General features: G+C 38.6%; 1 long non-coding RNA gene across 1 annotated transcript; it reads right to left on the bottom strand.

The window, feature by feature from the left end:
* Positions 1-10,231: 10,231 nt before the first annotated feature.
* LOC127489190 (uncharacterized) lies at positions 10,232-30,055 on the bottom strand. Its single transcript, XR_007917126.2, has 3 exons — positions 29,926-30,055; positions 24,365-24,478; positions 10,232-23,837 (listed from the first exon to the last, which is right to left on the bottom strand). It is a non-coding gene; the product is annotated as an uncharacterized lncRNA (long non-coding RNA).
* Positions 30,056-72,089: the final 42,034 nt, after the last annotated feature.

Here is a 72,089-nt window from a genome sequence, read left to right on the forward strand (position 1 = left end):
CCACTCCTGCAGAGTGCCATACTCTGGAGCAAAAAGGCAGGCAGTGTGCCTCTGGTCCACTCCTACCAGTATCAGAATTTGCATCAGGAGGAGATAACATCTTCTTAAAAAGAACTGAAAGGAGACCACAGCAGCCAATTTCACTAGTGATATTTCTTAAGAGAGAACCTTACAGACCATGGGGACTATTGAGTGTGGCCTGGCACACTAATGGGGGGCAGGGTGCCACTTTAACCCATGAAGTGAGAGCACATTGCCTGCTTCCTATCCCCTAAATAAGGGCTCCCAGAGCATAGTAGGCAAGAAGCACCATCTAAAATGTGTGTATAAGCTGCCATAGTTCACACATCTGTGACTAGGGGATTTTATGTGAAGAATAAATCCACAGTGCCCCCTGATTTGAGCCTAGCCCAGAGGGTTGGCAGAGGGTGGGGTGCCCACTTAAGCCTTTGAGGTGCTCCTCTCCCCTCTTTATCAGTGGCACCTCTAATCAAACTGCCAAGGCAGAACACCAAGAGGCAGCTGGCCTTGGGAATGCCTCATGTTTCTCAGTTAATGGAGCAACCTTAGAGTGGATCTCCTGCTGCCTGTGACTATGGGAGCCCTCTGTGCTATGGCTGGGGGAATTGTGTGACTGCACAATAGGGTGTACAGTGTAGCTAAGTATGTGCAATCACTATGTCTGACTACAGAGGCTCAGAATTCCCTGAGTGCCTGGGATGGGTCATTGCAAAGGTTCTGTGCTCACACCAAGAACTGTACAGATCCTTTACATTGTTCTTGTGAATGTGTGCAAATGCAGCCACTGTGGTTTTGCCCTTGGAATTGATCACCTTGGCAGAGAGGAGGTGAGGCAATCATCACACCACCTGATGCAATCACACTTGCTCCCTGCTAACAATAGAGGGGATCTAACATGACCATAGTAGGTATCATCCTGGACCCTTGTACTATAGCCAAGTCTTGACCACAGCTCCCTAGAACCACTCAGCACACACTTCTGAATATCCACTGAAGGAGCTGACACTCCAGTAAGCTACAAAGGCAAGGTTCAAAGATAAAAGACTTCAGAAGAGAAAGCCAACAAATGGGTCCACAAATGTCTAAAAATAAATGTAAAAACATGAGAAACATGAACAAAGAAGACAACATGACTCTCCCAAAGGAACACAACAACATTTCAATATTAGAATGTGAAGATGAAGATACTGATAAAATGCCTGGAAGGGAATTCAAAAAATAATCATAGGATTATTCAGAAGCAATGAGAAGCAAATTCATGAGTTAAAGAAAACAATACACGACATGGAGGAAAAATTCTCCCACAAGATAGAGATTTTGAAGAGAAATCAAAGTGAAATATGATAAATGAAGAATTCAATGTCAAAAAATACAGTAGAAAACCTTAACAACAGACTTAGTGAGGCAGAAGAAAGAATATTGACCTACAAAATAAATTTTTGGAAATATCTCAGTGAGGCCGAAAATAAAGAAATTAGAAAAATTAAAAACAGTGTTCTAGGCCAGCACCGTGGCTCAATAGGCTAATCCTCCACCTTGCGGCGCCGGCACACCGGGTTCTAGTCCCAGTCGGGGCACCGGATTCTGTCCCGGTTGCCCCTCTTCCAGGCCAGCTCTCTGCTATGGCCTGGGAGTGAAATGGAGGATGGCGCAAGTGCTTGGGCCCTGCACCCGCATGGGAGACCAGGAGAAACACGTGGCTCCTGCCTTCGGATCAGTGCAATGCGCTGGCCACAGCACACCGGCCGCGGCGGCCACTGGAGGGTGAACCAATGGCAAAAGGAAGACCTTTCTCTCTGTCTCTCTCACTGTCCACTCTGCCTGTCAAAAAAGAAAAAAAAACAGTGTTCTAGATTTAGAGGATACCCAGCATATGGGTCTTAGGCGTCCCTGAAGGTATGGAAAGAGAATGTACTAGAAGATCTATTCAGTGAAATAACAAAACTTCCCTAATTTGGAGAAAAAAAAAGACATCCAAGTATGGAATGTACATAGAAAGCCAAAAGATATGACCAGAAGAGATCTTCACTATAGCACAGTGTAGTCAATCTTTCATCTGTAAAACATAAAAGTGATTCTAAACTGTGCATGATAGAAACATCAGATTACTTCCAGAGGATTTTCAATTATACTCACATCTGATTTCTTATCAGAAAACCTACAAGCTAGGAGAGAATGGAGAGGCATTGTCCAAGTCTTAAAAGGAAAAAAAAATCCCTATCAATCCAGAATACTACACCCTGCAAGCTCTCATTTATGAATGAAGGTGAAATAAAGACATTCTATAGCAAGCAGAAATTGAAAGAATTTGTCACTACTTGTCCAGTCTTACAAATGATGCTTAAGGATGTGCTACACACAGAAACACAAAGTCATAATTATTAAAGAATGTGAAGGCAGAAAATCTCCCAGTAAAAATACCAAAGAAATCCAAAAAGAGGAATATTTATGGAAAATGGCAGGACTAAGTTGTTACTTATCAATGATAACTTTGAATGTAAATGGCCTATTCTCTAACTAAAAGATATACACTGGATGAATGGAATAAAAAGAAATCTATTTGTTGCCTGCAAGGAACATATGTCACCAACAAAGATACACACAAACTGAAAGTGAAAGGATGGAAAAAGTATTACATGCTAATAGAAAGCAAAAAAAGCAGGAGTAGCCATCCTGATATCAGACAAAAAATAATTTAACACACAAAAAAATGGTTAAGAGAGACAAAGAAGGGCATTATGTAAGGATTAAGTGATCAATTCAATAGGAAAATATGATTATAATAAATGTATATACACCCAACACCAAGGCACCTGGCCATTTAAAATATCTAATGTTGATGGATCTAAAGGGAGACATAGACTCCTATAGTACAATATTGGGGGATTTCAATACCCTACTTCCATCAATGGACAGATCAACTAGACAAAAAAAAAAAAAAACAATAGTGCTAATCTATACTCTGAATGAAATATACCTGTTATTTACAGAAAAATTCATCCCAAGGCTTAAGAATACATAGTAATCTATACTCTGAATGAAATATACCTGTTATTTACAGAAAAATTCATCCCAAGGCTTAAGAATACATAGTCTTCTATTCATGCATGGGACTTTCTCTAGGATAGGCCATATACTATGCCATAAAGCAAGTCTCAGCAAATTCAAAAAATTGAAATCATACTAAGTATTTTTTTCTGATCACAAAGGAATGAAGCTGAAAATTAACAACATAAACTCCAGGGCCGTCACCATGGCTCAATAGGCTAATCCTCTGCCTGCAGCACCAGCACACTGGGTTCTAGTCCCGGTCGGGGCTCCGGATTCTATCTTGGTCACTCCTCTTCCTGTCCAGATCTCTGCTCTGGCCCGGGAGTGCAGTGGAGGATGGCCCAAGTCCTCGGGCCCTGCACCCGCATGGGAGACCAGGAGAAGCACCTGACTCCTGGCTTCGGATCAGCGTGGTGCGCTGGCTGCAGTGTGCTGGCCACAGCGGCCATTGTGGGGTGAACCAATGGAAAAGGAAGACCTTTCTCTCTCTCTCTCACTGTCTATTCTGTCTGTCAAAACAACAACAGAAAACTCCAGAACACAAGCAAATATGTGATTACTTAATAACACACTCCTGAATGAACAGTGAGTCACATGATGAATCAAAGTGGAAATCAAAGAAATTCCTATAAATGAATAAAAATGACAACAAAACATACCTAAACTTATGGTATATAGTAAAAGCCATGTTAGGAGGGAAATTTATAGCAAATAGTGCCTGCATCACGAAACTGGAAAGGCATCTAAAGGACCTATAAAAACTAGAACAAACCAAATCCCGGATTAGTAGGAAGAAATAAATAATTAAAGTTAGGCAAAAATGATACCAAAAAAATCAGTGAAATGAAGAGCTTTTTTTTTTAAATAAAATTGATACACCATTGACCCATTTAGCAAAAACAGGAGAAGATTCACATTAATAAAATCAGAGATGCAAAGGAGATGCTAGGACAGATATAGCAGAAATAAAAACAATAATCAAGAATTACAACAAATAGCCATATGCCAACAAATTGTGAAAATTAGAAAAAATGATAAATGTCTGGATACATACAATCTACCAACATTGAGTCATGAAGAAATAAAAAAAAAAACCTGAATAGGCAAATAATAAATAAGGAGATGAATCAGTAATGAAGACCCTACCATCAAAGAAAAGCCCAGGACTAAATGCCTTCTGTGCTGAAATCTACTAAACTTTCAAGGATCAATTCTTCTCAAACTATTCAAAACAGTTGAAAGAGAGGGAATATTCCTAAATTTATTCTATGAGGTCAACATTGCCTTAATTACATATCAGAGAGAACTATATACCAATATCTATCATGAACTTAGATTTAAAAAATCCTCAACAAAATACTAGCTAATCAAATCCAACAACACATCAGAAAGATCATTCACCTGGACCAAGAGAGATTTATCCCTGCTAGACAGGGATGGTTCAATATTTGTGAATCAATAAATGAAATATATCACATTAACAAATTGAAGAATAAAAACCATAGGACTACCTCAAAAGATGCAGAAAAAGCATTTGATAAAATACAGCATACTTTCATGATAAAAATGTAACAAATTGGTTCTAGAAGGAAAATTCTTAACACAATCAAAGCAAAATATGACAAACCCACAGTTAGTATTATATTGAATGCAGAAAAGCTGGAAGCATTTCCACTAAGATCTAGAAACAGACAAGATGTCCACTTTCACCATTGCTATTCAATATAGTTCTGGAAGTTTTAGCAAGACAGATTAACCAAGAAAAAGAAATAAAATGGATACGAATTTGAAAGCAGGAAGCCAAATTATCTCTGTTTGCAGATGACATAATCCCATATATAGGGAATTCAAGATTCCACTAAGAGATTATTGAAACTCGTAAGAGAATTTGGTAAACAAAAAATGCTGGCAAGGATATTGAGGGGAAAATACACTAAAAGTAAACTAGTATAGTCATTGTGGAAGATGGTATGGAGATTCCTCAGAAATCTGAAAATACATCTCTATCTTTTGACCTAGCCAGCCCAGTAGTAGGAATTTTCCCAAACAAAATGAAATCAGCATATGAAAAAGTTGTCTGCACCCCATGTTTATTGCATGTTTATTAAATTCACGGTAAAGATATAGAATCAACCCAGATGTCCGTCAACTGATGACTGGATAAAGAAATGTGATATATACATACACTATGGAATAATACTCAGCTGTAAAAATGCATCACAACCTGTTTTTTGCAACAAAATTGATACAACTAGAAATCACCACACTTGGTGAAATAAGCCAGTTCCAAAATGATAGATATGTTTTCTCTGATCTGTGATAACTAATATAGCACAAAAATGTAATGTTATATGAGGGAAACTGACATTTTGAGATTTGCGTATTGTTTACAGCCCTGGTCTCTACTGCTGAGGAACAAGTTTTTTTATTTGTTGTTCTTACTATTTGTTGAATTCTTTACTTAATGGAGAGTTAAACTTTTAATTATAAGCCAAATTGAAAATATGTCATTGCAAAAATTAAGAGAGCAAGAAAAGGAGGAGGAAGGGAGGATGACAGCATGAACAGCAGGGAGGGTAAGATGGGAAATACCACTATATGCCTAAATCTGTATATATGAAATACATGAAATTTGTTAATCTATATAATTAAAATTATTTTTAAAAAGATTAAGATCATGAAGTACAAATAAAGGCTTTCCTATAAATTTAATCCACGACTAGGTGACTATATCAAATAAAATATAACATGAATACATATTAATAAAGTATCAATTCTAAGGTTAGACAACTTGCTGCTCTCCACAGCAGTCCAGCAGGTTACTCACTATCTCCAATAGAAAATATATACTTTCACCCAGCCCTATAGCCTTACCGAAAGTATTTGTATGTCCTTTGGAGTTATATAACTCAATTCATGCTTCATGAAAACATATCATGTTTTTGGTACTTTTTTTGGGATTACTGCTTAAAAAATGGTCACAAATTATAAATATGAAGCATTTAAAATTTTATCTTGAGTATGACAAAAAGAGATAAAGACACAGAAAGTAGAACTTAATACTTACAATGACTAAAAACTAGTATCAAATGTAAATTATTTAGTCTAGTATTCTCACGTATTTCTGTGGCCATCAGTTTCTCCCTGATTTCACATAGAATTTGGTGAGTGCTCCTGCCATGTGCTTATTACCTAGTATATTTATAAGCTGCTTGTGTTTTTCTCCTCTCACTAGACTGTGGTAGTTTCCATGAAATAGCTGAGGTCTTTTTGCTTTGTAGATGTTCCAAAGTATAAACATACCTGACATGAGTAGGCACCCAGTGTTGGTTGAATGAGAGAACTGGACATCTTTTGATGTTTCTCTCTCATCATATATATTCCTATGCTTCATGGGTCAAAGCAGCATTCACATGTAAACAGAGTTTGGATGTACACCCTTCTGGCCCTTTTGAGTCTGATATGCTCAGGACTCGGGTTGTAACAAAATTATCAACTCTTTATGTCCAAGTTCTTCAATAAGTTTTATAATAATTCTATTTAAGAAACAGGAAAAATGTACTTAAAGCAAATGTTCTTTAAGGATAATGACCAGATCTAGTAACACACATTTCCTTTGGATTGTGTGGATTAACTACAAGCTACATTTGCCTGTTCAAAATCACTGCTACTTTGAGATATTCCATAGTATTCTTCAGTTTTTCCATGCATGTCTCCCATTACTTTCTGGATTACTGAGAAGTGTTGAATGAATTTCTGTTTAACTGGTAGCTGGGCTAAATATGTTTTTTTCTTCATTAGACATTTGCCTCAAAATTTCTGTGTAAGAAATCTCTGCTTGATTTTTCACTTTTGGAAAACTGAAGTTAATATTTATTATATATTTTATAGATATGTAGAGAATTTATATGAGGATACAGGTATAGATGAGTGGATACATCTACACATACCTATCTACACCTCAACCACCAAGTAGAATGAAAGTGAAAATGTCTTAATATATTTCAAATTTTACTATTTTATGAAATGATAAACAGAGCTGATAAACATTTACAATGACTCACTCAGGGAAAGAGTAGCTATATAGCAGAAACAAAAGCCAAGCTATGATAATTCTACTTCTTAAATGGAAAACAGTATATTTGAGCAATAAAGTCTATTGTAAAAAGATACAGGACCCTAATGTTAAAATTGCTTTCTTTCTCTTCTCAGATGACACTCTGCCTGTGTTTATGAGTTAATTATTGCTAACTGCAAAATTTCCATGCTGTTTAGCACAGACACCTGTCCTTATAATCCCGCCATAGAAGGAAATGTGCAACATGATATTTTGTGAAAATACAGTATATACATCAGAGGATAGCAATTCTGAATAGTCAGATAAGGCAAAATTGCCTGCATTCTTTATTTTTGTTTCACCTATGAATGGTTGATATTTTAAATAACATACAGAAATTTTGTTCCTATTTATAGTACAAATACTTTGTATAAAGTAGAAAGGTTGAGGAAGACAAATGTTATGGAGCAAGTATCATGTGCTCAATACATATGAAGTTCCTAACATGGTTTACACTAATGAAATTTTGTTTTTCTGTAGACTTGCATTGTCACCTAAAGGCTTTGTATTACAGAAACCTACTCTTCAGGGATAGAATCAATTAGTCTTAATTTACAGTATGTGGGTGTGAGGTTGTAGGAAACTTGAAACTGGTCTGTGAAACCATGATCATCTGCACAAGAAGCTCATAAAGGAGCCCGTTGTAGCCCAGTAGGTCCTAGCAGTGCTTGTATATGGGAGGGAACACAGTGTAGGGATACAGTCAATAACATGTGGAAGCTGAGGATTGAAGCCTATTTGTCAGTCTCTTTACTAAATGGAGCAGTAGCAGCTAACGCCGAATGATTCAGTTAAAGTAAAGCAAAAAATAAAAAAGCCTCAGAAAGTAAAAAATACAGTATATAGTTTTTAAAAATTTTGGTACAACCAAAAGCAGTAAGTCGCTTCCTCTTTCTGGGCTTTTTTCTCCTGCTTGTGATTTTAAACAACTCGATGGCACCTCGATGGTGCCCTAGCTGACTTCTAATGATAACAGTACGTGAGTATGAAATCATTCTCAGCATGCATTATGGATAACAAGTTTGTTCCTATGTGGAGTCCTCTTCTATCTTTGCTACTGCTGGTGAGTTGCTAATAACAGAGTCTAAATGGACACTTTCATCCATAATAATTAGTTATCACAGAAACAGGCTCATCTCTGAAAATGAAATAGAGTCAATTTCATTAAAGCTAAGATTAGAGGCAGCAGCAACACAGAGAAGTGTCTGGATGGGACTGATGCTTGGAAAATAAAGCTCAAATAAAGGGTAAAAAAATGGAGGAAAAAAATCCCACAATTTTCCACACCTGGAAGCAGCCATTTTCATAGCCATTTAAGAAAAGGACATCTTTTGGGGTGGAGCTGTGGTGTAGTGGGTGGGACAGCCGCCCGCAGTACCAGCATCCCATGTGGGCGCTGGTTGTTCCACATCCGATCCAGCTCTTTGCTGTGGCCAAGAAAAGCAGTGGAGGATGGCCCAGGTCCTTGGGCCCCTGCACCTGTGTGAAGCCCCATAGGAAGCTCCAGGCTCCTGGCTTCGGATCAGCACAGCTCCAGCCGCTGCAGCCAACTGAGGAGTGACCCAGCTATTGCCTCTCCTCTCTCTGTGTAACTCTGACTTTCAAATAAATAAATCAATCTTTTAAAAAAAATGAAATGAAAAGGACATCTTTTTTTTAACTTTTATTTAATGAATATAAATTTCCAAAGTACGACTTATGGATTACAATGGCTTCCCCCCCATACCGTCCCTCCCACCCAAAACCCTCCCCTTTCCCAATCTATGAAAAACCCACAGCCAACATCCTATTGAATGGGGAAAAGTTGGAAGCATTTCCACTGAGATCTGGTACCAGACAGGGATGTCCACTCTCACCACTGCTATTCAATATAGTTCTGGAGGTTCTCTTTCATCATGAACGGGTGTTGTATTTTATCAAATGCTTTCTCAGCATCTATTGAGATAATCATATGGTTTTTCTTCTGCAGTCTGTTAATGTGGTGTATCACATTGATTGTCTTGCACACATTAAACCATCCCTGCATACCAGGGATAAATCCCACTTGGTCTGGATGGATGATCTTTCTGATGTGTTGTTGCATTCTATTGGTGAGAATTTTATTGAGGATTTTTGCATCTATGTTCATCAGGGAGATTGGTCTGTAATTCTCTTTCAGTGCTGCATCTTTTTCCGGCTTAGGAATTAAGGTGATGCTGGCTTCATAGAAAGAATTTGGGAGGATTCCCTCTTCTTCGATTGTTCTGAATAGTTTGAGAAGAATTGGAGTTATTTCTTCTTTAAATGTCTGGTAGAATTCAGCAGTGAATCCATCTGGTCCTGGGCTTTTCTTTGTTGGGAGGGCCTTTATTACTGTTTCAATTTCTGTCTCAGTTATGGGTCTGTTTAGGGTTTCTATGTCTTCCTGGTTCAATTTTGGTAGGTTGCATGTGTCCAGGAATCTATCCATTTCTGATAGGTTTCCCTGTTTGCTGGCATACAAGTCCTTGTAGTAATTTCTGATGATTCTTTTTATTTCTGTGGTGTCTGTTGTTACATTTCCTTTTTCATGTCTGATTTTATTGATTTGGGTCTTTTCTCTTCTTTTTTTAGTTAGTTGGGCCAATGGGGTGTCAATTTTGTTTATTTTTTCAAAAAACCAGCTCCTCATTTGGCTGATTTTTTGGAATGTTTTTCTTGATTCAATCCTGTTGATTTCTTCTCTGATTTTAATTTTTTCTCTTCTCCTACTAGATTTGGGTCTGGTTTGCTGTAGGTTTTCTAGATCCTTGAGGTGAATTGAAAGCTCATCTATTTGGTGCCTTTCCAATTTCTTGATGTAGGCACCTATTGATATAAACTTTCCTCTTAACACTGCTTTTGCTGCGTCCCATAAGTTTTGGTATGTTGTGCTGTTATCCTCATTTACTTCCAGAAAGTTTTTGATTTCTCTTTTGATTTCTTCTATGACCCATTGTTCATTCAGGAGCATGTTGTTCAATCTCCATGCGTTTGCATATGCTCTAGGGATTCCTGAGTTGCTAATTTCCAACTTCATTCCTTTATGGTCTGAGAAGCTGCATCGTATGATTCTAATTCTTTTGAATTTGCTGAGACTTGCTTTATGGCCTAGTATGTGGTCAATCCTAGAGAAGGTTCCATGTACTGCTGAGAAGAATGTAAATGCTTTCTGTGTAGGATGAAAAGTTCTGTAGATATCTGTTAGATCCATTTGGGCAATAGTGTCGTTTAAATCTACTGTATTCTTGTTGATCTTCTGTCCTATTGATCTGTCTATTTCTGAGAGTGGAGTATTGAAGTCCCCCAGTACTATTGTATTGGGGTCTAAGTCTCCCTTTAAGTCTGTTAATAAATCTTTTAGATAAACTGGTGCCCTGTAGTTAGGTGCATAAACATTGATAATTGTTATATCTTCTTGTTGTATTGATCCCTTAATCATTATATAGTGCCCCTCTTTGTCTCTCTTAACAGTTTTTGTGGTAAAGTTTATGTTGTCCGATATTAAGATGGCTACGCCCGCTCTTTTTTCATTTCTGTTGGCATGGTATATCTTTTTCCAGCCTTTCACTTTCAGTCTGTATGGATCTTTGTTGGAAAGATGTGTTTCTTGTAAGCAGCAAATAGATGGGTTTTGTTCCTTAACCCAATCAGCCAATCAGTGTCTTTTAACTGGACAGTTCAGGCCATTCACGTTCAATGTGACTAATGATAAGAGGTAACTTTGCCCTGTCATTTGCCAAAGATAAGTTCTAATATATGCTCTGAATTCCCTGTGAGCAAGTCATTGCCTGTGTGCTTCCTCTGACTCATTTGTTAATGCTTAGTGCCAGGTGCTCTGAGAGATTCAGTGAGAAACTGAGCCCCTGGCACAGTGCTTGGTACTTAAGAGACAGTAAGTGAGTGCTTTTATTATTATTTATCACCATGTCAGCAAGGTATCATGCATGTCTGCAAAATATGTGTCTGAAATAATTCCTATATATTGCTGCTATTCTTTAAGTGCCACAATGGATAAAAATCCACATATGATAGATACCATTGAGAAAGGGGTATTTTGACATAAATAGTAATTAAATTGTTGACTTAACTGCTTGGTAAAAATAATTTGGCTCAGTTTAAAAACAATTTCAAATTATTATTGTGCAGTACTTCATAGATTCCAAGAATATTATCTCACAGGGCAACCTAATAAAATATAGCCATCATTGCTATCTCTTGCTTATAGAAGTAAATAATGGCACAGAAAGGGTGATTTTTTTTCTCAAGGTGGAACTGGCTAGCAAAAGCAAGGTTAGGGTTAAAACCTAGCTCTCTGGAATCTAACTAGACAAGCAAGACGACATCTAGTTTTTTGGTCTAATACCTACCTTTGGTGTTTTGCTGGTATGTCAAAAAATAAAAATTAAGTGTAATAACCACCTTTCCCAATCTGAAAATAAAACCATTCTGCGTTTAATTCCAACAATAAATCACCACTTAGGCATGCACATTCTATTCTAGTAGCAGAAGATAAAATTATTTTACCTAGGTTTTCATTTGATGATTTTTGTTGCAACATAAAGATGAGTTTTATGTGACATCTTACTTCAATGCCAAATGACAGGGAGTTTATTAGTGACATTTTATAAGATATGTTCTCATTTGCATTAGAAGCTGCTTCAGCCCAAGCAAAACTGGAAATAGAATACATCCTCCATAAAAAGAAAGGTCATCATTGGATATTCTGCAGAGGGATTTAAATTTTTTAATACTATAGCACAGCTAAGGTGACAGCAGAATGCTGCAAGTTGAGAAAAAATAATTCCTTTACCATTCAGAATACGGAAGGAGAGAGAAAACGCCTCTGTGGAAAACTGAAGCTGAGCACCGCTCCCCACCAAGTAAAGTTGTTATTCATGCTGAATTATACAGTTCTCACAATCTAACACACAGTGCTTTTGCTAATAGCCAAAGTAGAAAGACCAAAGGTAGTTGGAGCTATGCTATAAATCATTTAGAGCACAGATGAATTATCTATGTTGTTTTGGTTTTCAAGTTATTGGTTAGAGTTTAGGGTATTATGATAAATTTACAGAGTTTATTCCTTTGATGTTTCTTCTGTACTTTAGTCGTAGAATAAAACCTAGTTATTTTCCATAACAAAATGATCCTGGATCATTTTTCCCATTGTTGTTCATTTGTTTTTGTTTCTGCATTGCACCACATATTGCAATCTGTGATATTGTGATTTATAACAAGACACATATTTCTCCTCCTTCTACCCATTTCCAAGCACAGGCTCCTTATCTGGAGTGATGGCAGTGCTCTTGCACATTGCATGAGATGACTGGTGACCTCTAGATACCTTCAGCATGGTGCCTCCTTGCAAGGAAGAGCAACAAATGAGATTGGAAATTCCAGCCCCATCATGTAGCCTCTGGGAAAGGGAGAAGGACTGGCCACTCTCAGCCAATGTTTTGGTCATGATGAAGTATGAACTCTCCATAAAAAAAGGACTGGGCTTGAGAGTCTCCACATAGCTGAATCTGTGAAAATTCCTATACAATGATGCTCCCCAAAAGAGCACAGAGGCTCCTTTTGCACCACTCACCCCGTCCACAAATAACTGCTCTATCCATCTCTTGATTTGGCTGTGGTATGCATCCTTTGTAATATCTGTTGAAATGAACTGCAAAATTGGTGACATAAGTAAATGTTTCCCCTGAGTTCTGTTAGCTGTCCCAGCAAATTAATCAAACTCAGGGAGGAGCCCAGACTGATAGCCTGCCAGTTAGATGTAGAGGTGAAAACCTACTACTTGCATTTAGCATCTGATATAGGCACTGATCCTTTAACTTATAGGATCTGACCTATCTCTAGGTATTTAGTGTAAGAATTGAACTTAATGACAGGTTACTCCATTGGAGGATTGGTTCTTCCTTTGCACAGATCTGGATGACCAGAGTTGTATTGAGTATTCTGTTAACTGTGTGTGAGGGTAGAAAAAACGTTCTGCTTTTTCCTTTTTGCTTTTTATATTTTTAGTTCTTTGAAAGGAGGAGGGGGAACAAGGAGAGAAAGAAAGCGCTCTCATCTGCTGCCTCACTCCACAAATTCCCATAAAAGCCAGGGCTAGACTGCGACTGAAGCCAGGAGCTAGGACTGTAATCCAAGTCTCCCACATGGGTGGCAGGAACCCAATTTAGCCATCACCACTTTCTCCAAGTATTTGTGTTAGTGAGAAGCTGGAGATTAGGGCCAGAGCTAGGAACTGAACCCAGGCTTTCTGATATGGCATACCACCCTCTCAACTGCCAGACCAAATGCGTACTCCCATCTTATACCTGTTTTACAAAAGTGTCCAAAGCATAAAGCAGAGATTGACAGAAATATTATGAGCTAACAAGCCAAATCAGCTGGTTCATATGATCCTCAGCTACACCATAGACTCTGAATTACAGAATCAGGCCTTATTCAAAGTCCATTCAATGATGAGCAGTCAGTCTCTGCTACTAAAAAAGAGGAAATCAAAGCCTCATAAATGAACTTATTTTTAGGTAACTCATAATGAAATTGCTCAAAAAATTAGTGATGATGGTTAAAAACTGTTGGCTATCTTTGTATTTTCAGTTTACTGTTCTCTATGTTCTAGGCTTACAATGTTTGCAAAGAAGGTTACAATCTCCCTAATCTAGAAAAAACTGAAAATACACAGAACATAAAGATAATGTGCATTTATAAAAACACATCCTCATAAATAGATTATGGGAGATAAGAAGACTCATTTTCAGTGACTATGATTTATAGCTATATTTTATCTATGAGCATATGGTAACAGTTGGTAAGAGGAAACATAAAATTAGTGTGCACATTCATTTTTTAAAAAGGAGGATTAACATTAAATACAGAAAATCAGAATGAGTGACCAATTTTACATGCACTCATCAGGATTTCTATGGGGATATGTTCATTATGGTTACATATATTTCCAAAGAGTAGAATAAATGTGTATGAGTTAAATAACATCTCCAGCTATGTGGTTATTTAACGTTTAACTGGGGAAACTAGGAACTCTATGGGGCAAACTGGTTTCCTTCCTGAATCTCCAAATCCGATTCCTGCCTGACTCTACTCATATGACCACGGACTCGGGTATTTGTGTTTACGCCACAGAGGCTTGTTCATTAACCTGGGCTTTACTTGTGTCTTACTATTACCATGCCTGGACAGCTCCTACTTAGAATGATGGGCTATCTCATAGAGGTCAGACCCCAACTCCTTGATAAGAATTTGACTTCATGGGAATAACATCTTCTTTAGAATTTCTCAGTAAATTGTATCCATTTAAATCCTATGAACAGTCTCTGTTTTACAAAAAACTTAACACATCTTTGTATTTATTTGTGAATAAAATGGCATTTGTTCTTACACATATTTCAGTTTCAAGGGGGGCAGTGATCCAAAAGACACAGTGTGAGCTATTTCTTCTTCTGCACTATACTTGTGATTTCTCAAAGCCATACAAATTGGGAAATCCAAATATGTAATGTATAAAAAGGATAAAAATGTTGAATACACATTAAGCAACAATTACAAGAATTATTTAATTTATGTCTATCTCCAAAATTAAAACAATAAGTCAGTTGAAAGAAAAAAAATCAAGTTGAACAAGGAGTACCTACTCCAAAGAAAAAAGTACCATCGTGGAATGGTCACAATAAGGATATAATCCCTAGATCACACTTTTTTTTTCAAATTACTGACTTCTATACCTAATTATGGGGCACCATCTGATGCCCCAAATGTTTATACATTGTGTAATGTCTAAACAGGGTAAATATTTCCATATTCTTACACATTTAATATTTCTTTATGGTGAAAACATCAAGAATTCTTTTTTTCTTTTCTACAGAAATATACAGTATATTGCCACTATGTTCACCCTACTGTTCAACAGAACTTCATTTTCTTACCTATCTGTGACTTAGTACTTATAACTTAACATTTCCCCATTCTTCCCTCCCCTCTTTTGTCCCCAGCCTCTGTTAAACACCATTATATTTTAACTTCTATGAAATCACCATTATTTTGGACCTCACATAGTTACATTGTACAATATTTTTCTATCTGTGCTTATTTAACATAATGACCTCTAATTCCATCCATAATGTTTCAAATGATAAGGTATGCTCATTTTTAATATTCGGTAGTACAATGTTGTGTATATGTTCCAAATTTTCTTTATCCATTTATCAGTGGACAGACATGTAGGTTCACATTCTAACAAGACATTGGGTCAGGACAGAAAAGTCCAAATGATTTTCTCTCGATCTCTAATATCCCTCCCTAAAATTCAGAGAAAATTCAGATGATGTAGAAATAAGATACAAAGCCAAAAAATATATATGTTGCAAGAAATGAGAAATAGTATGGAATAAAATCATCTTCCTGGCCCACAAGGAAATCGAAATGTCTATACATGAATTGCACAAAGGGTCCCTGGATATCATCAACACCTCATGGCTATGTTTCAAAGCAGAATTCAAACTGCTACAGAGATCAGAATTTCATTTTGGGGAGACAACAAAAAGGAGATACATGGAACCCAACATGTTTAACTTTATAAAATATGAGAATATTAAAAATCACAACCATTCTGGTCTGCCTTCTCCCTGTCCTCAAAGCATCCCTTTCTTCACTGACGCAGGAGAAAGGACTAAAGGACTTCCTTTGACAGACACCTTCAACTGCAACCTGCTATTCTCAGGTGAGGCCAGCCCACAGACAGGCCCTATCCCAACTTTCAGTACCACTGCAGGATAATCTGAAACATCTTTTTTTTTTTTTTAGGCAGAGACAAAGGTCTTCCTTCCATTGGTTCACTCCCCAAATGGCTGCTATGGCTGGCACGCTGCACCGATCCAAAGCCAGGAGCCAGGTGCTTCTCCTGGTCTCCCACGCAGATGTAGGGCCCAAGCACTTGGGCCATCCTCCTGCACTCCTGGGCCACAGCAGAGAGCTGGACTGGAAGAGGAGCAACCGGGACAGAATCTGGTGCCCCAACCGGGACTAGAACCCAGAGTGCTGGGGCTGCAGGCAGAGGATTAGCCAAGTGAGCAGTGGCGCCGGCCTAAAACATCTTTTTCTACCTTAACTCTCAGAATTGCTAATTGCAATATTTTTAAGTGCATGGATAGAGTCTCTCATTCACCAAACTTTCATCAGGCTCCTCTCAATCCTTTTCCCAGCTTGCCTTGAATTTCAGACTTCTGTGGATTCCTTTACATGCGTGCAGTTCTAAGAATACTGCTGGTCAGGGTTAACTGGAATCTCCACTCATTCCTGATACTTCCTGTTAGTAACTTCCCATCCAAAGGCCCCAAACCATTCCTTTGTTATAAATTCCAATTTACCCTTGTTGAATTCAGAGTTGGGCCCAATCTCTCTCCCTACATGCAAAGAATCATTGTTGTAGTCCCTATAACTATGGTGATAATCCTGAGTAAAGTCTGTTTATTGTTTTAACCCGGTGTCAGGAATAATTTTTGCCCTTAACATCTCCTTTACATTAAAATTCTGACCTCTTCCATCCTCCATGGGGGGAAGTCAGAAGGAGTTTGGCTGCCCACTAGTGTCCTTCTCTAGAACTATATGGCTCAGGTCCTTATCAATGAAGCCCTGTTCTAAAGCACAGGAACCCAAGGATCAAGACTTTGCAAGACAAGGCATTTGGATCTCCCGGAATGCAACTAGTATATTTGGCATTGTTTGCATGTTGCACTGGAAAAACCTCAAATACATCACCTGTACCAAACAGAATAATTCAAAAGACCCAAAAGGAAAGTCAGAATATTGAAATAGGACATGCAACACAACTGTATGTAAATCCATGAGTTCAATAGAATGCAGTAGAAATTAAAGCCACTATACTAATTCTTGAGCATCTATCCTTTGCCAACAATGTGTTTTCAGCAGTCGTTAACTTAATCCAGAGATTAATATACCATTTGGGATATGGTAAATAAACTATTTTTTTCTAGGCATATCTCTTATATTCTCCCAAGGAAACCTCTTGCTCAACAGAAATGTTTATCAATGTAATATATCCTACTCTAAGCAAAGGTACCTCACAGGCTATAACCTTGCTAATTTTTGTGAGTCCATGTAGAAAGATATAGAGTATAGGATTCACAGAGCTAGGAAGTTAGTACAAGTATTCTTTCAAAACAAATTTATATTTTCCAAGTGATCTAATATATTGAATACATATACTTCCTCAGTTAACAACAAGGATATTGGGAAAGTACTTATCTATGGATCTCTAACATTCATTTAGGGATACACTTGTATGTAGATACATCCAGAATTGGAACATCTTTAAAAATTACTTAGCAAACTGTCCCATGTTGACATAATCATATGAAAAAATTAGTAGGAATTTTGTAAATAAAAAGGTAAAAATTATGGAAAACAGAGAAACCTTCCAGATTCATTCTAATCAACTCAGGGAGCAGCAGCAAATACTGCACAAGATGAGGAGAGTCCCTTGTGCATTGTCATCAAGTGCTGGTGAAATGCCCAAGCTACTAAGTGGAGTAATAGATTCCCATCAGCCCAAAGCATCACCTCCATTTCTCACAGGAGCTCAGCATTTCACAGGGGAACTGTAACAGACAGGCAGAGTACAACCCAGGAGTTATGGGACTGTGGCATGCTCTATTTTAAGGATCCTTTTCAAAAATAAGAGTATGTGGGGCCAACATTGTGGTGAAGCAGCTTAAGTGCCACTTGCAATGCAGCATCCCATAAGAGCAGCGGTTCAAGTCCTGGCTGCTCCGTTTCCCTTCCAGCTCCCCACTGACACTCCTGGGAAAACAACGGATGATAGTCCAGGTGTCTGGGCCCGTGCCACCTATGTGGGAGACCTGGACAGAGTTCCTGGATCCTGGCTCCAGCTAGGTCCAGCCTCCAACACTGGAGCCATTTGGGGAGTGAACTCAAAAAAGGAAGACGTCTGTCTCTCCCATTCTATCATTCTGCCTGTCGAATAAATAAAATAAATCTTTTAAAAAATAAGAGTGCAAAATTATAAAGGAAAATATTTTAGAATAACAAATTATAAATTTTAAAAGAATACTGTAAATATTGCAAAAATCATAAATATTACAAGCAAGTTTTATTAAATAACAGTCCATGTCCCTATTTTTCCCTTATATTTTATGACTGTATATCTTTGGTAATTTATTGGTGTGATGGTTTGGTAGAATAATGTTTTGGTAAGAAAAATTTCAGTCTTCTGTGCAGTTAAACAAAAATTATATTCTTGGTTAATAGAGGCCGTGCATAAACTTTAATTCATATATAGATTTTTTATGTTTGTAGTACTGCAATAAGTTTGTGCCCTACATAGAAATTATAATACATTCCAATGAAATTATATAACTCATCAAAATTAAAGAACATTTTTCATGTATAACCACATTGCTGCATTATCAAATATATTTCTAATAGAAGAAAATTTTCATTTGACTAGGCACCTTTCTTTACTTCAAATTTTACACACATAGTGATAGGAAGCATTTTCCAGACTAGCCTCTGGAGCCATCATTTGTGATTTTCTTGATTCTCTAACATTGCTGGGCACCTCAGGTGATGTTCACATCACAGTAAAACATCTGACCCTGCATCTGTGACACTAAGCAAGTCAACATAGTAGTTAACAGGAGTGCTGCCAAAAGCCACTTATACACTGGGAAGATTAACGATATACTGTAGATCACATAAACGTGTCCTACTAAACATATCCCCAACTTCTCAGTCAAAACCCCAAGATGTCCACCACTCATCCAAGGCGACCGAAAACAGAGGGGATGTTAGAGTGGAAAAGGTTGATGGTCTTTTCTGTGTGTAGGTAAAATGTCTCATAACTGGGTGTTTTACAAAAGTATGACCATGTGAATAATAGCTAGGATTTTACCTGTGGCCTGGAGAGGGACCACTGCAGGTGAGGACCTTGAAGTTTGAATTTTATTAACATCAAGATTTGTAGCCACTACCAGCTGGAGAATACTGACACAGATGTCTGGCACTCATGAGCTCAGAGGAAGACAGACCCTCATGGATGGTGGCAACAAGAAAATGTGCCCAAGAAAAATGACCCTGAGTAGGTTTTTAAGGATGGAAACATCTTAATAGGACCATAGCAAACATTTGATGTTAGAACTGAAGAGATGGGACCAGCACTGTGGCGTAGCGGGTAAAGCTGCTGCCTACAGTGCCAGCATTCCATATGGATGCCGGTTTGAGTCCCAGCTGCTCCACTTCTGATTCAGCTCTCTGCTATGGCCTGAGAAAGGAGTAGAAAATTACCCAAGTCCTTGGGCCCCTACATGGGAGACCCAAAAGAAGTTCCTGGCTTTGGATTGGTGCAGCTCTGGCCATTGCAGCCATCTGGGGACTGAACTGGCAGATGGAAGACCTCTCTGCCTCTCCTTCTCTCTCTGTGTAACTCTGACTTTCCAATAAATAAGTAAATCCTAAAAAAAAGAAAGAACTGAAGAGAATTTGAAGTATAAGGAAGACAGGGATTCCAAAATTTGCAGGGCTGATGTTATGGCACAGTAAGCCAAATGCTGCCTGCAATGCCACCATCCTATATCAGAATGCTGGTTCAAATCCAGGCTGCATCATCAATACAGCTCCCTATTAACAAGCAGAAGATGGCCCAAGTACCTAGGCTCCTGTCATCCATGTGGGAGACCTGGATGAAGCTCCAGGCACCTGGCTTCAGCCTGGACCAATACCAGCCATTGCAGCCATTTAGGAAATGAATTAGCAGATAGAAGACATCTCCCTTTGTTGCTTTGTCTCTCCCTGTCTCTCTCCCTCACTCTGCCTTTCAAATAAATAAATCTTTAAAAAAATAAAAGTTCACAAAAATCAATAATTAGCAATTGCATAAAGTCTAATACTTTCAGTGGACTAGTTCTACTAAAATTAGCTCATAATTAAAAATTCTAAAACAATAAGAAATTTCAATATTATAGCCAAACATAACAATCAAATTTTACTCCAGAACTAGTAAATTAGTTTACTCCAGAACTAGTAAATTTTATGAAATAATTTAAATAAAACTATGAAATATATTTTGAATATTCATTTAAATATAACAAAAACTATATAATCAAACTGGGCAGAATAAAACAAGGGAAGGTGGATAATAATCAGAGAAATGAAGGGATGTGAAGAAAAGTCAGTCTATGGGATGAATGAAAGACTAAACACAGTGGGGGTGGCAGTGAATTGCAGATGTGTGAAGGAATCCAGCTTCAGTCATGGGGACACAGAGGAAATGATGTTGAAGTTTTGCTTTCCTTTCCTTGTGTAACAACTCCCACTTCGCTTCTCTACCTCACTACCTCCACAGCTCTCACCTGAACCCTGCTGATCTCTAACCTTTGAAGTCCAAATAGCCAAAAAAAACTATTTTATGGATGGTCCAACAATGAGAAGGTGGTAGAATGGAATGTGGGTTAGTGTAGACATCTAGACCCAAGAAGTGGACAGGGATCACACACGGTCTTCCTGTCACAGACGCCAGTCCCAAGTTCCTCCCAAGTGGATGGTGGTGAGAGTGTTTGGGACATTTTGTCCAGCATCTAGCATTTGCATCATTTAATCTGGAGGCTGAGACATTAACATGGGAGATAAGAGGTCAGATAAATGGAGAAGCAAAGTGCTCACTTACTTTCCTAACATGCTCCTGCATTGTATATCTTTTCTTTAATGTGCTTTACCAGACGTTCTATTTATTAGCCTATAGCTATTCTGAACAATTCTTCCTGTGGGGATATCAGCCAGCCTCTGTCTGACAGAGAGGCCTGGGTGCAGAGGCACAGGTCGGCTCTAATCCAGAAAGGATAACCCCATATCCTCAAATCCTTTCTCCTCTTCTTGGGCCAGGTTACAGGGAGCCACAGTAATACCAGCAAAATATCAGTAGCTCAGGGACCTAAAGGTGATCATATTGCGGTAGGCATGTTGTCATTTTATTTCATGAGGTAGCCTAGCTTCACAGAAGGACTGTGGGTCAGCAGTTAGAGTCCTGAATTTTGTTCCTGGCCCCAACACATACTCCACCTAGCTCTTTGTCAAATCACTTTCTAACTCTGAAACATTGTTCTGCTCTATATAAAGGAGTAAACTAAATCATTCCAAGTCTCCCCGACCAGCTCCTTCCAGACTCAAAAAATAATGACCACGTCACAACACTACAGCTATAACATTATTCAATAATCTCAGTATGCTCAATTGAAACAGCCATAATAATATCTTTCTGTTAAAATTGGGATGAAAACCCAATGAGGTAATTAACTAAAGTACCTGCCCAAAACACAGGAAGTGTGCGATACAATGGTGGGTTTTGCTATTTACATTTATTTGTTAATGAGAAAAACAATTAACATTGTTTTAAACAGTTGTGGCAAAGAATGTTCCAATAATTTTGAAAGAAAAACTCTTTTTGACTGCCCAGGAATTCTGAAATGGAAGAGCTAAGAGACTTATTACAAAAGAAGCACACAAAAGTAGGGCCATAGATAGGGAAAGACACTCAACATGGTTCAGATTTAAGAAGCAAGTCTCAGCATCCATACCAAGAATCCCTGAATGAAGATTCTTAGAGATAAGCATATGGAGGGCTGAAAAGTCATTCCCATCTGGGTCAAAATTTTACATCTCCTACAGAGAATGTTTTTGTATCATTTATCTGGCTATCTATGCATTGTACCCATACTTCACCCAATCTGGGGCATATGTAATTTATAAATAAAGATATTAATAGCTATCGTATATTGTATAAAATATTTGTTAATCTAAATAGATAATTTTCTCATGTCACTATCTTCAGAAACCCTAAATTTCTACTAATTTCCATATTTCTAAGTCTAATCTCTACCAGCTTTCATTTGACTGATTTCTTTGGCTATAACCAATGGGTATGAATGAAGCAAACTAGCACAGCTATGTTAGGAAGAAAATAATTTTTGCATCTGTAGAGCACATTATTACTGCAAAAACTCTCTCTGCATCTCCATTTCCTGTTAAAAACAAACAGCACAAGTTTCTACAAAACCTTATGCCTCGTGTGGTAAAAATTGAAATAGGCTTCATAGTGATAATATGGAATCAGTTTTCTTGGGTGTTTAACTCTTTATTGTGCTAGAAATATTCTTTTAATATCAAATAGACATAATTTTTTCAATATGCTCTTTATTGATGTCATCAAACAAGACTGGTTGTATCTGGATTACAGAACAGAAACCATGACCCATCTCATTTTATTTGTAAAGCTAACATAAGAAATAAAGGCCACAGGACATATACACATATCTCTGACCAGGATGTTTTGATCTTTGTACATTGGATTTTACATGCTCACACTAGAAAGGAAGTGTCTTATAAATAAATATGAAGAATCTACAATCTGCTTGAATGTTTGCTGAGTTGCTCTCTGCTGCCTGATTTCTTAATGTGCAAGGAGGAAAGTTAGTATTTATTTAATATTCTCTATGGTGTTTTCTTAAAGTAAGGCCCAGATTCTCCTTTTCACATTATCATGTTCAGAAAATCAAAAGCAGTCTTGCAGCCAATCTATATATTTTCTGCCTCTTTAAACTCCTTGCAAATTAGTAAATTTATGGACTCTAATATATTATATGGTACTTTAACTTTTGCATTACAACAAATTTATCACATGTGATATTGATTTACTCTTCATCAACTCACCCAAGATAAGTTCCCTAAAGTCACACAACCCATGTGAGGACATCCTAATTGGAAGCCATTCTGTGTCATTTCTGCTATAGTTTTGCCACACAAAAACATGGAGAGAGGAAGAAAATACTCAGAGATGTCCTCTAGATAGACTGCAGCTAAAAATTCTGTCATCTAAAATAGGAGATCCTATATTTCCCTTCTGTTTTTTGCTTTCCCCAATATCAAACAAAAATAATAACTGGAATAATTATAAGATGCTTTATAGTGATTTTGATGTATTCTCTAAGTTGATTAAATTTTATCTATTGGCCATTTATTGTTTTTTAAATTAATTACTAAGACATATGAGATGCCAATGACTGAAAAAAACATGTGCCCTGCAGCCATGGAATGCCACTGCAGGCTTGTGACAGCTTCTTGTGACTATACTTCAGACTTCACTAGTATGAACGCAAGTGATTAGCACCACTCCATATTCTAGGCAATAAGAAGATGGAGAAACATCTGTTCAATCTTATGCCTCATTGCTATTTGGATGCAAACCATTTCCCACAAGCAGTTGCCCTTATCAGTAGGCTCTTTTTCCTAAAATCAGCAAAGCCTATAAACATCTTTCCAAAAGGCTAATTTAGTTCCTATTGATGGCACTGCAAAGCACAGACTGCATTAATTGACTTCATTAATTAAATCATGGCAGTGAAGTGTCAGTAACTCACACGCAGGTTCTGTGAAATGAAATTATTGTTTACTGGTATAGATTTGTTTTCCTTCCTCATTGCAGAGGGATGTGAGTGAGTTTGCCTTCTGTGACTACAGCTGTATAAGTTGTCTCTGGCAAACACATTTCAAGTTTGGGAAGGGTGTCTATTCTTCTTTAGGCATTGGGATGTATCTGGAAACAAAATTAAAAAATAAGTATTTGAAGTATTTAATGCCACATAACCTAATTATCTGATGTAAATATATCCACCCTATGTGTTCACCAGAATGTCACTTAAATGTTTTGAAAGACCTTGTCCAATTTCAATATTTACAGAGTAATCTAAGGAGGAGAAAAATATTCAAGGGTGTTTTACAATTTAAGGTTTGTAATGTTTGGGTGCATATCGTCAAGGGAATGGGGATGAGGGTAAGGCAGAAATTGAGAGGATCAAGTATTCAAGTATTTCAGGGCACCAGGAAACAAGTCTGTTTATTCCCAAGAATAGTTAATGTCTAAAGTTGAAAATGTTATTGGAAAAGAGATTATCACATTGATTCACAATAAGAGAAAAATGTCCTGGAATAGTGATGTAGAAAGTACTAGGCACTTGGGATAGGTTAGCACAGAGGAGAGGCACACAGAGGAGAAATGGTCCAGGGACATCTCGGAGCCTCAGAGACAGCACCCGGGAATATGAGTGAGCACAGCCATTTCACCTGCCATCCTTCCCACAAGGACAAGGAGACCATCATTCCCTCTTTCTTCTCCACCGGGGGCCAGGCTCTGTGGCAGCTCATTGATGCAGGAAGAATTAAAGTCCAGGAGATAGACTGAATGAAGGGTCAGAGAAAAAGGTCTGTTAGCACAGCCAGATGACTGGTCACAAATGCTCTGATGACAGTAACTTTCATTAATCTCCATGTGCCTGAGCAGCTGGCTTTTGGGAAACCAAAAGGAAACACTCAGTACCAGCTCAGCGTCTTTGGTGCTTAGTGATGGATGAACGTTGAACAAGCACATTAGTCAGAACTGTACAAATGGCCTTAGATCAATAAAAGCCACAATCAACTCATGTTTACCTAGGGATCAGGAGTTCTTTTCTATTAAAGTCCTTACTCCACAAAAATTAAATTAATCAAGAGTCAGAAATTGCTTTATATAAATAAGCTTAACTTTAATATTTAGCTTAAATATATTTAATAGGCTACATTTTAAATTATCTATATACATATTAATATGTTAAATTACTCTTCTTCCAGTTATAAAAGGGAACACTAATCTTTATTCCATGATAGCAAATAGATATTGAAAAATATCAATAAACATTAATTAGAATATATGTAAATTATAGCACCATTTTGATGTGGTGCAGAATATAGTGAACTAGAAAAATAGACATGAAACAAAAATGAAGATTATAATGAAAGGGTTATGAAGCATATAACCAGGAATCAAAACAGATACAAACAAAGTAAGTAAGGAAAAAAGAGACCAGGAGGGAGAGAGGGAGTGAGAGAGCAAGAATGTGAGAGGATAAATAAGGAAGTTTGAAGATTTAGGAAGGAAAATACCAAGATAGTCTATATAAGACAGATGTGCCCAAAAGAAGAGGGAGAAATGTAGAGAGCAATAAAAGCCAGAAAAATTAGATTGTAAATGCAATCAATTCCTGCTTTACATCACAGAGCCAGCTGCTTACTTTCACTACAGATCTTTAAGTACACTTTACTACACCAGGAAAAATCATAAATAATTTAGTCATTATTTATTTAAACATGCAACAATATTTAAACTCTAATGCATGAGGCATTTGCCCACACTGAGGTGAACAAGGCAATGCTAATGTTCCATGCAGTTTATTTTCTAGGGTAGGCAAAGTTTAATCCTTGTGTGGTACAGGTAACAATGGTTATTATTGGCAGCATCACAAAACGCAGTGGGGAAAGGGAAGTTTTTCCTGTAAATGGTATGTGCCTATGAATATAAGATCAAGGACAGGAGAGTTATTGATTAAAACAATAGAAGTCTAATATTTGTTTGTTTTTTATTTATTTATTTATTTGACATAGAAATAGAGAGAAAGGCCTTCCTTCCGTTGGTTCACCCTCCAAATGGCCGCTATGGCCAGAGCTACGCTGATCCAAGGCCAGGAGCCAGGTGCCTCCTCTTGGTCTCCCATCCAGGTGTAGGGGCCCATGCACTTGGGCCATCCTCCACTTCCCTCTCGGGCCACAGCAGAGAGCTGGACTGGAAGAGGAGCAACAGGGACTAGAACCCAGCGCCCATATGGGATGCTGGTGCCACAAGCAGAGGATTAACCTATTGAGCCACAGCGCTGGCCAAACAATAGAAGTCTAACATTTGTTTTTTACCCCATTTTATAGAAAAAAGTAAATAAATGAAGCTAAAGGAGATTGATTTCACTACTAAGTACTTAAATAAAATTTTAATACAAATATTTATAATCCAGGCAATAACTAAGGATCCAATATATCAGAGTTCTGTATTTGAAGAAATAGTGGCCAGACATTTCCAAACTTTGGAGTAAGACATAAATCTAAAAATTTAAAAAGCTGAAATAATCTAAGTAGGGTAAGCCCAAAGAAATCTATGGCCAAGACACACCATAATTATATTTCTAAACAATATGAAGTAAGACAATATTTTGAAAGCATCCAGAGAGGAACGGCCTTATCTAGAGAGAAATGCCAATGTGAATGACAGCAGATTTCTCACCTGAGACAATGAAAGCCAGTGACTAGGGAGTAGTGTCACATTTTTCAAGAACTGCTGTCAACTATGAGTTCTGTATCTGGCAAAACCGAATTTCAGTAATAAAAAGGGGAAAAAAGACATTCACAAATGATTGAAAGGTATGAGAAGGTATCCCTTAACAATGTACCCTTAAAGGATGGCTAAAGACAATTCATCAAAGCAAAAAGAAATTATGAAAGGAAAGAACCAACATATAGCTAAGAATGATCAACTATTCTTCTCTTGATAAGTTTTCTGAACCTTAGGGAAGGAAACAAAAGTGATAACACTATTTATATTAGTCATAGCTCAGGCTGCCATAAAAAATGCCATATACAGGTGGCTAACACAACTGAACTGTACTTTCCCACAGTTCTGTTAGTTGGGAAGGCCAAGATTCAGGCGCTGGCAGGGTTCAGTCTCTGTTGAGGGATCTCTCCCTAGGTTGTAGATGTCCAGCTCCTCACAAAGCTTTTCCTTTATGTGAGCACACAAGGGGCTAGCGGGAGAGAAAGAAAAAGCAGAGGCTCTCTAGTGTCTTCTTGAGAGCTCTAGTCCTGTTCAGCCATGGCCATAGCCCATGACTTCATTTAGACCCTAATTACCTGTTTATAGGCTTTCTCTCCAAAAAGCATGCTGGGTGTCATGGTCTTAATATGTTTAGAGACAGAAAAAAAACATCTAGTCCCTAACACCAGAAGCTCAAGACAATGATATTTCAATAATGAGGATATTAAAGGAATCTAAGTGGAAGTGAGGTTTCCATACTACTCTCAAAGTGGTAAAATGTTGATATCAAAATATTGTAATAAATCATAGGTACACGTTCTTAAGTATACACATACACACACAACATTCCACAGGAAATCACTAAGAAAACTACACAAAGTAACACACTCAGAACGCTATAAACAAACAAAATGGAATATTTAAATAACTCACAGGAAGATAAGGAAAACAAAAAACAAACAAAAAAAAACAAATCAAATAAAAATCAAAGACAAACTGTGATGAATTTGTGTTAAGTACACCACTTAAAAGACAGAAATGGAGAGAGTAGATAAAAGTGAACATGAAGTTGTCCTTTAAAAAATATAAAGGAGTCTTTAGTGAGATTTCTAACCTCTACCCTGTATTACCTTTCTAAAACCAAGCTGCTTGTGCATTTTGGAAGTTATGATAGGTATAATAAGGACTCAGACTACAATCTGGATAACATGCACTTTGCTACATTGGTTGGTAGAGATACTCTAATGAATTAAGATTGAATACCCATGCAGTTCATATAAAACATTAAAGCATACCACTGAAAAGCATAAATTTAGGCAATTGCTAAGTTGACCTGATGTTTGTCATGGTTAAGGGTATATGTCAACTTGATTGGGTTAAGAAACAACCAAGTAGCTGGCTGCTGAGAGGTTGTTTCTGGAAGTGATTAGCATTTCAATCAGTAGCATTTGAAATTGTAGACCTCCAATACTTTCGGGGACAGTATAGAGCAAAAAGGCAGAAAAAGTGCAAGGTGCACCCTCTTCTGTAGTGGGAAATCATCTTCTACTATCCTAAGATGTCAGAATTCTAGGTTCCCTGGCCTTTGATGCCTCTGGGACTGACACCACTACCTTTTTCTCACCTCCCAGCCTATTAACAGGATTGGTTTTCCTAGACTTGCAGCCTGCAGATGGCACATTGTGTGAAATCTATGCCTTAAAAGCCACCTGAGCAGGTTCTCCCAATACATCTGCTCCCATCTGTCTGTCTCCAGTTGGTTCTATTTCCCTGGAGAATTATATCTAAACACAACTGATCTAAGAGTATTTCTCTGTTGTCCCAAAGTTATGATTATTTCAGAGTCTGATGACGTAATTTGCAATATTTCATCTTTCTCTTACATCAGATAAGGTGGTTCGTAGCTAGGAAAAATGATCAGTACAGTAAGGCCAGTCAACATCAGCCTTTGAGACCCCTCAAAGAATCAGCATGGTCACAAGAGGCAAGTATGAAAAAGTCTCAATGGAGTGGAGGTGTGTGCAAACCTAACAGTGTATGAGGGAATTTTCATGTTTTGAAAATAAGATTGTTGTTACTATCCATGCAGGCTACAGAAGGAGGGAGGAAGTCAATCACTATTGTCATTACTTTGTATCTTCAGAACATTTGGCAGTTTTCCAAATACACAAATGAGGGGAATTCCAAAAGAAAGATGAGAATAATTCGTGTCATTTGTATACACTTTTCCAGAATAAAAGTGTAACATCTCACTTAAGAAATGAAGCAGTGGGGCTAGTGTTGTGGCATGAAAAGTTAAACTATCAATTGCAGTATCTGAATGAAAGCTCCAGGCTCAGATTCTTTGCTTTCAATCCAACCCCCTGCTAATGCACCTGGGAAGCAGAAAATGGCCCTTGTCCCCAAAACGGGGGTCCCAGATGGAGTTCTAGGCTCCTGGTTCAGCCCAGACAAACCCAGTCATTTGCAGCCATTTAGGTAGAAACAAGCAGATGAAAGCTCTGTGTACCTGTGTGTGGTGTGTGTGTATCACTGCCTTTCAAGCAGATAAATCTTTTTAAAAAGAAAATAAATGAGATGGTGACCTAGAATCTGAACGGGAACTTCTGAACTGGCAGATTGCATAAAGCAGCAATTTAGTGTACTGGAGAAAAAAATTAAAATACGAGTAATGTCAATGAGTCTCAGGATTCAATCCTTACTCTGCTTCCAATTCACTGTGAAACACTGGACAATTCACTTGCTATGAAGAAATAACAGTGCGGACAGCCTGGGAAATCAATGGATTAACGACTTTTGATATATCAGGAAAAAAATGCATGGCAGAGCATTTGTACTTTTACAGGAAAAACAAAAAATAAGTGCCTTTTCTCTGCACATCCCCCAGAGCCAACAAAGCCCTTATTTGCTGCAGATGAGGCTGGTTGGAATGTGAACTAACAGGTTTCCAGACTCCTTGGCAGTGAACTGGGTAGTAGGGCTCCACACAGGAGGAAGCCAGTGGCTGTGTTTGTCACAGCATGTGCATTTCTGGCAGGCTTGTGCTCCCACAAGTCAAAAGGTGCTTCTCTCCAGGAAAAAAAAAAAAAAAAATGAGTTAATGTAACATCCTTAAGATATAGAGAGCACTGACTTCATTTCCTTTATTAGCTACTCCAGGTTTCCCCTCTGTGAGACTGTCAGTGGCTTTCTGTATACTAAAAAGAAAAATCAGTGTCCAAAGTCAGATTGAAAAGAGCTTGTTTTTGACTTCATGCTTTTATTCTAGTTGAACCAATTATATCCTGTTCAGAAGTGGAAATTAAAAGGTCAATTTCCTTTTAGTTAGACAACCTTAAGTCAAGGTTGTCCTTCCTTCAAAATAAATAAGATATTTTTGGCACTGACCAAATATTGTAAAGCAAATATTAGTTACATGATAATTTAATCACTTCTCAGAGGCCGTTTTTGGACTTGATCTTAAGCTACAAGATAAGTACTCCATGTAATAAAGAAAAGGTGATTCCAGACATACCTCTACTGTCCACAAGCTGAAGCACTCTATCTAATCTCTCAACTTCTCAGACTAATACATGCTGTAGTTTTGGTTAAATATGAGCTCATGTGAAGTAGGCAGGCATACAGGTTAAAATCAATTGGGTTTGTGAGCTGGAAGACCACGCCTTTGCCACGCCCCTGTGTGACCTCATGCTTCTCCCTGGCCACATCTGGGTGACTACCAATCAGGTTAATTAACCACTCCCCTTTGGAAGTGGGCTAAAAGCCTGGGACACAGTATGTCTCCTTCTCTTCTCTTTTCCCTGGCCTCTTGCCAGGAGGCATCTGGCTGTAGCACTGCACCTGCAGGGCACATGGCCTTCAGGCCACCCGCCCTAGGCTTCCTGGCCTAGATGCTCCTGCACGTGGCTGGTTCCTGGTGCTTGGTATGAACCCAGATTTACCCCTCTCTCTCTTAGATAAAGCTCTCAATCTCCTATGCATCTTTCTCACTAAATAAAGGCTTAAAATGTACCATGCTGCCTTGCTCATTTACGCTGGTATTTAGAATTCTTCTCTAAATATTAGGCAAGAACCCTCTTGGGATTGTTAATATTGGGGACTTATTAATAAGCATATGGTGATATCATATAACACCCCAAATTCCGCTAACATATGTGGCATCCCAGATGGTGTTTCTGGGGAACTCTAAGCGGCCACATTTTGATATCACATGGAGAAACTCACTTGGGAAGCTCAGACTCAAGTTAAACTGAAACATGAGGAATAAAGACAGTCACCAATTTTGAAGTTTCCTCAACATCCCGTTGATGTCAGATCACTAGGATCTTTATCTGTTGTGCCACTTTGTCCTCCAAAAGGTAAACTTATTATCTAATGAAAATATTAACTTTGTGTTGGCAGAAATTTCTTAGTATGGATTGGGAGAGAATTAACACTTACTGATCAATATGTTTAGACAATAGTTATTACCCCCAGTTTTCAGATGAGGCAAATTGATCTCAAAGAACTTAAATGACTTTCAAAAGACCATTTTGCTGGTAAGTGGCAGAATCAGCAGTCCCAAAGGGCTCACAATGACCACATTGTTTTATGAGCATCAGACTGCTCTTTCCATTTAGGTCTAATCCATGCCACAAAAATCACTGTTTGTCCATTTTTAAAATGATGAAAATCCAGTATCTCACCAAAAAAAAAAAATGGAGTTGAGCAGCTTAAGTGGGAAAAATATTTAAATAGGAAATAATTATTGAATTAGTAATAATTAGTTGATTTCTATAAATGTTCGAAAGTAACCATAATATTTAAAACACCAAAATAAAGAAAAATTACTAGACACCAGACCTCTACATTCTGAAAAAAAAAATCTGGAGAATTGACTTTTTTAATAAATGAACTTTAAAAAATTGATGAAAGCAATTATCTAGATTTTGAGTCAACTGGACTCAAGTCTCTATTCATATGTTATCTCTTCAGAGGGCAATAGCAGCTCCTTGTGCTCCATATTACCTGCTCTCTCCAGAGTGTGCCTTGCTACAGACATGTATTTGTTCATATGTCTGGCCTCTTCCCCCTTAAATAGAAGCCCCATGAGGACAGAGACTTGGTTTTATCTTGTTCTCTGCTGTAGTCTGAGCACTAGAAAAGTACCTGGCACTATGGTTAGCACTCAATGAATACGTCTGGACTGAAAACTAGAATGAATAAAGGACACTCATTCTCTCTCTGGGGGTTCTCAGATTACAACTGCAACTCCCATGTCAGCATAAGATGGTGATGTCACCCTTTAAACTCCTACCCAGAAGAACTCTGGGTTTAGTTCTCTGCAGCAAAACTGAGATCATCCAGGAATAATTAAATCAAGCTATACCATATGCTTCAGATGCTTGGGAATAAGAGACAGAAATTAAGCACTCTGGATTGTGAGTAGATAACAAATGCATCTGCCTCTCCAAAATCCGCAGCCCTAGCTTCATCTTGTCAGGGCCCAGAGGATGAGAGAGAACCCAGCTTCTGTTTTGTCATATTTCTGTTTCTTCTCTTGCTTCTCTGAACCTTGGAAGCGGCTTATATTGCAGAGGTTAAGTGCCTGGCGAGGAAAGGACAGAATGAGCGCATCCTAAAAGAAGCATAGGTCCCTGGTAGTAAAAGCCTTCCACAAGTGCTAATGTCTCTGGCGGACTGCATTTTCCAAAAGTAGCTTCCATGGTGTCCACATATTTTTCTAGAATATTTCTATTTCCTTTATTACAGGGTGGAGTTTAGCTCTCCCCTTTCCATCGAAGTGCTTATGACTTGCTTATAACTAATTGAATGCACCTGAAATGATGCTGATTGACTTGTGAAGCTGAGTCAGGAAAGGCCATGCAGGTGTACCTTGCTGGACTTCAGCCTCCAAGTAAGAAGTTGCATTCACCCGAGCCCACCAAGTCAAGTAGGCCTGGTCAAGTACACTGCTGTACAAAGACCTAAGTCAACCTGAACAAAGACAGGTGCTTGTCCAGCACCAGGCAGCTTCAGCCTCCCATTGTACTGCCTGTGGTCACTAATAAACTGAAAGTTAAGGTGTCAGAATCACCCAGTTAAGGTCTTCCAGAATTCCTAGTCCATAGAAACCAGGAGACAGCAAAACAATGGTTGCCATTGCTCCAGACTCTATATTTATGATTTATCAATTGCACAGCAACAGCTAACAAGAATTATAACCCAAAGCCCTGGGCACCAGAAGACAGTGTGAGTAGAAGTGAAGTGATATTAGCACCTATGCCATTCATTATATTTCTGGGTATGTAAGTTTCCAGTCAATTCTCCCCCTCTACCTCCCTTAGGTCCTAGGAATGCTCCAAGTCCACTGTTGGGCCTAGGAGAAAGCTTTGAGCTTGCCCCATGCATATACATAGAACAGAATAAATGTGCAGGGAAAATATTTGACCATCTTTGTTCAACTATGATCCAAATTGTGATGTATACTTTTCCTGCATGGCAAACCTGTGAAGCACTTGAAACAGTTTTAGTGCTTGATTTAACATACAGCTGAGAAAACTACAATGCAAAGAAATGACTCTCCATAATCAGTCCCGAGACAGAGTCGGAAAGCACAGCATACCAAGTATTCTAAATTGGGTGCATCTCTGTGCTCCAATCAAATCACCTAGAACTTAGAAACAGAATTTGCAGATAATATTTCTGATGCCTCAATTCCTCATGGATTGCATTTCTTTTCCTTGGCATGGGAAGGAAAACTTTATGAGAAAAGTGATTTATTGAATTAGTCTAAAAGCAATTTGAAAATTCAGCACAGCAATCCTGCATTGAGTCTATAAAAGTCATGCTCTTACTGATTTCTTTGATTGGCTTCTATTCTTGGCATTCCTGGGAGTTGGAGATGACATAAGCATCATCATCTTTTTAAATAATAAGATTTGAGATGGAGAACTCTGCCCAGAAAGAGCTGGGTAACCTGGAGTCTAGGATAGAGCCCACTGACTGCCTGCTTGGCTATCAGCCTTTTGCTAGAAGCCAGATCAACAGCAACAATCCTGCCCGACATGGTGATAAGACACGCGTTGTACCATTTCCTTAACTGAGAACCCAAGTCATCCTCCTGCTCCTGAAATCTCATGCAATGCCTTTTCTTTGACCTCTGAGAAGACACTTGTGCATCCTCACCTGGTGGTACACTGACAGTTCATATTCCACAGGCTGGATTTTTAATTTCCTGATTGTCTGCATTTGGGAGTTGCCTTGGAATAGGCAAGTTGTCTACTTGGAAAAAAATGTAACCACTCAGTGAAAATATATTTTTAAATAAGCATAGGAGATATAATTGGAATTGAATGTCAAGATAATCTAGTTCAATTCCAGTTAGAAATTGAAATGCACATAAAATATTTCCTTTAATTCACATGTAGTTTTCAAAATAAAGTAGGGCATTTTTTGACTTCCCCAGAGCCACCAGGTCCTTTTTCTTAGTTCCTCACAAAATCTTCCATCTTAAAGGCCAACTTTACCATGCATAGTACAGTTAATGCATGAATATATGAATATATAAATATCTCATAACCACAAATGAATGACAGTGATGACTTTTTGCTTTTGCTGTTCTTAAACACAAATATAAATGCAGCTAATGCTTGCAGACCTCCCTGCCAAATATAATTTGCTTGAATAGTGCTTACTTCAATGTGCAACCCTGGGCCACCCCTGTTCACACATATTTCAATCCTTCTCAAGGCCTATGTTGTTGTTGGTTTTTTTTTTTTTTTTTTTTTTTTTTTTGGACAGGCAGAGTTAGACAATGAGAGAGATAGACAGAAAGCTCTTCCTTCCTTCCATTGGTTCACCCCCCAAATGGCTGCTATGGCCGGTGCACTGCGCCGATCCAAAGCCAGGAGCCAGGTACTTCCTCCTGGTCTCCCATGCGGGTGCAGGGCCAAATCTTGGGACATCCTCCACTGCCTTTCCGGGCCACAGCAGAGAGCTAGACTGGAAGAGGAAAGACCGGGACAGAATCCAGCGCCCCAACCGGGACTCGAACCCAGGGTGCCGGCGCCGCAGATGGAGGATTAGCCTAGTGAGCCGTGGAGCCGGCCAGCCTGTGTGGTTTTAACTACCTTTACATCCTCTCCTGTTCTACAAAACAAAACAAAACAAAACAAAGCAAACAAACAAAAGATATGACAATAAGCCTTCTAAGAATAAAAAAGTGCTCTGAAATTGAATTCAGTTTTGATATATAAAAATAAAACAGGGGCTGGCGCCTCAGCTCATTTGATTAATTATCTTCCTTGAGGCGCCAGCATCCCATATGGGTGCCGGGTTCTAGTCCCTGTTGCTCTTCTTCCAGTCCAGCTCTCTGCTGTGGCCGGGGATGGCAGTGGAGAATGGCCCAAGTGCTTAGGCCCCTGCACCTACATGGGAGACCAGGAGGAAGCACCTGGCTCCTGGCTTCAAATCGGCACAGAACCGATTGCAGCCATTTGGGGAGTGAACCAATGGAAGGAAGACCTTTCTCTCTGTTTCTCTCTCTCACTAACTCTGTCAAATAAAAAAAAAAATCAATAGCTTTTGCATACACAAACAATTCTATGACTGAGAAATAACCACTAAGATCAATCCTAATTCCCATTAGCTACTAAGCAAATAAAATATCTTGGAATAAATTTAACCAAGAATTCAAAGATCCCTATGATGAAAATTACAAAATATTAAAGAAAGAAAAAGACACAAAAAATGAAAAAATCTTCCATTTTCATGGATTGGAAGAATATCAAAATGTCTATATAACCAAAAGCAATTTACAGATTCAATTCATTTCCCATCAAAATATCAATGACATTCTTCTCTGAGAAAAAAGTTTTAAAATTTATATGGAATCACAAGGCACTAAAAAATAGCTAAAAACAAAGCTAGAAAATCACATTTACAGATTTCAAAACATACTACAAAGCACTTATAATCAAAACAGGCTGGTAGTGGCACAAAAAAGACATGTAGACCAATGGAACAGAATAAAAAGTCCAGAAATCAATCCATGCATCTATAAGCAACTAATCTTTGACAAAGGAGCTAAATCAATTATTGGAGAAAGGACAGTCTGCTCAATAAATGCTGATGGGAAAATTGGATCTCCATGTGCAGAAATATGAAGCAAGACCCCTACCTTACACTTTTCACAAAAATCCACTCAAAATTGATCAAGGATCTAAATCTACAACATGACACCATCAAATTGCTAGAGGAAAACATCAGGTAAACACCACAAGACATTGGCATAGGCAGACTTCTTAGAAAAGATCCCAGAAGCACAGGCAATCAAAGCCAAAATAGACAAATGGGATAACATCAAGCTGAGCAGCTCTGCACTGCAAGAGAGACACTCATCAAAGTGAAGAAACAACTGACAGAATGGGAGAAAATATTTGTAAAATTTGTAACTGATAAAGGATTAATATCCAGAATTTAATAAAAAGCTCAAGAAATTCCACAACAACAAAACAAGCAATCCAGTTAAGAAATGGGCACAGGACTTGAACAGGCATTTTTCAAAAGAAGAAATTCAAATGGTCAACAGACACATGAACAAATGCTCAGGATCACTAGCCATCAGGGAAGTATAAATCAAAACCGCAATGAGGTTTCACCTCACCCCAGAATCAGTCTCACACAGAAATCAACAAACAATAAGTGCTGGTAAGTAGATGGGAAAGAAGTACTCTAATCTGCTGATGGGAGTGTAAAATAGTACAGACACTCTGGAAGACAGTATGGAGATACCTCAGAAATCTGAATACAGACCTACCATATGATCCAGTCATCTCACTCCTGGGGATTTACCCAAACAAAATAAAATCAGTATATGAAAGAGTTATCTGTACCCCATGTTTATTGCAGCTCAGTTCCCAATAGCCAAGATATGGAGTCAACCCAGATGTCCATCAACTGATGACTGCATAAATTGTGATATATATATATAGATATAGATATAGATATAGATATAGATACAGATAGATAGATAGATATACAATAGAATACCACTCACCCATGAAAGACAAATGAAATCCTGCTTTTGAAATAACATTGATGCAACTGGAAACTATTATACTTAGTGAAAAGAGCCTGTCCCAAAAACACAAATATTATATGCTTTCCCTGATTTGTGGTAATAGAGTACCAAATGTAACGATGTGATTATTGTTTACAGCCCTGCCTCTACTGTTGAACACTGTTTTCGTCTATTTGTTGAACACTTTACATCGTGTGGGGTTAATCTTATGGGTATAAAGTAAACTGAAAGTAGATCATTATAAAAAATTAAGAGGGCATAAGAGAGGAAGGAGGAGGAAGGGTAAGAATGTGAGTGGGAGGAAGAGTAGGTTGGAAATATTACTATGTTCCTACATCTGTACTTACGAATAACATGAAATGTGTTTGCCTTAAATAAAACATTTTCTCTTTAAGAAGTTAGCTTCTTTTAGGCATTTCATCTTACTAACGAAAAGCTGACATTACAATAAACTTTTATCCAAACAAAACTAACCAGAACTTACATAGGGAAGAATGAGCTTCACTTTATATTTGATATTCTACTTGTAGTACTTTCATGTATTACACTTTTAAGAAACACAAAGTATATATAATAAACAAAATTATAAAATGAAATAAAAATCTGTTTTCAAATACTCTCCCAGAAACCCAAAAAATAATTCAGTTGTAAAAGACTCTTTGATTTTTCCCCCTGAATTTAATCTCTGCTCTTGGAAGTGTAATGTCAAAATTGTTGTAAGAGATTTGATTATATCCTTACTAGGTAACTTAAATTTTGCCCATCAATTTACAAACAGAGAAAAGATAGTGTATCTATGCAATGAAATACCAGTATTATTTGGCCATAAAGGAGAAATACTGATGCATGCTACAACATGAATGAAACTTGAAAACGTATGCTAAGTAAAAAGATCCAATTAAAATAAATTACATTGTGTGATTCTATAAAATGTACAAATAAGCAAATCCAGAGACACAAAGATTAGTGGTTACTGGGGCTTGGGATTATAGAGAAATAGAAATGACTGCTGGTGGAAGTGGGGTTTCTTTTTACAGTAATGAGCTATTCTGAAATTTAACAATGGTAATGGTTATACATTTCTCTGAATATGCTAAAAACTACTCAACTACATACTTTAAAAAGATTAATTTTGGGAAAAGCATTTGCTAGAGTGGCTAGGACATTGTTTGGGAGACCTGCACCTGGACTAGAATATTTAGTTTGAGTCCTGGCTCCACTCCAATTCCAGCTTCCTGCTAATGTACCTGGGAGAAGCAAATGATGTCCCGGCCGGCGCCGTGGCTCACTAGGCTAATCCTCCGCCTGCGGTGCCAGCACTCCGAGTTCTAGTCCCATTTGGGGAGCTGGATTCTGTCCCGGTTGCTCCTCTTCCAGTCCAGCTCTCTCCTGTGGCCTGGGAAGGCAGTGGAGAATGTCCCAAGTGCTTGGGCCCCACACTAGCATGGGAGACCAGGAGGAAGCATCTGGCTCCTGGCTTTGTATCGGCGCAGAGTACCGGCCATAGCAGCCATTTGGGAGGTGAACCAACAGAAGGAAGACCTTTCTCTCTAACTCTGCCTGTCAAAAATAAATAAATAAATAAATAAAATAATGATGATGATGATGATGATGCCCCGAGTAGTCAGATTCTTGCCATCCACCTGGGAGATTTGGATGGATTTCCTAACTCTTGGCTTTAGCCTGGCCCAGTTCCAGTCAGGAAATGGAAGACCTGTCTCCATATGTCTGTCTGTCTCTGCTTCTCAAAATTTTAAAGAGAAAACTTATGATATATAAATTATCAAAAAAGCTATTTTAATTACAATATAATATTAGTTTTGCTATTTTTTCATTTCTCTATACATTCATAAAGAACACCACAAGGCTAATGTTTTTATCAAAAATGTTGAAAGACCATTGTCCTATTAAGATATTTTGGAAGAGTTTCAGCTCGTATATTCATTTTTATAGTTTCACACTACTACTAGTCAAGGACGGTCTACATATATGCATTTGGCTTTTGTGATGTATGGTATGTATGGTGTATTTGTGTGTATTTACCAGATAGTCCTGTATTTTGTTTTTCATGTTATAAGAATAATCTGGATCCAAAAATTTTAAAAATTCTAGAATCAAAGGAAAAGGAACCCATGTAGAAAATAAAAGTAGCATTGATCTCCTTGGTTACAAAACTACTTATTTTCTTGGTTTATTTATAATCCTCTTATTTCCAAGTGATTTATCCAATTATTCTATAAAAACTTAAAAATAACTAGAGTTTGAAATATTATCCTGCCATTCAAATAATTAAAACTTTAAGAAAGAAAATAATAAAATTATCAGGAAAAACAAGAACTAGAAATTAAGCCTAAAAATCAGAGTACAAAGGTAAGATGATTGAAACAAACCAAACCTGTCTGAAATCATAATAATTTAAGTAGCTTACACTCTACTTTAAACATCAAACAGCTTATTAAAATATATGTTGCTTACAAGTTATTACTATGAGAAAAATTTTAAATGCAAGTATAAATGTGCAAAAGCAGATGTAAAGTAACAGTCACAGAAATAGTAATCTAGATCAAATAGAACATAAAATGATAAACAAGTAACAGTAATTAATAGTTCCTATTCATAACAATAATATGAGACATGAACTTTTATGTGAGAAAGGGCATAATTTTGAAATATATAAAGTAGCTTTCTAAAGCATTAAGAAAAAAATGTAACCCAAACACACATTATAGGAGAATTTATAAGATATTCATGGTTCATGACATGGTCATTTATAATTTGAAGTACATGATAAGATACAATGAATCAACATTTCCTGAACACTGTTCTTTAAAAAAAAGTATCCCTTTCAAGTGTCCATGGAACATTTATAAAAATCGATTAATACTATCGGACAAAAATATCTCAAAATACATTGAAAGGCAGATACCATACAGATCATTTTTTAGCAATGACAAATTTTTTAATAAAAAGTCCAAGTGTCGAGGAATATTAAAATATTCTTATAAATTGTGTGAAATACTCATGAGGAACAGTGTTTTTCTACTTATCGCTTGTTGAATTCTTTATTTTATGGAGGATTAACTTTGTGATTATAATGAAAAATCAAAGTATGTCATTATAAAAATCAAAGAAAAATTGAAAAGGAGGAAGAGTGAGTGACAAAGTAGGACAACAAAGTAGGAATTATCATTATGTTCTTAAAACTGTAGTTATGAAATTATCATTATGTTCTTAAAACTGTAGTTATGAAATTTGTCCCTTTTATAAATCAAAAATTCTTTATGTCAAAGAGAAAAATCAATATACAACAATAATTCAGGGAAATAAGATGAATTTTCTAAGTTTATTGGTTAGAATTTGTCTATTTTTGAGACCCAAAGCTTATTCTTTAAATAAAAATGGAACTAAGGCTCAGGCACTTCTAACTAAAGGAAGAACACACTCATTAAAATAACATTTGATACAAGTCACAGAGCACAGTACTGAATCTGAACCAGGAGCCCTGATATAACCTGCCTGCCTCAGTAGAGTACAGGTTTATTGAGGGGTAGCTATTCTAATATATATCTTTGCTCTTCACATAATACTGAGCAGCTTTACAAATAAAACGAAATCTGTTTTTTTCAACCACAATGATAATTCCTGGATCTTAAGATCCTGAGCAATTGTTTTAATTTGCTATAGTTATCAGTACTATATCATCCTTACAGGTATATTCTGCTAAGTGCTTTATTTGGCCAGCTAAGATTCTGCCTTGTTATTCTCAAGAAAGTATGATGAATAATGGATCAGGTTTCCATGCATAATACACCTTTGATATTTACTAGAGAACTTTTCCAGAAAAAGCTATGATCAGAAGCAGCAAGCTATTCACAAGGTATGGAAAGGAATTATTTTCAGTCCCAGTGATATACTGTATATTGCAATCTGGTTTGAAAAACTAGACATGGTAGTAAGTCAAAAGCTGGATTCTATTGCTGTTAAAATTTTTATTCAGGTCTACTTGGTTAAAATTAAAATTCAGTCTGGCATTTATGGAGAAAAGAGCAAGATTGCAAAATATCACACTACACCCTGAGAGGGAAGTCAGCAGAGAAGAGCAAGGGTTTCCAAACCTGGCCATGCTGGATTGTATGCATAACAAGCTATAAAGCCTCTTGTAACACCCATGGCAGACTGGAGCCTTGACTGATCCTGCAAACAAATGTCCTGATTTAATTCAGACTCCCAAACCTAGGATGTCCTGTACTGTGTTTTGTGTTGCACCTTAAACAAAATATCAGAACTCAATCAAATTTGTGTGGGAATTAAGATTTCTTGAGTACTTCATTTGATGAACAAACAAGATTTCAATGACTAAACTAATGAATAGTATGAAATCTAATATGTAACCAATTATTCCACTGTAGGATGGATTTAAAACTTGACACTTGGATATAAATGCCCAAATAATCAGCTGGATCACCTGGTAACGTCTTAGTAGCTCAGTTACTGCTCTAAAGTGTGCTTTAGTTGTTTGGATTTGGTTCTTTACTTGTTTCACCCAAGAATTTCAATCAGAGGTAACCATAGCCCAGAAATTGGCAACAGTCCAAAATAACTCCAAATTTGGTATCAATGTCATCTGTAATTCTAAATGTAAAGGGTGTGATTCATAAAGATGACCTATTCCTAGACACTGATTTAAGTAAAAGGAAGACTATTCATACAACAAACCAGCTTTCTGTCATGGACTTCAGAAGTGCATCAACACTTTCTGTGTTGTTCAATATGGCAATCATGCAGCTATGCAAATTTAATTTAGAATCAAAATTAAGCCAAAATTAACTTCTTTAGGTACATTAGTCACATGGCAAGATTTCAAAAGTCCCAAAGCTATCATGTTGAATAGCATAAACCTAAAATCTTCCCATTATCATGGAACAGCCCATTGGAACTGTGAATTAGCTGCAGAAACGAAGGAAAATGTGGACTTGCCTGGATCCCTACGTCCCATTAGTGTCCCAGAAACTTGCTTTTTCATCCAACATATTTTTTCCCTGAACAACTAAAAGCTGATGGTACAATGAACACACAAAAATCCTGGCAAGTATTAGCAGTTTCTAATCTCTTTACCACTATTGAGCTTTTTTCCTTGCATAGGCAACATAATTTATAAAAATTGGTCCAAAGTTAAAATACTGCTTTCCCTTTTTTCCAAAGACAATTACCGTCCAGATAGAAGTCACTACTCCAAGCATAGCTTCCTACTGCTCTTCTTTTATATTCCCAATTTAGCATGCCCACTGCAATCTGCCTATCTTTAAAGACCATTTGAGGATCTGCCTCTCCCCAAAGCCTTTCCCAATATCTTACCTTATTGCTTTCTTTCCCTAACACATTATGGCACAGCACATCTTTGAAATCTGTGTTCCTTATTCAAAAGGTGACAGGAGTCACAAGCAATGGATTGTGTACTGCTTCCTCATTTCTACTCTTCTTTAGTCTCTCTTTAGATTGATGTGTGAATTTGTTCTTCCATCAATATGGGACCATTGATTTTTCTGGGCAGACTGTCAATATTACTTTTGGGAAATTGGTTCTAATAGTTTCCATACAAAGGTCACTTTGATCTTTTATTCTGTTAGTTTTTCCTTAGTCAACGAGATTTTATGTGCCATGGGTTCTTGTCCCCAATCATCCCATGGCAGAGGCCAGTGCTCCCATTTCCACTGTTCAACACTGGGCCCAGGGAAGATGCTATACAAATAAACTCTGCTTAACGTAAAGACATTTTTCGCTGGCGCTGTGGCTCAATAGGCTAATCCTCTGCCAGCGGCGCCGGCACACCGGGTTCTAGTCCCGATCGGGGCGCCGGATTCTGTCCCGGTTGCCCCTCTTCCAGGCCAGCTCTCTGCTGTGGCCAGGGAGTGCAGTGGAGGATGGCCCAAGTCCTTGGGCCCTGCACCCCATGGGAGACCAGGAGAAGCGCCTGGCTCCTGCCTTCAGATCAGCGTAGTGCGCCAGCTGCAGTGTGCTGGCCGTGGCGGCCATTGGAGAGTGAACCAACGGTAAAAGGAAGACCTTTCTCTCTCTCTCTCTCACTGTCAACTCTGCCTGTCAAAAATAATAAGAAAGACATTTTTCATCTCTGTTCCCCTGAACTTATCTTCCATTTAAAAAGTATGTGCCTGTTCAACAGTTCCTTTTCTCCCTCAAGGTTTGCTTTCTCCATTGCACATCCTCACTTATCTAACAACAACTGCTGTGAAACCATGTATTTTTCAATATAATAGGAAAGCTAAATCTGTGAACAAAAATCCATGACCCCAGCACACCAAAACACAAATCTTATACCTAAATGAATGGTGTCTGTAAAATATGCAATATGCTTCTACATTCCTGATCACTTTGATCTACTGTTGCTATTACTATCATCACTACAAGAACAGGAAAACAATCCAGTTCCAAAAGCATATCAAAGACCACAAGGCAACATCTGCTCTTTAGATCAGATTTATTTTACTGAATAAAGGGAGAGCAGGCTATCCAGGACACATGCACATCACTGTCAGGAGGAAGAGGGAAGTGTCTTTTGAAAGATTGGAGAGCCTATTGAAAGACTTTGAAGAAGATCCAAGGGATGCAATCATAAGTTCTGGTTTGGTTGCCTTTTCCGAGGCTGGATTAGGAAAAGCAGAGGTTGACTAGGAATCAGATCATGAGACAAAGTTGATTTAGCAACTGACTATCCTCAGGAATATTTCAAAATAGCCAAGTAGGTAAATGGGTCTCAGGGAGTCATAGATGAGAAAGTTGTAATCATTCAAAGATAAGGACATTATCAGATTTTATAGCTTATCTGTAACCTGGGGAGAAACTATTTCCTATTAATTTTGCAATGGTTTTTTCTATGTCTATTCTCCTAGAACCATTACCGCCCAGAGTCCAACATTGCATTTGCATCTTGGATAACTTTCACTTTTTCAAAAGTTGACTTTTATTTAGTGTTAACCACTTGTCAGGCACAATTTAAAGGGTCTTTTTTATCAAAATCATCACATTCTACAGATAATATTACTACTCAAGCAATTTATACAAGGGAAAACAGAACGGTTGAGTAACTAGCCCATGGTTACACAAGAAAGTGGCAGACTGTAATACAAATAGTCTGTTCTCAGAGTCTGTGTTATCGCCTGTGATAATATACTGATATTAACTGATAAAAATTGCAACACTGGGGCCAGCACTGTGGAGTGGCAGGCTAAGCCTCTGCCTGGGTGCTGGCATCCTATATGGGTACCAGTTCATATCCCAGCTGCTCCTCTTCCAATTCTGCTCTCTGCTTATGGCCTGGGAAAGCAGTGGAAGATGGTCCAAGTCCTGGAGCCCCTGCATCCATGTGGCAAACATAGAAGAAGCTCCTGGCTTTGGATCGGCCCAGCTACAGCCATAGTAGCCATTGCAGCCATCTGGGGAGTGAAACAGCAGAAGCAAGATCGGTCTCTCCCTCTCTGTCTATAACTCTGCCTCTCAAAAATTTAAACATTTGCAACAAAGAAGCAAGGGTGACAATTTAGAAACTAGGAAAAAAGAAACTTAGAGCCATTAACATTTTTCCCATACTAAAATAGTCAACCAGGCTATCTTTTATTTGAAAGAATTATAAAGAAAGACCTTCCATCTGCTGATTCACTCCCCAAATGCTTACTAAAGCCAGACTCGGCCAGGCCAAACCCAGGAGCCAGAATCTATCTAGATCTTTACTTTATCAAGAACCCAAGTACTTAGAGCAGCATCTGCTGCTTCCCAGGCACATTAGCAGGAAGCTGGCTCAGAAGAGGAGGTGAGACTTGATTCCAGGCACCCCAATATGGCACAGACTTAATCCACGGTGCAACAAAGCCTACTACAGATAATTCAAAATTATTAACTTTTACACATTTTTAGAAATTATTTTAAGACCTTCTAGACGAATCCATAGATTCAGTGAAATTTCTGTCTTAATGTTTCTAGTTTCTGATGCTAAAATCAGAAGTCAGGAAGTGTCAGGTTACCTAAGAGATTTATGGAAAACAAAACATGTGTTCTATAATATGTGGTCCTCACAATTCCAGAGTAAAGCTATTTTATTATTTCTACTTTTCTGGCCAGGAGATCAAATTAATTTTTATATAGAGGTTTAATATCTGATAATAGATACAGAATGTAGGTAACAGTATACAGCAATGCTTTAGACCCTAAATTGACATGCAAATCATGTTCATTTTTGCAGGGATTAATAGTAGGCCACAAGATACTGTGGTTTTTAATAGGAATGGATTTTGGATAATACCTAGTTCACTTTATCTCTAACATGTGAGGAGGGGAAAAGGTTCAAATAAAACCTCTTGGTTAAGACCAGAATTCTGCATGTTAGTAGCTAAGAGAGTAGTTCTATCCTCTTAGAAATAGTTAGCAAATGTAGTGTTTTCACTTTCTCCCTAGAGAACAGGCTACTTGATATTCTTTATTTTTGTTTTTTCCCAACAACTAAAGCCTTACAGTATTTCTCTTCTGGTTTTCTGCATGATTTGCATCTGCCAAATCAATTTGTGAATTTGATCTAACAGCTTTTTATGTTAATAATAAAGCTGACACAGCAACTTCACAAAAGTGCTTTCTTTCCTTTGCAACGTTGTTGCCCCTCTGGAAAACTCCTAATTAAAGATCTTAGTTCCTTCAGAAATGTTGTACCTTTGTCCAGTTTACATGTAGCTGTTCACACATCATGTTCTCATTCGTGGATCAGTCTTGTGACTTTGCCCTGAATGAGGTGGGTAGTGTGTTACTCCTTTTAGGAGAGAAAAAAGATTTGGAAACTGTTCTGATGTTCTCACTTCTGAACCAGTTCTGCAGCAGACATGTACGTTATACTCCTCAGTCTTTTAGAGGTGAGTGTGGTGCCAACATGAAAAATCTCCCTCAGTCTTGGGATGAACTGAAGAAGCGGTGCCTGTGGTGTTGTGACCCAGCCTCCCAGGGGAATTGACAAAGCTGCCTCTGCTTTCTCCCAGCCTTAGTTCTGGAAGCATTTTCCTTAATTATTTATTGCTTCAGTTTTCCTTTTTGAAAAGAAACATGCTCCCTATAAAAATGTGAAAGAAATACTAAGTTCAGAATACTAAAAAAGAGTCACATCATGAACTCAAATGAATAAAATAACTGAAAACCCTAAAATGTTGATTTTTAAATAATGGCAAATGCAAAGACGTCTCATCTTTTGCTGATGGTGAACAAGCATGTGCTGCTATTCTGTCCCCAGTAGCCACTTTAGAGAAGCAATGAATGTGCGATTGTTATCTGAGAAACTGATATGAAAACCATAAGAAGCCAAAGTCTTCTATGAACGGGCATGTGTGGAGGTAGAGACTGGGCTTGGCAGGGACCCAAGTGAGGGGAAAGGCTATCGCCTTATCTATTATATAGTTTTTTTTTGTTTGTTTGTTTGTTTTTTTTGGGGCAGGCAGAGTGGACAGTGAGAGAGACAGAGAGAAAGGTTTTCCTTTGCCGTTGGTTCACCCTCCAATGGCCACCACGGCCAGCGAGCTGCAGCCAGCGCACCATGCTGATCCGAAGGCAGGAGCCAGGTGCTTCTCCTGGTCTCCCATGGGGTGCAGGGCCCAAGCACCGGGGCCATCCTCCACTGCACTCCCTGGCCACAGCAGAGAGCTGGCCTGGAAGAGGGGCAACCGGGACAGAATCCGGCACCCCAACCAGGACTAGAACCCGGTGTGCCGGCGCCGCATGGCGGAGGATTAGCCTAGTGAGCCACGGCGCCGGCCTTATTCTATAGTTTTAAAATACTCTTTTTTGTTTGAAATTAGTCTTTCATTTTATTAAAGTGTCTTCTATCATTTACAGGAGCTTTCATCTTTAATATCATATAAGACTATTGGATAGGCTTTTCCTTTTTATTTGAGCCTTGTTATGTTCGTTACTGTGGTCTCATTCTCCAATATTAATACATAGTCACTGGAATTCATTGTAATTCTTTCAGTTTTTACATTTTAATACTTGACTTTTTTTTTGTTTCTTTCGAGTGGGGATAAAACTTTTCCCTCAAATAGTTGATTTAGGGGCCAGCACTGTGGCATAGTAGGTTAAACCTCCACTTGTGACGCCAGCATCCTATATGGGTGCCAGTTCAAGTCCTGGCTGCTCCACTTCTAATCTAGCTCCCTGCTGGTGTGCCCGGGAAAACAGTAGAAGATGGCCCAAGTGCTTAGGCTCCTGCACCCATGTGGGAGACCTGGAAGAAGCTCTGGGCTTCAAATCAGTCCAGCTCTGGCCAGTGTGGCTATTTGGGGAGTGAACCAGCAGATGGAAGACCTCTCCCTCTGTCTCTCCCTCTCCGTAACTCTGCCTCTCAAATATGTGAAATTTTTTGAAAAATAGCTGATTTAGAGGACATTAAATTCATTAACATCTGAGTGGGTGTTTAGCCTGGCAGTTGACTTTGTGTCCCACACTGGAGTGCCTGGGCTGAAGGCTGCCTCCGGACTCCAGCTTCCTGCTAAGGCAGACCCAGAAGGCAGTAGTGATAATTCAAGTAATTGTGTTGCTGCCAGTCATATGGGTGCCCTTCTGCAGGTCCATTCTAGCCCCAGGCTCCCAGCTTTTGTGTGCATTTGGGAATTGAATCAGTGAATGAGAGTATTCTCATTCATATTTCCTCTAAAAAATTTTAAAATGTTTAAATTGTTTTATTTCAAAAACAACTATGCAAATCTCTGCCATCATAATACCATCACCATGCTTATATCACGTGACCACCTACAGCCTAGGAGTCACTGGAGCCATCTTCAAGACTCACAACTCTCTAAGGTCACAGTATTAGGTAATCATCTCTATTAGTTCTTACGATATTCCTTTTTTTTTTTTTTTTTTTTTTTTTAATTTTTGACAGGCAGAGTGGACAGTGAGAGAGAGAGACAGAGAGAGAAAGGTCTTCCTTTGCCGTTGGTTCACCCTCCAATGGCCGCCACTGCAGCCGGCGCACCGCGCTGATCCGATGGCAGGAGCCAGGAGCCAGGTGCTTTTCCTGGTCTCCCATGGGGTGCAGGGCCCAAGCACCTGGGCCATCCTCCACTGCACTCCCTGGCCACAGCAGAGAGCTGGCCTGGAAGAGGGGCAACCGGGACAGAATCCAGCGCCCCAACCGGGACTAGAACCCGGTGTGCCGGCGCCGCAAGGTGGAGGATTAGCCTATTGAGCCACGGCGCCGGCCACGATATTCCTTTGAGGAAGACACTATTATTCTCATTTTACAAATTTAAAAAAAAATGAGAAAAATCTGCCCAATGTCACAGAACTAACAAAGATCAGCATTAAGGATTCTTGTTGTTAAAACCATTTATTTTTTGACAGAGTGGACAGTGAGAGAGAGAGACAGAGAAAGGTCTTCCTTTTCCATTGGTTCACCCCCAATGGTGAACCAATGGCCGCTGCTGTGGCGGGCGCACCGCACTGCGCTGATCCGAAGCCAGGAGTCAGGTGCTTCTCCTGGTCTCCCATGCGGGTGCAGGGCCCAAGCACTTGGCATCCTCCACTGCACTCCCTGGCCACAGCAGAGAGCTGAACAGGAAGAGGAGCAACCAGGACAGAATCCAGTGCCCCGACCGGGACTAGAACCTGGTGTGCCGGCACCGCAGATGGAGGGTCAGCCCAGTGAGCCGCAACGCTGGCCTATTTGACAGACTTTTGAAAAATTAAATTTGCAGTAATTGTGATGAGATTTAGAGCAGCACCCTGGCTAGAGATGAGTCAGGAATCAGTACCCCACCTACTTCCAAGTATGTTAATTTCTAAATCATCATGATTTTGACTCATTTGATACCTACAACCTTTTTTTTTAAATAAATAATTCTATGATATTTGGGAAAAGCATATATTTACAGAGTGTGCAGAAGTGGACACACTGTTGCTGAAATATTGTGATTAGTCTGTATCGTATCATATAATGAGAATCTAAGGGAAGAGAAGCAATTTCCTTCTGAAGCAGTGTCCACTTAAAATTAAATCTAAGAATGTTGAAAATTGTCAGAAGTGGTCTTTTAATACTTTCAGAATGGCAGTCTACAAATTATTATATAGCCTTATTGCAAACGTGTATACATACTCGAAACTCAGATTATTAGATACTACATGCTATTTCCACATCTGAGTATCTTTCCAGTTCCATACTGTCTGTAATACCAAGCAGGGCCCCCAAAACAGCCGTCAAACCTAGAATCTTCTGTTTTTGACAGGCAAAGTTAGACAGTGAGAGAGATAGAGACAGAAAGAAAGGTCTTCCTTCCATTGGTTCACCCCCCAAATGGCCTCCACTGCCGGCACACTGCGCCAATCCAAAGCCAGGAGCTTCCTTCTAGTCTCCCATGAGGGTACAGGGCCCAAGCACTTGGGCCATCCTCCACTGCCTTCCCAGGCCACAGCAGAAAACTGGACTGGAAGAGGAGCAACCGGGACAGAATCCAGCACCCCAACCGGAACTAGAACCTGGGGTACCAGAGCCGCAGGCAGAGGATTAGCCAAGTGAGCCGTGGTGCCGGCCATCAACTTGCTTTCAATATTTTTTTTCCTGTGACTGGAGAAGCACTAATAATGCATACTATATTTTAATCAACAGACGTTCACACTATAGAAAAGAGATCTCTGGTTGGAGATCTGGGGATGAGAACAACTGGGCCATGTATCCTATTAAGGAAGTGCCAGCCTTTTATTATTTTATTTCCTTCCTACATGTTGACTGGGCATACAATGACCAGCCCAAATTGGTAATAAAGCTTTGATGGAAGGCTGAGGCATTGGTACAAAGAATGTCAGGAGACAACAGCCGAGACTCTGCTTTAGGGTGACATATACCCAATAATGCTATTTTAAAAGTATATTTTAATTAAAATTATTAAATCTTTTCTTATTCAAAAATAAATGGCTGACTTGTTACTTGGACTCCAGGAAATCCACAAGGGGGCAAAATGCAGCACTATTGGGAAAAGGCATACATGGTTTTTGACAGAGAATCCTAACCAACATGAGGAGTACGGGAAGAGAAAACACACACTATAGAGTCTGTTTTCCTGATATCCAGAGAGAGAAAAAATTCAACTGGCAGTGAAATCAAGAGCTTTTGATGGAGCCAACATTTTGGGGGTCTCTCTCCCTTTCTCCTTTCCCCTAGGGTGTGTATGGCTTGTTTCTCATTTACTGCCTTTCCCATCATCTTGTCTGCTTGCAGAGGATCTGTTCTTAAGTCATGAGCAGATGTAAACCCAGCTATTTCCACTAAAGATTTTCTACTAGGAGCTGATCCTTGAAGCCACCAAGCAATGAATTACGTTGAACTTATTCTAGCAAATGGCACCAAAGTTGTTTAGATGGTCATAGCCTACAAACACAGCTCCTCATACAGGTTCCCTTGGGACCCTAACAGACTAGATCCTGTATGATTTTTGATACAAAATCAATGCCACTATTTCTGTAAGTATGGAGTTTTCTCTAGAATAAAATCCTAAGTTTAAAATGCCTTGAAGGAAAATAGTATGTGACAGAGCACCATCTTGGCTCATATAAACATTATTAATGGTAACAGACCATGGATAAGCTTGTAACTCTGAAAGATAAGCTAATAAATGTGGAAACTACAAAGGGGCCTCACTAAAGCTGGTTCTTGTAGCAAGTGACATATTAGGCACAAATGACTTAGATCACTGATTTTGAAACAAAGGATCCAAGGCCAGCTTGGAAAGATGAATGATTATCATAAAGAGGCTGAAATTTCAATTTTATGACAGTACAATATGAGTGGCAAGTAAGAATTTTTGTTATAATAAGCTTTAAAGAGATTCTTATAAGTTTTAAGCATACAAACTATATAATACAATAACATCACCTTTCATGACAATATTACCATAGACTTAACAGCTTAAAACAATACATACTTATCATCTCACAGTTATTGTGGGTCAAGAATCCAGATACACTTAGCTGGGACTCCTTCAGGTTTCTCTAAATAAACATGTTGGTCAGGGCTAGGGTCTCACCTGAAAGTTCAGCTTGGAAAGGATCTATTTCCAACACCATTCAATTGTTGGAAGAATTTGTTCCTTGAAGGTCATTGTACTGTGGGCCTCAACTCCTTGCTGGCAACAGGCAAAGGTCACCCACAATTGTTTGCCATGTCGGTTTCATCAACATGGCAGCTTATTTCATCAAAGCAATAGAGACGACTAGCACAACAGAGGCTATACTTTTTAAAACCTAATCATGAAAGTGAAATCATTTCTACTGATGGAGAGCAAGTTGTTAGTATAGCTCATAAGGTCCCAGATGCCTGGCATACAAAGTCTTAGGGTAGAACATTAGGGACCATGATAGAGGTTGCCTGCCACCACTACCCCTCCAATAATCCTAGTCCTCATCAATGCATTTTATTTTCTTCATTGCTTTAATCACTACCAATAATTACATTATTTTCCTTTATCTCTTTATGTATCTAATTACTATCTAGCTTCAACTATCACTAGCTTTACCTTAAAAATAAGAATCGGATCCATACTCTTGTGCCTAGAATTATATTTAATACTTGGTTGGCACTCAACAAATATCTGTAGAATACAGGGCAGAAGGAAGGCATGAATACCAATAATGAATGTGTGATTTCTTTCATAAATTGTTTATTATGATACTGAAATGAATTCCTGTGATATGTTGATGTCACAGGACTCACCTTGACAAAGTGCCAAGCTTCCTTACATGATGCCACTCCTTTCATTTAGGTTAGTATGACACACTAAAAAATGTTGATACTCTCATGACTGCATGCATTTATATGTTTGGAATTTTATAAAGTGAAAACAGAGTTTGGCTCTTTTAACTGGCTTATAAGGATTTTACAAATTGAGAATAAAGTAAACCTTCCATTGCTAAATATCAAAGCATTAGATTCATATGAAGTTTAGAAAGTAGAAAGGAAATTGGACCGAACCCTGGAGTCCTACCTTACCACTGATGACCAGGCAACTTTGGATGGCAATAATGGAGAGTCAGAAATCAGAAGAGTGGAGAGCAGTAGCACCAAGGAGAAACAGGCATTCATCTTGATCCTTGAGGCAAAACCAAAGAATGAATGAATTTTTGTAACAGAGTAAGTTTAACCTCTTGGAAAAAGTAGAGGTTTGGGGTCAAGTTTTTCTAACACTTTGGTCTGATGAAACAAGTGGCAAGACTGGTCAACCTCTAGCTTCCTTTTCCTCATCTGTAACACATGGATGGTCAAATCTAACACTTGTGAGAATTAAAGGTATGAAATCAAGACACAGGCCTCCATTTATGATGTGTGTTCCATCCTTTCAGGAAACACTGGTCAGTGCAGAGAAGAGAGTGCACATCACTGCACACTGAGTTGGAAACAGTTTCTTCATAGTAAACATGAAAGAGCAGAGTACCAGAGGGAGGACTTGCTTCCTCTGAGAACGGGGGTCAAAGCTGAGCTTCACAAGCAGAAGTCAATGAACTTTAACCAGGAGAATCTGGGGGAAAGATATGATGGGGCAGAGGGGCAGAATTTGACAACTGATCTGAGAGTCTCTGCCTGATAGCTTTCCTATTCTTCCCAGTGACTCACCCATAAAAGACCCTGATAAATGTTATAATTGTTAAATAAATTCATCTACCTAGAACATTTTTTAGACCAACAACCTTCCATACACCACACCCTATTCCCATAATACTGATCTATTTATGAAAATTCTGAGTTAGTATCTCTGAAGCGAGCTTTAAGTGCTGGATACATAGTTGATAGGAAGTGCCTCTCAGCACAAAGTCCCCAATTCAAGGCATCAGGCCTGATGTGCAGGTGCTCTGGCTGGTTTCTCACCTGTGCTTTTCTGGTAGTGAGTTCCACACACAGCAGACTGCATCTATCATCTTCACTAGCAGCTCCCCAGCACAAGACCTAGCAGAGTAAGTTCTCCGTACGTATTTGCTGAATTAATGAGTGACCTCACAAATGGATGAACAGTCTGTGTCACACGTATTATTTAAAACACCCAGGGATCTAGCAAGCTAACTTTATAGCTGGGCCACCTTGGGCAAAGAACCCAGAAGGTGTGCTCAGTGAAGAAGACAGTGATTCCTACCCAATTCCCTCTTCCAGATTTCTTCTCTGAAGTGGACATTTTATTTGCTTAAATACCTCCTATCTGTGTTTTATGCATCTATTATGAAGAACAAAACAGAGAAAGATGAGGATTTTTATCTGATACATTTGATGGCTTCATTGATTGTGTACATTTTAGAAAAGAGAAAATTTAACCAGCTTTGCAGTTTCATTCCTAAGTCTTTAGTGCAAAGCTTCTTTTGCTTATGTCTGAAGTGATTTAGGAATTCTGGTATTCTTCCCTTAAGCATTATTATGTTAATCAAGAATAATTTCTTATGTAAATATTAGACATTAAAGCCAACTAAAAAGTTTAAAAAATGTTGTGAAATAGATCACACACAAAAAGATTATACAGAATATATTTGAATATTTTTATGCTTGTCTCTTATCCCATTTTATGAATGTATCATGATAGATATGCATCCAATTCTATATCTAAGGGACATTTGCATTGCTTATAGAGCTTTAAAAAGATTTATTTATTTGAAAGACAGAAGGACTGAAAGAGATGGAGTGGGGTGGGTAGAGAGAGGGGAATCTACCATCCTCTGGTTCACTTCCCAAATGTCTTCAACAGCCAGGACTGAGCCAGGCCAAAGCCAGTATCCAGGATCTCCATCTTGATCTCTTGGGTGGCAGGGGCCATATTCCCTTGCTTATTAGGCACATTAGCAGGAAGCTGAATCAGAAGCAGAGAAGCTGGGACTCAAAGTGGCACTCTGACATGAGTTACCAGCATCACAAGCAGTGGCTTAACACGTTGCACCTCAAAGCTAACTCCACATTTCTAGGGTTTTTAACAATGTCCTTATGCGTGTTTTCTGGAGTTGTAGGCAAGAGTTTCCTCAAAGTGTATGTCTGGCTGTAGGTTGTAGGAAGTAGACATACTAATGAACATACTAACGTCAAATGATTTCCCAAAGGCATTTCAATTTACACTCCCATCAATAATATATGTGAATTCCCGCATTTCACACTTTTATGAAGACTTGGAATTTTTTGCAAGAGTATATAATTCTTGACAAACTCAAATATTTCTTTACAATTCGGTTTTAAAAAGGCATAGTGTGAAGGAAAAGTGCTAAAAAAAACTTGAATGTAGTTATGATATCATTTGATTGTAGCTATCAAAAGTATTTAGAAAATTTTGAATAGATGTTTTGACTTTTTTCAAGCATACTCACATCAGCTAGAGTTGATGGGATCATCAAGGTCTATTTCAAGGCCTTTGGCTAACCATGGGAATGGTTTACCAAAAGTATATCAATAAAGGACTAAAAATCCAGCAAACTCCCTATTTATCCACAGAAGCAAAGCAAAAAAAAAATAAATAAATAACTTCAGGTGTCACTGCCAACCCCAACCCCATTAAGGATCTGACTTCTCTGCTCTACTTATTCCACCCTCCTCTCTCATGGGAAACAGTGCAGCCAAAATGTTACAAGCTCAGCATCTGGGCCAGACTCCCTGGACTCGAATTCTGGCTTTCTCTCTTACCAGCTGTCAACTCTTGTTCATGCCTTGATGCCTGCATTGGCAAACTGGAGGAGAAGAAAGTCTGCATAAGCAATTTGTTGTGGATATTAATTAGTTTAAAAATGTAAGGCATTTGTACAAGAACCAGGAAATACTAAAAACTCAATAAATTGTAGTTCTATTCAAGCTTGTTAGTATATTAGGGAATATTTTCCATTTTATGGCAAAATTATCTTTATTAATTTTCTACATCCACCAAACAATGAGTCTAGACATTGTTTTTTCCACCTGGCCATAGACTCTTATTCAGGGTCTGACACAGAACAGATATTGAAATGAACTGCATGATTGTAAGTTAAGTGACCAGAATTGTACCTCATCCTAAATCCTCATATAAATTGCATCAGATACATTTGTTTGCATGTGGTAGCTCTTCCAAATAACCCATCATGAAATTTAGGAAATTTTTCATCATTTTCTCTTAACAAATTAGTAGTAGACACTAGAGTACTAAAGTAAGACTTGGAGATTTTGAATGATTTGTCCAAGTCAAACAGGTACTGAAGAATAAAGCAAGGCCAAGAAGCAAATTTTTCCCTTTTCAATATTTTTATTTGAAAGAAAAATGAGAAAGAGGGGCCAAAAAAATAAAAATAAAAAGATAAACAGGAAAGGAGGAGGATGGAGGGGAAAGAAAAAGAAGAGGAGAAAGAGAGAGAGGTGAGAGAGAGAGGTGAGAGAGAGAGAGAATGAATCTTCTATATGCTGGTTCAGAGATGGGCCACTCCAAAGCTAGCAGTCCAGAGCTCAGTCTGGGTCTCCCATGTGGGTGGCAGAGACTCAAGTACTTGAGTCATCACCTGCTGTCTCCCAGGCTGTGGATTATTGGGAAGCTGGAAGCAGGACATGAACCTAGGTTCTCTGATATGGGATGCAGGCATTCCAAGTGAACTTTCCAGCACTGTGCAGAATGCCCACTCCTTTCTAGAATCTTTAAATTATCTCAGAAAATTGAAATCTGGCTCACTGACTATCAACCAGTAACTGAATATTTTCCTAAAGGGAAAAGACCTCTCGTTTCAGTTAGTATGGACTCACTGTTCCTTCTGTGTTGATACCAACATGATATGAAGGAATAAAAAGAGACAAGTCAACATTGCAACTGAAAGAATGGAAGGTAGGCACATCTATAAAGGAGATGTGCCAACTATCTCCAGAATGCAGAAAGCAGGGTCAACCTCGTGAGGGACAATAGAGTAGCACAAGCCATGGCACAGAGGCACAGAGCCCTTGCAGAGATGTCAGTGAAGTATAGCATACTCTGTGGACAGAACTCTGCAAGACATGTGGACAGGAGAACAGAGCAGAGGAGGAACAAGTGGCCGCAAAGAATGACACTGTGGTTCTAAGGAGTTGTCTCCTGCACACACCTTCCATGTCCCAAAACATAGGATGAAAAACTGACAGATGTGTACCTCGAGACAACAGATTTTAAAAATCTTTAAAAAGGCCAGCACCGTGGCTCACTTGGTTAATCCTCTGCCTGAGGCACCAGCATCCCATATGGGTGCCAGGTTGTAGTCCCAGTTGCTCCTGTTCCAGTCCAGCTCTCTGCTGCGGCCTGGGAAGGCAGTGGAGGATGGCCCAAGTGCTTGGGCCCTGCACCCGTGTGGGAGACCAGGAGGAAGCACCTGGCTCCTGGCTTCTGATCTGCATAGTTCCGGCTGTAGCAGCCATTTGGGGGGTGAACCAAAGGAAGGAAGACCTTTAAAAAAATATTTAAAAATAAAAAAATCACGTTAACTGAATATCTTCACATTGTATTTTAAGTGGGGTAGTGAAACAGATTCTGAGAGTGAGAGAGACAGAGACAGAGATGTCCATTTTTCTAAATGAATTGAGGAAAGGAATGTGAAAATATAATCAGAGAAGCTTACAAGTGACTATTGCCAAAGACACCTCAGGAACTCCCATGGGGTGCCAGGGGCTGGGATGAACCTTCATAAATTTCTAGAGTTGAAACAACAGGCGAGCTCCTAATACATCCCCACCCCAACCCCAACTCAACCATGTTGGTCAGTTATTGGCTCCAGGCCACCCATGGAGGGAACCTGCAAGCCACACTCCTGAGCAGGGGGAGGGAGCAGTGAGTGCCTCCCTCTTGGAGGGAATCTGACGGGCACAACAAAGCACCCTGCATCCACTAACTTAATAAGCCACCACATCCTTGAAGTAAACTGAAGAAAAATCTCTGTAATCAAAAAGCAATTCAAAAATGGAAAAAATTCATTTAAAAAATAACCTGTTTTCCAGGTAACATTTTTCCACAGAAGCTTGTATATATAAAGAAGTTCCAAATGAAGAACAAAGAGACTGATGCAAGTAAAAACTTCAACAAAAAAATTTAAATCAAGAACGCTGATGTTTAAGAACAGAGAAAAAGAATCAAAAGAAATTAATGTTAATATAATTTACAGAAATAAACAAAAGGACTTACCACTTTCTACACAAGATTTTTAAAATAAAATGCATACTTGGACAAACTTCTAAAGTTTCACAAGAATTAAGAAATTATACTAAACCTCTGAGTACTGGGATAGGGGGTGGCACCCAGAGAGAGGACATGAAAAGAAAATCAAAAAAGGAGACATACATCCCAATTTATCACAAGCAACACCTCCTCATCCTCTGAGGAAAATGGCTTTCAACCCAGAAGTTCAACCCTGATAACAAATAACTTAGTGAGCTCAGAATAAAAATCTGCTCTGGCATAGAGTCTGGGACAGTTTCCTCTCACAAGTTCTTTGGTAGGGAATGAGTTAAGTATATGCTCCTGGAGAACGAGGGAATGAGCCAAGAAAGAAAGAAAAAGTCAGGATCTGATCCAGGAGAGCAATAACTAGCAGGCAGTCCTGAAAGGAAGGTAGTAGATCCTGGAGGGAGAAAGTTCCAGAAGCAAGACATCTTCGCAAGGGGAGTCCTGGATGAGAGAGTTTTACAGCATGGGTAAATCTCACAGGACCCAAAAGATGACAATTCAGGACCTTTTTAAACAAGAAAAAAAAAAAAGTAGCGTTAACCAGGAGACTAACCGAACTGCTATACAGGAAGCAAACTGAGTCAAGGTGTTCACACTCTGCTGTGAATGATTTCACCTACTGATTGTAAGCTTTTGGAATAATCATCTAGATAAGGCACAAAATAGTTAAGGTTACAATGAATGTAAAATTTGAAAATTTAAAAGTAACAGTGAATACCAATCAAGATACCGAAGACCTTCTTCTCAGATCTGGAAAAAATGGTGCTGAAATTTATATGGAGGCACAAGAGACCTTGAATAGCTAAAGCAATCTTGTACAACAAAAACAAAGCTGGAGGCATCACAATACCAGATTTCAGGACATACTACAGGGCAGTTGTAATCAAAACAGCATGGTACTGGTACAGAAACAGATGGATAGACCAATGGAACACAATAGAAACACCAGAAATCAACCCAAACATCTAAAGCCAACTTATATTTGATCAAGGATCTAAAACTAATTCCTGGAGCAAGGACAGTCTATTCAATAAATGGAGGGGGAAAATTGGATTTCCACGTGCAGAATCATGAAGCAAGACCCCTACCTTACACCTTACACAAAAATCCACTCAACATGGATTAAAGACCTAAATCTACGACCTGACACCATCAAGTTACTAGAGAACATTGGAGATACCCTTCAAGATATTGGCACAGGCAAAGAATTTCTGGAAAAGACCCGGGAGGCACAGGCAGTCAAAGCCAAAATCAACTATTGGGATTGCATCAAATTGAGAAGTTTCTGTACTGCAAAAGAAACAGTCAGGAGAGTGAAGAGACAACTGACAGAATGGGAAAAAATATTTGCAAACTATGCAACAGATAAAGGCTTAATAACCAGAATCTACAAAGAGATCAAGAAACTCCACAAAAACAAAACAAACAACCCACTTAAGAGATGGGCCAAGGACCTCAATAGACATTTTTCAAAAGAGGAAATCCAAATGGCCAACAGACACATGAAAAAATGTTCAAGGTCATTAGCAATCAGGGAAATGCAAATCAAAATCACAATGAGGTTTCACCTCACCCCAGTTAGAGTGGCTCACATGCAGAAATCTACCAACAACAGATGCTGGCGAGGATGTGGGGAAAAAGGGACACTAACCCACTGTTGGTGGGAATGCAAACTGGTCAAGCCACTATGGAAGTCAGTCTGGAGATTCCTCAGAAACCTGAAGATAACCCTACCATTCGACCCAGCCATCAAATTCCTTGGAATTTACCCAAAGGAATTTAAATTGGCAAACAAAAAAGCGGTCTGCACCCTAATGTTTATTGCAGCTCAATTCACAATAGCTAAGACCTGGAACCAACCTAAATGCCCATCAACGGTACACTGGATAAAGAAATTATGGGATATGTACTCTTTAGAATACTATACCACAGTAAGAAACAACGAAATCCAGTCATTTGCAACAAAATGGAGGAATCTGGAACACATCATGCTGAGTGAAATAAGCCAGACCCAAAGGGACAAATACCATATGTTCTCCCTGATTGGTGACAACTGACTGAACACCAAAAAGGAAACCTGTTGAAGTGAAATGGACACTATGGGAAACGGTGACTTGATCAGCATAGCCCTGACTGTTAATGAACAACTTAATACATTATCCCTCTTAGTAGATTTTTTGTCTGTTCTACTTAATATGACTGGTTTAATTCTGTAATTAATACACAGTTATTCTTAAGTGTTGAAATTTAACTGAAATGTGATCCCTGTTGAACATAAGAGTGGGAATAAGAGAGGGAAGAGATGTACAATTTGGGACATGCTCAAGCTGACTTGCCCCAAATGGTAGAGTTAGAAACATACCAGGGGACTCCAATTTAATCCCATCAAGGTGGCATGTACCAATGCCATCTCACCAGTCCAAGTGATCAATTTCAGTTCACAATTGATCATAATGAAAGGACTAAGAGTCAAAGGAAGCACATAAACAAGTCTAGTACCTGCTAATACTAACTGATAGAATAAATAAAGGGGAGAGTGATCCAACATGGGAAGCAAGATACTCAGCAGACTCATAGAATGGTGGGTGTCCTAAACATCACTCTGGCCTCAGAATCAGCCCTAAAGGCATTCCGATCTGGATGAAAATCCCATGAGAGTATTTCAGGCATGGAAAGCCAAGACACTCTGGCAAAAAAAAAAAAAAGAAAAAAAAAAAAAAACCTAAATGAAAGATCTCTGTGAGTGAGATCCCAGTGGAAAGAACAGGTCTTCAAAGAAGGAGGTGCCTTTCTCTGAAGGGAGGAGAGAACCTCCACTTTGACTATGACCTTGTCTAAACAAGATAAGAGTCGGAGAACTCAGAGGGCTTCCATAGCCTTGGAAACTCATGACTGGAGCATAGGGAGATTACTGATGCCATGGACAGGAGTGTCAATTGGTAAAGTCAACAACAGGAGTCACTGTGCACTTACTCCTCATGTAGGATCTCTGTCCTTAATGTGCTGTGCATTGAGATTTAATGCTATAACGAGTACTCAAACAATATATTTCACTTTGTGTTTCTATGGGGGTGCAAACTGTTGAAATCTTTACTTAATGCATACTAAACTGATCTTCTGTTAAAAAAAAAAAAAGAAATTATCAATTCCCAACTTGACTCTCACTGGGATTAAACATGACAATAGGTCTGATCTGATTTCATCATCATTAAAAAAAAATCATCTATTATTTTTCACTTTATGTTTGTGTGGGAGCAAACTGTTGAAATCTTTACTTAATGTATGCTAAACTGATCTTCTGTATATAAAGAGAATGGAAAATGAATCCTCATGTGAATGGAAGGGGAGAGGGAGTGGGAAAGGGGAGGGATTCGGGTGGGAGAGACGATATGGGGGGGAAGCCATTGTAATCCATAAGCCGTACTTTGGAAATTTATATTCATTAAATAAAAGTTAAAAAAAAAAGAAAAAAAAAGTAACAGTGAAGATAAGAAAAGCGGGTTGGTGTGTAAGGGGAGGAGATGAAGGACTGGCTGCACATAACCTCGTTTCACCAGATAGGTTCTCAAGAGATATCATCAAGTGACTACACAACAGAATTTAAAGACACAGAATACAAAGGTGGGGCTGCCACTGTTGTGTTAGCAGGTAAAACCTCTTTGAGTCTAGGCTGCTGTAGTTGCAATCAAGCTCCCTGTTAATGGCCTGGGAAAACAAGCAAAAGATGGCCCAAATATCTGGGCCTCTGTCATCCACGTGGGAGACCTGGATGAAGCTCCTGGCTTCAGCCTAGCCCAGCACTGGCCACATCACATCTGATGAGTGAGTCAGCAGATGGAGGATCTGTCTTTCCCTCTCTCCCTGTAACTGACTTTCAAATAAAAGTCTTTTTAAAAAATACAAAGTTAGGCCGGTGCTGCGGCTCACTAGGCTAATCCTCCGCCTTGCGGCGCCAGCACACCGGGTTCTAGTCCCGGTCGGGGCACCGGATTCTGTCCCGGTTGCCCCTCTTCCAGTCCAGCTCTCTGCTGTGGCCCAGGAGTGCAGTGGAGGATGGCCCAAGTGTTTCGGCCCTGCACCCCATGGGAGACCAGAAGTACCTGGCTCCTGCCATCGGATCTGCGCGGTGCGCCGCCAGCCGTGGCGGTCATTCGAGGGTGAACCAATGACAAAGGAAGACCTTTCTCTCTGTCTCTCTCTCTCTCTCACTGTCCACTCTGTCTGTCAAAAAAAAAAAAAATACCAAGTTAACTAATAGAAAAACTAAAAATACTGCTCTAAGTATACTGAAATAGGGAGGGGAAGTCACTGAATATAATAAGTTCTTCATCAAGAAACCGACAGATGCTAATGTCTAGAGTTAATATATTAATGACTACATATTTATATATTATTTTAAAATAATGATAACTCCAGAAAAACTCAAAACAGAAATGCTCTAAGGTATTTATTTACTTTTATTTATTTGAAAGGCAGAGACACAGGGAGATACAGAGCTCTCATCTGCTGGTTCTCTCCTCAAGTGCTTGCAATGGCCAAAAAAAGGACAGACTGAAGTCCTGAACCAGGAACTCCATTCAGGTCTCCCATGTGGATGGCAGGGACCCAATTTTTCAGCCATCACCTAATGTCTCCTGCAGTGTATATTAACAGAGAACTGGAATCAGGAGCAAAGCTGGGACTCAAATCCAGGTACACTGCTATAGGATGTAGGTGTACCTTAATCACTAGGCCAAACACTCACACCTAAAATACTTATTTCTTGAGGGTACAATTGGGAATGAGTCAAAAGGGAACATTTGTAAGTCCTAGTGTACCTATTTGATTACAGAAATATATTTCTCTCATAAAGATTCAGATATTTAAGAATCAGAAAAAAAGTAGAAGAATCCACAGGTATCCCCTACTTCTATCAGTTTATAATTATTATGAATCACTTTTGATTGAGGAAAGATAGAATTCAGAAAATGAAAGCCTATTGATTTGCTAAGTTACATGTACAATCAGACAACAATACAAATATGCACTGAACACTTTATGAACTAGAAACAGTTAATCTTCACAAAAATATGGATATGAATCAGTCATAGGGACTGCCCTCAAACTCATCTGAGTTACTTGTAAAGAGAACAATAACTTCGTAGACGAATAAGAAGTGCCACGAACAGTGAGAATTCAAAATGGAACACGTGCAGATGAAAATCAGTGAGCTTCCTCAAGGAAGATTTGGTCTTGAAGACTGAAAGGCAGGACACACAGTCCAATTCTATTGGACAGCAAGGGGGCATGAGTTAGCCTAAGACAGGAAAAGTAGAACAAACCTGTATGTTTGTCTTTAATGTCGGAGCATGCACACTTCACCCTGCATCCACTGGCTGCTTTTCAGAAGTAATTGTCAGTGAAAAAATATGGCAGTGTACCCATCAGGAGGGGCTTTGGGTTATGTAAGCAGCAGCAATGAGCCCAAAATTTCAGTGGCTTATAAGAACAAAGGCACATCTCAGGCTCATTCTAAGTGTCCTTCATGTTTTGACCGAGAAGCTTTTGCCCATTGTAGGCACCCAGGATCACAGTGAAGGAAATGGCCACTTCTCAAACATTGCTGCTAGCATCAAGTTGGGGGAAAGCAGAGTTTTTCCAAGTCTTGCATTGGCATGTAAAATTTCAGCCCAGACAGGACACGTTACTCCTAAATACATCTCATTACCCAGAAATAATAATAATGAGGCTCCATCCTACAAGAGGCTAAGAAAGCTAACCCTACCTTGAAGAGAAGAGAGATGGAAATTTTGTGAGACTACCACAGTGGGTCTGGAATTGAAGAGAATTCTAATCACTTATGATTAAAGCTGGAAAGGCAATTATTTATCAACAAATATTCTACATGTATAAAAACATACTTTTATTTTCATTAGGTCAAAAAATCATATCCCATTAAACTAGGTGGTTATTCATGCTAGCTAGCTACCCTCTATAAGCCAAAGAGTGTAATCAGCATAAGGATTTAGAGTAAATCAGAGAATTTGCTTGAATTTGAAGTCTACTTTTAAAACATGTTATTTCTTTATTTTATTCTTGGTCTTTTTCAACATTTGATGGTCAGCCCTATGGAGGAGATAGGTGAATGTGTGTGTGTGTATGCATTTGGCCAGAAGTGATTAAAGTGATTTAAAAAGAGCTTGCGCTAAGGAACATGCATTTAGAGTCAGCCTACTAAGGACAAAAAACATTGAAAAGGAGCTATGACTGTCATGACAGCACTGATTTGTCTATTTCAGGGTCACAAGTAGTTGGGCTTAGCTTGGAAACGGTTCATATCATTTCTCCCACTTTGCTTTCTGTTCCTGAGGCAAAGTTTATAGATCACTGTAGAAATTTTAAACCATTATTTGAATTGAGACATAGACTCCCACAAAGTACTTATCAACAACTCACTAGTGCTTATAGCTACAGGAAGATATAGCAAAGGAAGACACAATGAGCCTTTATATTCAGAAAAAAAAATTTAAAGAGTCTACTGTGAGGAAAAGTCTTGGATGAAAAAGATAAATCCTAGCTTCCTCTTATAACTGATCTTTTAATAGCAGGTATGTCTTAATTATATTCCAATATCTGTATCACAGCTGTTTTATTTCATATTAGAAAGAAAATTATAAGCTATGTATTAAAAAGAAATTTTAATTTATATACTTGAAATTATGCTTCTCTCTTACCTCATTTTCTACCTGAATAATTCCTTGTACTTGTGACGTGAAAGTAGGTCTGGCTGGAATTGCTTGTTCAGACAGTTATAAATATCACCCATCAGTGAAAAGCATAAATGCCAAGGACACTCAAACAGATTGATAGGGCTATCAGTGTTAATCTATGAGGGATTCTAAAAATAAGTCTATTAATGCTGTCAGCATCTATTTTTCCACTCCCATTGCAACAAATTCACAAAATGTTAAAAGAATTCTAACAATGAGACTAGCATTTTACGGTTACACCATTAAATTACCTTATAATATCATGCAATTACTTTATAATGGCAATTACAAAGCACCTTAGTAATATTTTTTAATTCTATAGAAAATGTTTTCCATATCTTTTGGGTAAAATCACCCTATTCTTGGAATAATGATCTGAATTCCTTCATTCAAAAGAAAAACTTATACATTGGCTAAGCAGTATATTCAAATAAATCTATTATGAGAAGAGTATTTTTTTTTCTTCAAAGGCTCTAACAGGTTAAAGCATGAAATATGCAAATCTGTAGTTATCTAGTAGCTTTCAAGAACAAATGGCATTGAAGTCTATAAGTTATAGAATCAGAAGAATCTTTCTTGTGGTTTAAGAGCTATTAAATTACTTAACATTCTCAAGATTCAGGCTCTTTATCTGTGAAATAGGGGTGATGGTAATAGCTACTTAATAATTAACTGACTTGAATGAAAAGATCAATATAAAATATACATTACAGTGCCTAGACATGGCTGGTAGACAATTATATGTTAAAAACTTCTTAACTAAAGTAGTCTAAGGCAAAACTACATTGCCTTGTGTAAAGTATGAGAAAATATTGGTACAATGTAGTCCCAGGTCATATAATCCCCAGAGAAGCTGAGCCACTTGGTAATTAATCCAAAATATCTGAGGTGTTTTAATTAGAAACACAAAACAGAAGATACTGTTCCTTCTTGCAGAGAAGACAGACAGAAATGATGCATAGGAAAAGAAAATCCTTACTCAAAAGATATGCTATATTCCAAATGTTTTAACAAACAATAATATTTTTAGCAAGACCACTAATTTTCATTTGTAGTAGATGATTTCATTTGAATAGGTAAAATGCATTTAAAGTAGGGGTACTTGTCAACTTTTATATTTTGCTATTTTCCCCTAAAGTCATGTATTTTTCCATTCGCAGAGCAAAAATAAATGTGACATAAATTGGACTTCATCCAAATTAAATGCTTTTGAAATATACCATAACAGGTGAAAATACAAACCAAAGACTGGAAGAAAATATATACAAATAAAATATCTGATAAAGGACTCATATTCAGAATATGAAAGAACTCTCCCAATTCAATATCAAGAAGACAAATAGACAAAATTTTATACTGGAAAATTATTTGAATACATATTTCCAGAGAAGATATACAAATGGTCAATAAGCACATAAAAGGTGCTGGACTTCATTATCAGAAATTCAAATTAAGAAGAGGAGAGATCATTTTATTGGATGAGTACAATAATTTAAAAGACAGACACTAACAAGTGTTGGGAAAGTGTGGGGAAAAGTGGAGAAACGAGAACATCACATATTGCCAGTGGAAATGTAAAATGGTACAGCCAATTTGGAAAATAGTTTGTCAGCTTCTTCAAATGCTAAGCATAGATATATCATTTGACCCAGCAGTTCCACTCTTAGGAATATATCCGAGAGAATTTAAAATGTCCAAAGATATGTTATTTGCATATTCACTGTAGCATTATGCATCAGTAAAAAAGTAGAAACAATTCAAATGTCTAACAATAGGTCAGTAGATAAAATGTGACACATCCACTCAAAGTACTAAAAGGAAATAAAAAGGAAAGAAATATTGATCCATAGTACAATACAGATGAACCTAAAAAACTATTATGGTAATTTAGAGAACCTATGCACAAATGACAATATATCATACAATTTCATTTATTTGAAATGTGCATAAAAGCAATCTATAGGACAATCTATAGTTGTTGACTGGGAATGGAGCAACTAACAGGACATATCTTTCTGGGGTGATGAAAATGTTCTAAAATTAGATTATGGTAGAAGCTGCCCAACTCTGTAAATTTACTAAAAATCTTTGAATTATATTTTCAAACCAAATTAGCCTTATGGAATGTAAATAATTCAATAGAGTTATTGGTAAAATTTAAATTAATTCTGAAAATGAATCTTGATGTGAATGGGATGGGAGAGGGAGCAGGAGATGGGATGGTTGCAGGTGGGAGGGAGGTTATGGGGGGAAAAAGCCACTGTAATCCAAAAGTTGTACTTTGGAAATTTATATTAAATAAAATTTTAAAAAATTAAATTAATTCATATGATAGAAATCAGTGATCCACACAACCAATGAGAGACTTTTCTTATGCAGGAATGCCAGCCAAGATAGTTGAAAAGCATCACAGATAAGGCTAAGTAGGAGAAGCAAATGCAAGGATTCCTGCAGATGAAAGTAAATATTGTGAACTCAGGAGCTAAGGTTTGGAAACTTGGAATTGCCATGCGCTAGACCAGCACTGTCCAAAATGTCTCTCTGATGATGAAATAGTCTCAATCTTGCTTTCTAGTAGGGTAACAATTAGCACGTAGCTACCATGCAATTTACTAGGCAATTTAGTAACTTAAAAAAAAAAAAAACTATTTTATCTTAACTTAAAATTAAAGAACGATATATGGTTGGTGGATACCATATTTGATATTACAACTGTAGACTAATCTAAAAGAGAAATGGTCCTATCACACATTTACTCAGTCTCTAACCTCAAAACTATTCATGGCTGGATAGGCATTTGTCCTGATGGTTAAAATGTCACTTGGGACTCCCACACCCCAAGTCAGGGTAGCTGGGTTTGAGTCTGAGCTCCATTTCCATTTCAGCTTCCTGCTAATGTGTCCTCTAGAGGCATGAGGTGATGCTAAAGTATTTGAGTCTCTGACACCCATTCAAGATATCGCACCTGAGTTCCTCACTCCAAGCCTTTTCCTGGCCAAACCCCGATTGTTGTGGTTATTTGGAGAATCAATCCTTCTCATTCTCAAATAGAAACTATTTTTATAAAGTTATCCATGATTATAAATTTAACCAAAATAGTCCTTCCTCTTTTAAAAAATATTTTAAAATTTAATTGACACAAAATAATTTTATCTATTTATGGAGGTACATTATGCCATTTTGATACTTGGATCAAATCATGTAATGATCCAATTAGGATAATTCACACATCCGCTACTTCAATCATGTATTATTGCTTTGTAATAATAATGTTTAAAATCTGGTCTAAGTGTGGTCTTGATGAGAAAAGAAAGACATTTGTGGTAGAAGAACTTCTGAAAAAGAAAAGGGCACAGATTAGGACTGGTTAAAGGTCAGGTACTTAAGGTTGTTGAAAAGAGTTGTCACATAAGGACTTGCTCATTCTTCAAGCTCTTCAAGCCCTGGAATTGTAAAGTCACCTCTCAATTACCTGAATTGGCAAACACCTCGATAGATCATAGTTCCATTCATTGGAACTAACTAGAGAAAGTTTGGAATTGAGTAGTGGGACTAGAATATGATGAACTGAAGCATGACATGAATTTTAACATTAGCTAACAGTTGCTCAAGCATATATCTCTTAGCTGATGGCACAATTGTCTTGATCCAACATAATCTCATAAATTATTCTTGACAAAAGGGTATAAGCACGTATTTTCTTTTCACTTGTATCATTTGACAGGCAGACAAATTTCCCATCTGCTGATTCACTACCCGAATTCCCACAACAGCTGGGGGTAGAATGGGTTAAAGAAAGTGGTCCAGAACTCAATCCAGGTCTTCCATGTGGATGCCATAAAAACAATTACTTGAGCTGTCACCTGCCACCTCCCAAGATGTATATTAGCAGAAAGATGGAATCAGGCGGGAAGCTGGGACAGGAATGCCAGGAACTCTAATACAAGATGTGGGCATATTCAGCAGCATCCTAACCACCTGGCCAAATGTCATCTCTGACTTATTTTAAACCGGCACCGTGGCTCAATAGACTAATCCTCCAACTTGTGGCGCCGGCACACCAGGTTCTAGTCCCGGTTGGGGCGCCGGATTCTGTCCCGGTTGCCCCTCTTCCAGGCCAGCTCTCTGCTATGGCCAGGGAGTGCAGTGGAGGATGGCCCAGGTGATTGGGCCCTGCACCCCATGGGAGACCAGGAAAAGCACCTGGATCCTGGCTCCTGCCATCGGATCAGCGCGGTGTGCCGGCTGCAGCGGCGGCCATTGGAGGGTGATCCAACGGCAAAGGAAGACCTTTCTCTCTGTGTCTCTCTCTCTCACTGTCCACTCTGCCTGTCAAAAAAAATAATAAAAAAAAATAAATTTCTTTTACTATTTTTTCATTATATTGTTTCTTTAAATATATGTACACAACTATAGGAAGTAAGAAATACTGGTACAAGCAAATAAGTTGTTGCTAGGTTTTTTTTCTATGCCATCACAATAAATCAAAGAAGTATATACTTGTAGATTGTTGCCATGTCCAAGAACTTTTCACAACAATACTGTTATTTCTTGCACTAATCTCTTTGATACACGCAAGGACTTATGCTGGTTCATCTCATCTCCTGGTTTACTACTATGGTGCCTATGGTTTGGACCATCAATCTGTAAAATGTTATACTAGTCAACTCAGGAATCACCCCTGGACATTACCTAATAGACTTCCTTTAGCAACAAGAGTTGCACTGTGCACAGCAAGTCTTGTGTCATCTCCATTCCTACTCCATGGGACCTACCAGAACTATAATCCTGGACAGGAAGAGAAATCAGAGAAGTCCCACGTTTCTAATCTCTCTTATCCCCAAAATAGTACTAATAATACTCAAAGAGTATCTGTACAGTGCTTTGTAGCATTTAAATCTTAAATCTCTTTAAAAAACATTACTTATTTGAGAGAGGGAGAGAGAGAGAAAGGTCTTCTATCTGCTGGTTCACTCTTCAAATGGCTACAATGACTTGAGCTGCATTGATCCAAAGCCAGGAGCCAGCAGCCTCCTCCAGGTCTCTCACATGGATGCAGGGTCTCCACATGGGTGCAGGGTCCCAAGGACTTGGGCCATCTTCTGCTTTCCCAGGCCAGAGCAGAGAGCTGGATTGGAAGTAGGGTAGTCGGGACTCGAACCAGTGCCCATATGTGTTCCTGGCACTGCAGGCTGGGGCTTTACCCACTACACCACAGTACCAGCCCCTTAAATTTCTTTACTGCTGTCTTTTTTTAAAGACTTTTCATTTATTTGAAAGCCAGAGTTGCACAGAGAGAGAAGGACAGGCAGAGAAAGAGGTTTTCCGTCGTCCGCTGGTTCACTCCCCCAATTGGCCACAATGGCTGGAGCTGTGCCAATCCAAAACCAGGAGCCAGGAGCCTCCTCCAGGTCTCCCATGCAGGTGCAGGAGCCAAGGACTTGGGCCATCCTCTACTGCTTTCCAAGGCCATAGCAGAGAGCTGGATCCGAAGTGGAGCAGCCAGGACAGGAACTGGTGCCCTTATGGGATGCCAGCCCCACTGGTGTCTTCCTAAAACATCTCATTATATCATTCTACTGCTAGCTCCTAGTTGCTTGGGAGATAAAAGGCAAATGATAACCTTGTCATTCAGGGTTGTCTATTATCAGATTGCCTTTGAGCTGTATCTACCCTAGAGTTTTAATCAAGCTGAAGCATTGCATTTTATTCTCTAAACTCACTAAGCTTTCTTGACCTTCTTTACTTTTGCAGGTCTTTCTTTAAATAACATTCCTTTTGTCTTTATTTTAATAATTCCTTAAGATGACCACCAAACACTACTACCTTGTGAAGCCCTCATTGTCCTTCCTTTTCTGCAATTTCTCTCTTCCCGCTGGGAGCTGTTCACTGGGCTCCTTGCCCTTCTTGGCAAACTCCTTCAGACAAGTGACAAGATCTCACTCATTCCTCTCTCCAGCATTTGGCATATACTAGGAACATAGAATTATCTTTTTATATTATATACATATAAATTACATTATATATATAAGTATATATATAAATATGGGTTGGTGGGAAGCTGAAGAGAAACTTTACTAACCCAATAAAATGACAAAGAAAAAGAAATTGCTCACAGATCAGCACACGCATACCAATTCAACTTCCAAGACCAAAATATAATTGTATTATACATGTCTTCAAAATGCCCTTTTAGCAGCATAGGAATGGATGTCTTACCCTGTATTTCATAATCTTTCTACTTGAACAATTCCTTTGATTTGTTACAAATTAGTTTTATTTAAAATGAGATGAAAAATTTCCTAAAGAAAGCATTTGCCAATTAACTCTTTATGCTTAATTCAGAATTCTATTTTTGTAGTCAGCATTGTGTTGCAGCAGGTTAATCCACTGCCTGCAATGCCAGCATCCCATATGAGCTCTGGTTCTAGTCCTAAATGCTCCTCTTCCGATCCAGCTCCCTGCTAATGCACCTGGGAAAGCAGTGGAAGATGGCCCAAGTCCGTGGGTCCTGCCACTCATGTGGAAGACCTGGATGGAGTCCCAGGCCCCTGAATTCAGCCTGGCACATCCCTGGCCATTGTAGACATTTAGGGAGTGAACCAGCATGTAGAAGATCTCTCCATCTCCCTCCTTCTCTCCCTAATAAATGTTTTGAAAATAAAAAAATGCATTTTTCTTCTGAAAAGTATGGCAACAAAACCAGAGATTTGCTGCATCGACATACTTGTGCAATCCTTTACTTTCTCAGTCACAATGATGTATACTGACACATGGCTATATCCTTGGGAGACCATTTCAGATCCCTTGACATGAAAGAAGTTCTTGCACATTAAATCATTTATTCACATCCCTGCATTTCAGATTATAAGGAAGATGATTATGCCAGAATATAACAAGGATACCCACTTCCAAAGCTGTTTTTCACAAGAGGAAAGGAACCACTCTTTCAAGTGAAGCCACATAGAAAATCTATTGCCAGTTGTCACATCTGCTCAAGGCATCATAATTCCATGATGAGGCCATCACATACACATATGTCCATCAACCCAGGTGCCATTTAAGTTCATAAGACCTAAAGATCAATCATAATAAATAATTCATCAAGTCCCTCTGAGATTTCATGAGAAACTAAGGATGGATGACTCCTTAGCTCTTTGACCTAAGGCCACATATAATCAAAATATAACTACTTAAAGACAAACCAAACGACCAACTGACATTATGAAGACTCATGCCACTTGTAGTTACTGGTTGACCAATTGCTTTGTTCTAGACCCACTGAACAATACTGTTTTCAGTTGTGAGTATTCATCTCAGAAACAATGAGGCAAGGAATGATTACACCCATTTTACAGATAAAGCTACTATTTCCCGGAGGTAAAACAACCTTAGATGATTCAAACTGTTAAAAAGAAAAGGGCATCAGAAATCTTAATATTTGTCTGATGCCAAAGCCTTGATTGTAACATTAGCTGCATTTTAAATACCCTTCATCTGATTCCTATGGGAGAAATACACACTGTTGTCAACATGAAGTATCAGGTCTTGGTTTCTACATCTTTCAGTGACAGGTGTTCAGAGAAATTTAGGCCTACCTACGTTGAACTGCTGAACCTAATCATGAACCCAGATATCGGGTGGTCATGTTGTCAAACTGAATTAGTAAAAAAGAACCCAATGCTGGCTAGAGTCTGGGCTGCTCTACTTCTGATCTAGCTCTCTGCTGTGGCATGGGAAGGCAGTGGAGGATGGCCCAGGTCCTTGGGCCCCTGCACCCACGTGGGAGAGCTGGAGGAGACTCCTGGCTTCAGATCAGCACAGCTTTCCAGGTGTTGTGGCCAGCTGGGGAGTGAACCAGCAGCTGGAAGAGCTTTCTCTCTGCCTCTCCTTATCTCTTTGTATAACTCTTTCAAACAAATAAATCAATCATCTTTTTTAAAGAGCCTAAAACTACTATTTCTGGAAGAGTGGCAGGTTAGAGACCCAGAGACACACTCCCATTGAAAATACCTATTAATGGTGTGGAAGAGAGGAAATCAAGAATGAGGATTCCCTACGCCCTAATCTATCATCAAAACATTCACCTTGGTGAAACCCTGAGAACCAATCCACCAAGAGTCATGCAGAAAGACATTGATTGTCATAGTTCAGAATGTGACAAAATTCATAAAAAGGATAATCCCAGAGTTCACTGGCAGCCTACTTCTTACCATGAAAATCGCAGTTTGGGGTTAAACACAGCAGAGTACACACATGTGTCTGCTTCTCCCTGCAGCAGCTAGAAAATGACATTAAAAGAAAAAAAAGTTGAAACAGAGATAATGTTAAGTGAAGGATACTCTTTCAAATTAGAAGGAAGTATGTGAGTGCTAAATAACAGAACCATGAGGAGAAAGGAGGAACACCCTTGCTTTTAGGGAGTGTGGGACGAGAACAGATGAATTATTCCTTCAAGCTCTGGAAACACTTGGCAACTAGAGGCACAGTGATCTTGAAGGGCTACCTGTGGGGCTAAAGCTGTTCTGAATTTTCCTAGTGTGGGTCCCTTTTCCTTTTTTTCATGAATCTCATAACATTTAAAAAAATTATTTGAAAAGTAGAGTTACAGAAAGGCAGAGGCAGAGAGAGATCTTGCATCCACTGGTTCACTCCCCAAATGTCCACA

Source organism: Oryctolagus cuniculus, chromosome 2 (assembly GCF_964237555.1).
Source record: "Oryctolagus cuniculus chromosome 2, mOryCun1.1, whole genome shotgun sequence".
NCBI classification, from domain to species: Eukaryota; Metazoa; Chordata; class Mammalia; order Lagomorpha; family Leporidae; genus Oryctolagus; species Oryctolagus cuniculus.